Source organism: Camellia sinensis, chromosome 11 (assembly GCF_055761805.1).
Source record: "Camellia sinensis isolate YWXY chromosome 11, ASM5576180v1, whole genome shotgun sequence".
Lineage (NCBI taxonomy): Eukaryota > Viridiplantae > Streptophyta > Magnoliopsida > Ericales > Theaceae > Camellia > Camellia sinensis.
Window position 1 is genome coordinate 170526690 of NC_138971.1, and position 60948 is coordinate 170587637.

Sequence of the window (60948 nt, forward strand, 5' to 3'; positions counted from 1 at the left end):
TGAAGAACAACCAGTACAGATTCTCGATCATCGTGACCAAATTCTCCGAAACAAGACCATACCGTTGGTAAAGGTCTTATGGCAAAATCATCGTATCGAATAAGCTACGTGAGAAACGGGGAATCAAATGCGAACCAAATACCCACACCTCTTCGAAAATTAAGGTACGTCAAGTTTGGGGACAAACTTTTATTTAGAATGGGAGAAATGTGACACTCTGAACGTTTAATTAAGTACCATATAAATATTTATAGTTATATATAATTATGGCTGCATGTGATGATAGATTATTAAATAAATAAATATATAAATTCTAATTTGGCATTGGGTTATCAAATATGGGATTAATTAGGAATTATTATTTGGGTCCAAATAAACACCTTTATGGAATTATAATACTAGGTGGGTCAAATTAAAGTTAAAAATAGTAAATAAATAATAATAATAATCTGTAAAGTAAAATAAAATAATTAATTTTATGATGATAAATGATAAGATGTCATTTAATTTACATTAGGAACACTGAAAAATTTAGCACCAAAACAAATAAATAAATAAAAAGAAAAGAAAAGAAAATTTGTAATTGTTAGCCCAGCAAATGTTTTGTAAATATCGGCCCAAGCATAAAGGCCCAAGTAAATATTGAGAGGATCTATACTTATCCTATAAAGATTCAAATCTATGATTTGAATCTATAATTAAGACGCAATCTGTCACGACCCGAACCCGCCCCTATGGGTTAATGCCATAACCGGCCAGTAATTACGAGATTACCTACGGCCTCAAACCAAATAAGACAAGACTTATCAGAGTAAAAGGGACCAAATGGAAGCAAATTTAATACTTTGTCTATAGAGCCGTGCTTATATACACACCATAACATTCCATATGTACATATGTTAATAACTCACAACAGAAAGTGTAATGACATAAGATTCTATACAGACAGGATCATCCAAACTAAGTCAACCCATGAAAACTATATACAGACGTATTCAAAACTTCGCCAACCTGACAAAATGTAAATACATAACAAAAGGGCGAAGACGGGTCTCGTGCGTGAGACACAAGGGCTGACTCTCTCAAAACCTTAGTTGTTCCATACAGACTTCACTAAGGCTGGGTCTGGACTTCTCTTGGCTCACCTACAAACACATAAATGAGCGTGAGCGAAAGCCCAGTGAATAATATCAAATCAAATACAGAAGTTACATAACAATGTAGAACAACATGTTCCAAACAGCCTTGGGCCCAATTCATATTTCTATTTAACAGATATATAACTATACGAAATTCAAATCAAGTGACTGTAGTTTCAAACATTCTAGCCTTTGGCCCATTCAGATTTCTATTCATGTCAAAATGGCCTTCGGCCCATTCATTTATGTCAAAACGGCCTTCGGCCCATTCATTTATGTCAAAATGGCCTTCGGCCCATTCGTTTGCGTGAAAACGGCCTTCGGCCCACTCATTCATGTCAAAACGACCTTAGGTCCATTCATACATGTCCAAACGACCTTCGGTCCACTCATTTCTATCAAAATGACCTTCGGTCCATTCATTTCTGTCAAAACGACCTTCGGTCCATTCGTTTACGTCAAAACGGCCTTCGGCCCATACATTCGTGTCAAAACGGCCTTCAGCCCACTCATTTATGTCAAAACGACCTTAGGTCCATTTATTTTTATCAAAACGACCTTAGGTCCATTTATTCATATCGAAACGACTTTCGGTCCATTCATTCGTTCATGTCAGACTTTTGTCCACAATCCCAATTAGCAACTCATAAAGCTTATAAGAGAATAAACAGTTGGGCATTGCTAAGCTTTCAAATATTGATATTACTCACAGTGATCGGCTTGTAGATTTGCCCTGGAGCTTGACTCTACACATTTCATGAACACAAAAAGGTCACTAACAGTGCAATCCGTTCTTTAATTCACATATTCCTCTTTAGGCTTTATTCTTATCTCGTTAACTCATTTACAATGCTCAATGCATGCCTAAGAGTGCTTACAAGTGAAAGAGAACGGAAAACAGAACACAGAATGCAATTTCAGAATTTCAGAAAATAAGGTCCCCGCTCGAGCGGACACTTAAGGCCTGCAAAAATACTGGTTACATCAAAATCACGCTCGGGCGTTAACTTTGCCGCTCGAGCGGATGGCCTGTCTACATAGCTCCCCGCTCGAGCGTCAACTTCCCCGCTCGAGCGGGAACCATGTCTGCAAAAAGTGCTGGGAGCACGATTTTCCCGCTCGAGCGGCACTTAACCCACTTGAGTGGACATAAAAAACCTGGGTTTTCCAGATTGAGTTTTTGAGCTCCAATTTGATTTTCAACCAACAAATCATGCATGTTATGGCTCAATTCTCAAATATAAGTATACTAATATGATGTAAACCCCAAATCTCAACCCAATGGAGCTCAATTCACAATTAATTCACATGCATGCCCCAATCTCCCATCAAACTCATTCTAACATAACAAATTCATACATTCAAGCTCATATCTTCATAAATTGTACATGCATGTGATGAATTAGCCACATTCTCAACTAAGACAACACAAATGGTGATCAAAACATGAGTTTCAACCAAAACTCTACTTGAATCATGTATTTCAAGCTTATATATGCTATTTCAACACAATTTCTTACATGCATGCATATATCAAGCTTTAATTCAACAAAACCAACCCAATTTCATTTCAATCTTACTCTTGATCACCCAATTAGCTTGAACACACAAAATTACAAACTATAATCCGAGAATTACTCACCTAGAAGCTTTGATTCTCGCAATCTATAACAATTCTTGGATTATCTTCAAGGTTCCCAAGCTTTAAGCTACAATTTGCACAATTCTCTCCTCTCTCCGTCTCTATAGCCGACTCTCCTCTAATTTGAGTCCCAAATCAGTCAAATGAAGCAAGAAGGGAGAATAGAGGGTGTAGTGCCCTTACCCAACAAAACCCACTATTGGCATTATAATAATAATAAGGTAATGGGGCACTGATTAATCGTTTTGAATCTAATTATTTTTATCCGAATCAATTTCCAATTAAATTTCATCGTAGGTTCTAAAAATTATGCCAATCACAATGGCGTAATCGATTTCGAGTTTTGTGGCCGATAAGGCCTCCAATTTAATTTCCAAAGCAGATTATTCAAACAGATATTCCAACGGTGAACAAATAGAACTTCGAAATCACATATATTCACAAAATGGCACATAAAATCATATTAAACACATCATCATACTCGTATTAAGGACCAATTAGCATACTACAGAATAGGGGTATTACACAATCTATTAGCATAATAATGGCCCTCCATAGAGAGAGGCTACGTTTCACTCAAATCAAGGCTCAACTAGCAGTATATAAGGAGCAAGAGTGTGGTGAATGAAGGAAAGAAAAACGAAAGAAAAAAAGAAAGAAAGAAAGAAAAAGAGAGAAAGGTACGTGAATAATGAAAGTAAGGAGCTTATAAGGTTGTGATAGTGGAGTAAGGTTAAGGGTTAATAGTAAAGTGAATTATATTATACCTTGATTTACCATTATATGTTTTATGAATATTTGGAGTTACCATAGCTTATTTTATATAAGTTATATTTTATTAAGTTATATTAATGAAAGTTATTGTCACGCCCCCAAACCGCCCCTAGTAGTTTGGTGCCGTGATGGCCAGTAATCCGTGATTACCGAAGGCCAACATACAAAATTCACACACAATCAGAGTACAATATACGGGGCTCACAAGTGCGGAAGCAATAATCTAAATACAAGTGGTCCATAAGAGCAGTGCATAGTCATATGGAATGGCATACATCTTTACATAACTTATAACTTGATTACAAAAGTACATGTTACATCTTGGCAAAGGGCTTCTCAAGCCGACGTAAATATAACACATGAAATACAAAACATGGAACATGATCTTCAGGGTTGCCGACATCCTTACAGCCGACCAAACAAGCATGCAAACACACATCTCGGCGTAGCCGACCTCTTGCTTATTACCTACATATATACATAGGGAGGGTGAGCTTGGATACTCAGTGAATGGTACAAGTAATAAAGGGGTTACATGAATGATTCCCGAGGTCTTTCAAAACAATACATAATATATCTTTGCCAAAACCAAACCTATCGTAGCTTGTACAAAACATGGGATAAATCTTGTTCATCAAACTTAATCTTGCAAAACTTACATACTTAACATGCGTCAAATCTTAAAACATGGGGTGCTACTTAGGCTTATCGTCCCCTAGCACGAAAGGACGGTGCTACATAAGCTTAACGTCCCCTAACACGAAAGGACGGTGCTACATAAGCTTAACGTCCCCTAACACGAAAGGACGGTGCTACATAAGCTTAACGTCCCCTAACACGAAAGGACGGTGCTACATAAGCTTAACGTCCCCTAACACGAAAGGACGGTGCTACATAAGCTTAACGTCCCCTAACACGAAAGGACGGTGCTACATAAGCTTAACGTCCCCTAACACGAAAGGACGGTGCTACATAAGCTTAACGTCCCCTAACACGAAAGGACGGTGCTACATAAGCTTAACGTCCCCTAACACGAAAGGACGGTGCTACATAAGCTTAACGTCCCCTAACACGAAAGGACGGTGCTACATAAGCTTAACGTCCCCTAACACGAAAGGACGGTTCCAAGAATGTCATTCAAAACAGAGCTTATACTTGATACTTAAAATAGGGATATCATTCATGCTTAACAAACACTTTTATCGAGACAAGGCAAAGCTTTATCAAAACTTTAAGAACATATCTTTATTAGAAATACCACTCACATAGTTCTTGGGACGTCGGGATCAAGGCAAAGGTCCAAGTCCTACAAACACATGGCAAAGCATACTGAACATACTTCTCAAACAAGTCCAACATGCACGCAAATGATCTCGGAAGAACATACTAGAAGCCAAAACACTGTTTTACATGTCAGGAAGACATGCTGGGTACTAACCAGGTCTTTGCCGAGGTCCCACACTTCCTGGCCGAGGTGTGGCTACCTAGGCTTCGGCATGCGACTGCACGCCGAGGTGCGCACAATACAAACTAGAGGTGTAAGTGATCATGCAAGGTAGGCCAAGGTGAGATACGATGCTTGGCCTAAGTGTGAGGTCTAGGTGAGAGTGATCTCGGGATCTACACTTCGAGAAGTGAGGTCTAGAGACCTGGGCTTCCACCCGTGAAGAACAGGAAGAACATGAACATGAAGATCATGAAGAACATGGATGCTAAAATCATAACTTCTTGATTTACAAAATCTGGGATTTCATGCTATGAGTTCGAAAACATGGACCTGGGTACCCATGCTTGAGAATCATGTGAAAACAAACACAAAACCATGGATCTAGGCATAAGCCTTCGGATCAAAACATGACTTTTCTTGAAGAACACATGAAAACCATTTTCTCTTTCTAAAACCGAACTTCAAAGCAATGCATGGCTTACAAATCATATTCAATCATGCAATGCAATATCATAAACATAAAGAACATCATGAGCAGATCGAGAATCTAACCTTAGAACGCGGATCTAACGGTTCGATCTCTAGGTCAAGCTTGGAAATCTACTCTCTCTCAAGAACTCTTCTCCCTCTTCTAGAGCTTCTCTCTCTACTCTTCAAAACAATATACAACAAATGAGGGGTTTCTCTCTCTCTGCCGGCTGACTTAACTCTCAGCTCGGCCACGTGGCGTTGCCGGGTTGGTCCAGCTCAAAAGGTGATTGATTGACAAGACAAGGCTCTGACAAGGCGTATCTAACAAGCTACTCGGGATGGTACTCCGGCAAGTGGTGACATCGGCTAACAACAAGACTTCGGCAACTAAGGTGACAATGACCTCGGCTAGGAAGGACAACACTTGACTAAGCTGTGCCACACCTTGGCCTAGATGTGCCACACCTCGGTCTAGGTCATACCACTCCAGGACAAGATCACTCAAAGGTAACATCTCGGCCAATATGTCAAAGCAAGGGTGGAGGTCAAGCGAAGGGGTTCCAAGATACTTCTAGGCTGGAGATGACCTCGGCTTGGAATGATCTAGGCATAACATCGGCTAATATAACTTAGGCTTGGGAGACCAAGGGAAGTACAAAGCAAGCACACAACACTTAGACAAATCACTTAGGCATCAAAACAAGGCATGGATCTTACTTACTTGAGCAAAACGAGTTACCATCATACAAATGCAAATCTTAACAAGTCATAATTATACAGATGCTCATGTACATGGCTAAGACATAAATGTGGGTCCTCACAGTTATGTTTTATAAATATTTCAGTTACGTGGGTTATTTTTTAAACTCTATTTATTTAAAAGAAAACTCATGGATATGTTTGTTTAAATTTTAGTATATATTTGACTATAACCTTATAAACAATTATGTTTTGTAAGTACCACCACGGGAGTTCCACGCCTTGGGAGACTTAAATAACCCTGGGCTTCTGTTTGGCCACTTTGTGGTCCTCTTTTGTCATGGATCCATTGACCTCTATTCTGTCTGTCACTTCTGTGACCTCTGTTCTGTTCTGTTTTATACCGTGGTTATGATTAATTATTTACATGATTTCTGTATTCTGCCACTTTAAATAAATTGTTATTTCAAATTAAATTATGTAAATATTTTAGTCTGTTCTGTTCTGTTTTATACCGTGGTTATGATTAATTATTTACATGATTTCTGTATTCTGCCACTTTAAATAAATTGTTATTTCAAATTAAATTATGTAAATATTTTAGTCTAACTAATTATCCATGGTCATTTTGTATTCCCTACACTCATGGCATAATATTTCTCACTCTGCTGTGTGCTTATAGCTGTTACCCTTTCAGGTGGTGAGATGTAGGGGAAACCCATAATCCCACAAAATGGAACCCGCACATGGATTGATGTTGAACCACTATTTTATCTTCTTTCTTTTTTTTTATATTTTTGCTCCCTTTTATTTCTATTCGAGGCTGGTCACTGAATAATAAAATAATGAAAGCCCTAGAAATGTATTTCCTTTTTCTTAAATAGTAAAATGAAGTAAAATTTCTGTTTAATTATTTTTATTCCCGCATGCGCAACTTAATTTGCCATGAATAACATAAGTTAGTAAGTCGCGATTCCAACCCTAGACCCTGGGGTTGGGTCATGACAATAATAAAATGAATAAGTTATATGTGCTATGTAAATTAATTTGTCATTATGGTTATCAAATATATGACGAGGAAATTTATTAAGGTAAATTAAGTACCAGTTTTATTTGAGGTATATTAGTTGCTTAGATTTATCAAATAAAAACAAATCAAGGACCATCAATTACCTAGATTACAAATCTTGCCCAGATTTATCAAATAAAAACAAATCAAGGATCATTAATTATTTAGATTACAAATTTGCCGAAATGAGAAATGGAGGGGCTATCTAGACACCTAGGCTTGGGTAGAGGGAGTGAGTCATCACCTTAGGGCCTTAGGATAAAGTTGAGTCATCACTTGAAGCGTGCATAAATATGGGGGGAAGTGCTGTAAGTGAAGGGAGAAATAAAGAAAGAAAAAACCGAGAGAGAGGTACGTAAGTTGAGGGTAAGGAACTTATAGTAGGAAAATTGTGATAGTAAAGTAAGACTAAGGGTTACAATTAAGGCGCGTTATATTATACCTTGATTTACCATTATATGTTTTACGAATGTTTGGAGTTACTATAGCTTGTTTTATACAAGTTATATTTTATTAAGTTATATAAATAAAAGTTATGTTTTATAAATATTTCAGTAACGTGGGTTACTTTCTAAACTCTATTTACTTAAAAGGAAACCCATGAATATGTTGTTTGAATTTTAGTATATATTTGACTATAACCTTATAAACAATTATGCTTTGTAAGTACCACCACGGGAGTCCCACGCCTTGGGGGATTTAAATAACCACTGGCCTCTGTTTGACCACTTTGTGGTCCTCTGTTTGTCATGAATCCATTGACCTCTGTTCTGACTGTCACTTCTGTGACCTATGTTCTGTTCTGTTTTGTACCGTGGTTATGATTATTCATTTACATGATTTCTGTATCTCAGTATGCTGCCATTTTAAATAAATTGTTATTTCAAATTAAATTATGTAAATACTTTAGTCTAACTATCCATGGTTATTTTGTATTCCCTATACTCTTGGCATAATATTTCTCACTATATTGTGTGCTTATAGCTGTTACCCTTTCAGGTGGCGAGATGTAGGGGGAAACCCATAACCTCACAAAATGGAACCCGCTCACGGACTGCTATTAGCCCACTTGTGTTTTTTTTTAATCTTTTTGTATCACTCTCTTTTGTTCTACTCGGGGCCGGCCACTGAATAATAAAATAACTAGAGCCCTGTAAATGTATTTTCTTTTTCTTAAATAGTAAAATTAGTAAGATGAAGTAAAATTTCGGTTTACTTATTTTTATTCCGCCTGCGCAATTTAATTTGCTACAAATAAAATAAGTTAGTAGGTTGCGAGTCCAACCCTAAGCCCCTGGGGTCGGGTCATGACAGAAACCCTCGGCTAGTCTTTGTTTGAATCTAACTTCGACGAAAGGCCATAAACGCATAATGTGAACTTAAGTGGAACTTAGGTTTACATTAGGGGGGCAGGGAGCAGGAATGATAAATAAACTTGAGAGCTTGGCACTTGTTGAAATTTTTAGAAAATTTTACAAGTTAGAATGGACTTGACACTTGTTGAAATTTCAGAACAATTTACAAGTTGAAGTTAGCCGAGGTAATGAGGAAAGATGTATCCGAGGTACATATTACCCAAGATAACCAACCAGGTTGCCAAACTTGGAAAGGTTTGAATGGTTCTTGATAGAAGACAACAAGTGGAAGTAAATAAACAATACTTGACTGAATAAGTTATAAGAAATAGCACTTGTAAAAATATTTCAAAATAGTTTTAAGTGTTAGTTGAGGTATTCTAACCTGAAGTGATTACACAGTAAAGGTGTACTTTGAATAAATGCAAAAATATTCTAAGAATGGAAGCATGAAAGGCATGAAAGAAAACAGTAAGCATATATGAAGAGAAACATCCAAACACTTAGAAAGAAAGGAAGACATGCATTCAAAGAAAACTTGTTCATTTACAAAGACAAAAAGGGCACGTCGGCCAAAGAAAAACTTAAAAACTGCTCAAACAGTTACAAGTGAAAGGAAAAAATACAAAAGAAAAATCCCAAGTGTCGGGGACATCGGCATGGGTCTCTAACTGCTCAACCTCAGCTGTCGGCGGTGTGTCGGCCTCGATTGGCAGTGTTGCTTCTTTTTTCACCACGATCTCGGTGTCTATCTCAAGCAAGGTCTAATCTAAGCTCTTCTCGGCCGCCTGGACCTCGGCCTCAGAGGATGTCTTTTTTGGAGAAGAGCTCTTGAGAACCTTATTCTCCTCCTCATCTTGAGTCAAGTCCAAGACTTGATCATTCAAAGCTGGGGATTTGGCCCCAATAGCAGCCTCTTGTCCATCATCAACGTCACCAGCATCGGCATCATCTTCGTCGACTTCATCATCAGATTCCTTGGGAGGCTGAAGGAAAGGAACTTGGAGTTGGCTGATATTTCGGAGAGGTGAGTCCATTGGGACAGATAGTTGATTAAGTGCCACCGTCCAGCCGAGGTAATAACCTCAGTTACAAGCCTAATTAACTTGTTCTTTGTATTGATCTCGGACGACGGCCTAGCCTTCTTCGAAAGTCTTCTCGTCAGCTGTTTTTGCCTTAGCATCTTTGGATTCAACGACCTCCTTGAGCTTGGCCTCCAACTCAACTGCCTTAACCTTGGCAGCCTCAACGTCGGCCTTGGCGGCTTCGGTAGTGGCCTTAGCAACTTTGGCTTTGGCCTCGGCTTGGTTTTGCACAGCCCTAGCAACCTTGGCTTGATCTAGCAGACTTCTGCTGTTGGCCTCGTCGTGGTTCAGCAAGGACAAGAGCTTGGCAACCTCTTAGGTTTTCTTAATGAACTTCTTCCTTATCATCTCAGTCTTAACCGCGTATAAATGCGCAAGCTGGATGGCCTGCAAGAAGAGAAATAGATTAGTGAAATTTGACCAAGTATTGAAAAACCTTAAAAAGGTAAAGGAAGAGACTTACCAATATAGAGTGTTACATCATCAGGCCGAAGTTTTCATACTTGTGGAGGTTGGCCATGTGATTCATGTCTTCGGGTAGGAGCACGGTCATTGACAGGGCGACATTGACCTCAACGTCTTGGATTGCGCTGTCGCCGACTGTCAAAGGTCAGTCTCCTACCATGACTTCGGGCACCCAGATCATGTTACAAGGAAAGCTGCTACTACCTTCCAATGTAGTCTGACCTCAGATTTTTTGTTGAGGGGCCATCGGGTGTTACGGCCTCGGTTGGCCTCTTCTCAGCAACGGATGTATTCTTTTCGATCTCGGCTAGCTTTGAGATTGGCACAGTGTCCTCAGAATCAACCTGAGTCACTGTAGTCTTGGCCTTAGCCTTTTTCACTCTCTTAGGCTTTGGTTTGGACTGGGATGAAGAAGAGGAAGACTGGATAGTCACAACCCTAGGAAGGTTGGCAAGAAGATCTTCAACGACGGTTGATTTGCGTCCCATCTCGTCGGTTATTGCTGTGATAGTAACCTTTGTGCCAAAGCGAATTGCTGGAAGAGCAATTGGCAGATTTGAGGGGTCGGACTTCGAAAACTCAGGACCTCGGCGTCTTCTACTTCGAGTCCTGCTAGCAAGAGCGTTTGCAAGAGCTTGGCGACGGCGCTGGCATTGGGCTGGAGGAATTAGCTGGGGGACAGAAGTGGATGGCTGGTCTGTAAGATCGGATGTGGAAGCCTGATCTGGCCTAGGTGATGAAGTCGCTGGGGGAGTTATGGCAGAAGGGGGAGTTATGGCAGAAGAGGGAGATATGCTTTTTCGAGGAACGTCGGGCAAAGGGCTTCGATATGTTGGTATGTAATTGAGAAGGAGTGGGGCCTTGCAGTCGTCGATAGGAAAGCGGAAAAGTTGAATCAGGTTTTTGCTTGGCACGTAGGATTGGTGAAAGTTCTTCTCTGGCTGAGGGATAGCTGCAAGGATAAAGAAAGAATGTTAAAATATACAAAGCAGAAAGATGGCTAAGTAAAGTAATAGAAAAATAGGGACCTTGGGGTGGGGGGAACTAAGTCCTTACCCTTGTCATCCCTAAAAACTTCTCGGACCAGTCGGTAAAAATGAAGCTCATCATCAGGCGTGAACTCCCAATTGCCCGAGACAATCAAGTAGTCGTCGGTCACGCCCTTATTGGAATCTGGAATGTTAGCTATCAACTTGTACTATGTCGATCTCGGCTTGAGGTAGTACGTATAGCCAGAGTTAGTTTTTAGGCCACACATAGTGTAGCAGTATTGGATGTCGGATAGTGTAATTCTAGTATTCTGTTGGCGTGCCAACTCGGCAATGCCATTGATGATTCTAAAGGAGTTTACAACCAATTGTATGGGGTTAAGCTTGTAGTAATGGAGGACTTTCCTAAAAAAAATGTCTAAAGGAAACCTGACTCTGCCCTCAACTATGGAGACTATGGGAAAGGGCATGTAGTCTGTCCCAGGCATGATAGAGTTATCCTTTCCAGCCAGCTGGAGTTGAACGTCAACTGGAATGGAAAACTCTTGCCTAAAGTACTCAAGTTTGGAAGGGGTCTTTACTCTTCACCTAAACATGCCCATTATCTTGGCTAGAGTAGGTTCGGTAAACAGAATTTTGATAAAACAACTTGACAAGGGGTTAAAGACCTCGACTAAATCCTAAATAAGCACTAGGGCATGGATTTCGAAGACCTAAAGGGAAATTGTTTCAGTTTTTCCTAAGTATGAGTGTTCTAAAGCAAATCCCAAACCTAGGTCTACAGAAAAAAGAGTCAAGGGCAAGAATCTAGAAACCAAGCAAGAAGACCAGAAAAAAAATGTGATTTAGAATAAAAAGGCATCAAAGGTAAACAAAATTAAAGAATCAAAACGAAGCAGAAATGTAGAGATAAGCGCAAACATGGAAAGAACAGTACCAGACATTCAAGGACACAAATATGAGCAATACAATGAAGTACAGTGTTGAAATTCAAAGCACAGTGAAGATTCAAGAAACTAGAAATGACTCATGATGACCAGAACATGAGAATAAACGAAAAACAGAAAATGGATTCAGTGGCAACATGTGAGGCATTTAAACAGATATACAAGTAGTTGCATAACAATATCATATTCAAGAACAGTGAGAGACTGAAATTGAAGAGAAGAAATCAGAGACTTACCAAGTAAAACCAAGAAAATAATGACGGAGAGATACTCGTCGGAGTCAAACGATGACAATCGTGAAGGCAGAGTAATGAATACTTCACCGAAAGCGGTGGATAGAGTGATTGCAGAGCTTGAGAACTTGAAAATGGAGGTTTGGAAGAGGAACGTTAGAGAGAGAGAGAGAGAGAGAGAGAGAGAGTCTGAGAGACGAGGGAAATTGTGAATTGCAAAAGTGAAAAGACGGAGAGAGAAGGAAAAGTTTTGTCAAATATACGAAAAGGCAACAAAACATAATGAAGTAGCCTTGGACGATGTGCTTGTCAAGTACGATCCAATGAAGAAGTGACGCGTGGAGGAAACGGTTGGGAAGATTGTGCGTGACAACTCATGTGAAGTCAAAACTCTTGGAATTCTTGATTAATGAAGCAAAAATCTCGGTTAGAGGAACGATCTCGGTTAAGATACTCAAAGAACTTGGTTTTTAGTTCTTGATCCCTAATAAAAGCGGACAGTTGAGTGCTGGGTACTTGAAGCCGACGAGTAATGATCTCAGTCATGAAGAAGGAATGAATTTTAGCTGACATAGTATATGAACAAGTGATGTAGGTTCCATCACCTCAGGTTGCTGAGGTAATAAAACCTAGGGGCCAGTTGTGGAGACATATTTTGTGAATGACTACACGTGGCCAAGGTGACTTCAAAGTGTCAGCCGATGTGCCATGTGGCCTGGTCCTGATGCTGAGGTGATCTCAGCTAGGCCGAGATTATCTGCGAAGATACCAGAATCTGAGGTAAGCGGATAAGGGACAAGAATCCTACAATAGGGGAGAATCTCAGTCTGAATAAATATAAAGCTCTTAGGGAATTTATCGCTATCTAGCTGAGAATCTAGGATGAGTATTGAGCCTGAGTCCATAGAAGTGAGGCTTCTATAGGAATCAGGTAAGTGCTGGCTATAAAAGCTGGGCATCCCCGTAGGTCTCAGGTATGTGTGATATACTGTGAGCAGTAAGTTCTTTTTTGTGAGTTAAGCACAATTTGTTATCTTTGAGAGATATTTGATTACTGAATTGAGCGTCAAAGTACCCCCGGGTGGACGAACCACCGCCAAATTCTTATCTTTCTTTGACAGGTTATTCGAGCTTAATCTATTTTGCCGGTGCTCTCCATCTGAGCTCCTCGTTTGATTGTGTGGTCAAAAATCAACACCTACAATTACCTATTATCTATTAATTATAACTAACAAGTATAAGTGAATTGTTAAAATTGATAAAGTTTTAAAAGTTTAAAATTTAAATTGAAATATTTAAAAATTATAATTTGATTTGTTAATGAGACAAATTTTTAATTTTGTAAATTTAACTAAATTTTAGTTTGATTTCTCAATGCTGCACATGATAATTTCAAAACCTCAAATTACACGCAGAAGGTTACACTCGTGATTGACCTGACCCATCGAGACAAAATAGTGTAATTTACCAAAAAATAACGAAGAATTATAAACATTAATACATCAAATTCATAATTTTTTTCATTAATCTGTAAAATCTTTTATAAAAATCTCGATAAGAAATTTTATAAATTTTATATAATAAGAAATTTTATATAAATTTTTTCATTAATCTGTTCGGTATTGGGCCGACACTATATAATAAGAAATTTTATATTTGTTCAAGTTCTACCCAATATTAGTATTAGATTTTTATATCTGTCCAAGCTCGATAAAAAAAATAGTTATAAATCTAAAACTCACTAATCAGGCTATATATTAAAAAAAATTAAAACATTTCATAATTAAAATTCAATCATGCATTATATTTTTAAAATAAATATATGGACATTATTATAAATGGAAAGATTTATTAAATAAATTAAATCACATATTACCACACATATAAATTTTAATAAAATCAACAAAGATAAAATTTAGATTCTAATTTTTTTTTAATGTATCATAAATAAATACTCAGCTAATTAATTTAACAACGAGCCGACGAGCCGAGTCGAGACTAGATTAAAAATATAGAGAAAATTAGTCTAAGGTCCCTCTCCCAATTTTAGTAATGGAAGAGATCCACAATATTATTTTATGATGTCTAAGGTCTCTCAACCCCACACCCTATGTATTACAGAGAAATTTTGTCACGCCCTCAAATCCACCCCTAAAAGTTTGGGCATGACCCGTTCAGAAACGGACATGTAACCTGATGTACATAACATACGGGGCCTTATCAGAAGCACGTAATATGAAAATAATGGAACATATTGTAACAAGTCCGCGAGGGACCGCTACAGTTCGGACTCGATTTGTGTCACGGTTCTTAATCTGAACCAAAGAGTCCAAATCTGGCAAATCATTTTGAGAAACAGATTTTTGAAAAAGTAGTGCCAAACATGGACTGCTTTGCCAGATACAGAGTCGCCACCTAAATATTTTTAAAATGGGGAAATTTAGGAAACCCTAACTCGGTGCCGAAGGCCACATGTCCGTCATCACCGGAGTTGTCTCGGCTCGGGAGCTTGGGTACGATCGGGGAAGGTCAGCTATGAGCACCCCCTTTCGCCCGGTCCGAAGACCGGCCTCTACTAACCATGATATCTGATTTTGAAAACTTTATGTGTTCTTATTCCGGTTATTAGCCTAGAATTACTATGTTATGCGCACAGCAAACAAGTATAGACCAAATCGCCCAAATTGGAACAAAACATTTCATGTTTATTTTGAAAATGGTTTGCTACTCGCAAGTAGGCTAAAATACAGATTTTGCCACCCTCAAGTGGGCTTTTGGAAAAGATGATTTTGCCACTATCTAGTGGGCTTAAAAAATCGCAGTTTTAACGCATTATCCCAATTTAGGCATTTTGACCTCCATCCACAGGCATTCAAGCAGTTTATCTCATATAAGCACTTAGCCACATGGTAAGCATGCTATCATGGCAACACTCACACGCATGCTGGATGCTAAAGCATAACTACTTACATTGTACTCCGTGCCAAAACAATAAACTAGTTAGCAAATATGCATGTCCTAGTTTATGTTATTTTGCCTAATGCAACACATACAAGGTGCAATTCTAGTTAGGCTCGGTTAACCTAGATATGGCATACGATATGCAACCAACTAATTCATGTATTCAATTTTGGAATTTGAAAATAAAAATGCGGTTAGCATGATGTACCGAGCCCGGTGCATGTTAACAGATGCATGAATGCACGCATGCATATCATAAGGTATGCTAATTTCAAAAATGCCCTAATCTACCATCATAAGCTGGTAAATAAAAGGGAAGAAAGAAATGGGGATTGGAAGACATACACACACTCACCCACACTTATTACATGTTTACCCTCACTCAGAGGGTTCGAATTAATATTACAGTCCCAAAATAATGAACAAATAAAATTATTACAAAATTTCCTAATTAATTGAAAAAAGGAAGCAAAAGAATGAAGAGGGTGGCCACAGCCTCTGCCTCGGGGCGCGCAGATGATGCATGCTCGAATCCGTCCTGCCCGAAAAACCCGTACTATACTCTTGTCGCCTCTGTTTGTACTGCCTTGTCTTTCTGAAAATTTCCAAAGTGCTGGAACAAGCTCTCTGCATCCTGCAGAGCACCACCGGCCAGACAGAATTGCCACCGGCACTCCAAAATTCCCGTCGGCACTTTATCAGATTCATCGGCACTCCAGATAGTGCCGGTCGGCACTAAATTCTGCCGGTCGGCAGAAACTTCCTGCAATAGACAATTTGACAGCAAACAGAGGACAGGCAGTGCATAGTATGGAGTTTTTGGACACATGTAAGCATGGTCCTACTTCTTATCATATTTTGGACTCAAAGAAGCATGACTTTCGATCCTTGAATCATCAATGGTACATGGTGAGTCAAAGGATCGAATTTGCCATTTGATATGAAAATGCATGCAACAAACAACATGAAAACCGAGGCCTTATCAAGTTAGAGTCAAAGGTCCCGATGACCGGGGATCAAGGCACATTACATCACTTGAAGTACGAATGGTCCTTGACTCCCACACTTGGTTTGACACCCCAAACCAAGTAAATGCAATGCATGTAATGCTCACAAGCCTCAAATGTGTCATGCCACCAAGATATAAAACACAACAAGCAATATGCAATTATCATGACAAAATGTATGATACCAAGCGCACAAGATACAAACATGATGCAAACATGGAGCAAATTGACCATGGAATTGATGTGCTACAAAGCTTAATGGAACAAATATGTGGCAAACATGGAGCAAGCATGCAAGAGGGCTTGAAGTGGCAAAGGGGCAGGCCCTTACCCTTCTCAAAACAGTGGCCAAAAGTGCTTAAAATGATAGACAATCAACTCATGTTAACAAGCAAGCTTATGGTCCCAAAGCTAAGGCATTAAAGGAGACAACTTACCCCCACCAACATGGCCATTCATGGCATGATTAAAACAAGTAAAAACAAAATTTATGCATGCAAGATATGACTCCAAAAACTCCTAATATGGCAACTAAAATAAGCCCCATGAAACAAATACACCAAGGCTCATTCTTAGGCATAGGAAGACACAACCTCAAGATATGGAAAAGACCATGCATGCACACATGTAGGCATGCTTTTTGGACTAAAATGGCATGGCAAACAACCTCCACTCATCAAAGTAGACCAACCAAAGCACTTATGACTCATATACTTGAGGGCTCACAAGCCAAAATACATAGCAACCATAACAAATATGCCAAACATGGCCAAGTCGATAACCAACAGATTTTTAAGCATGGAAAAACAATGCTAAATGCTTCATGGAACCAAGCCAACACACACAAAAATCATGGCCTAATCATGGGGTGTATTTCTAAGCAAGATGGAGCAATACAAAGCAAGTATCACAAGCATACAAGAGGGCCCAAATCCGACCAAAAACAGAGGTTATGTAAGACCTAAGATACCTAAAAAAGTACCGAAATGAAGCCAAGAAACAACAAGCACACATGCTATCCTTTTGAGCCCAAAAAGCAAGGAAACAAAACCATAAAGGGAGAGGGGTGTCCCTCCCCTATGCAAGACTTCAAACCAACTTTTTTGACACTAAAATACACTGATTTTTGGTGATCAAAAGATTAAGAGGCTGAAGTGCACAAAACCTTATCAAAATGGCACCAAAATAGGCTAAACAAGGCCTAAGAGGGTGAGTTTGCAATCTAACCACAAAGTGACCTTAATGAAAGTGTTAGAGCAGGAAAATATGAGCCTTTTTTATGTTATACACAAGAGCCAAAACAATAAACAAAATAGGTAGAAAACCAATGCAAGTTTGGGGAATAAAAGGGAAGATGCTCACCCTTGAAGAACCCTTGAAGAACAAATGGCCTAACCTCCTTCTTTGGATCAAAACCAGTCCAAAACTCAAGAAACAACTCCCCCAAGTCCCTCAATCTCGGACTAAGGTGTAATAGTGTGTGTAATGGTGCAAAAGTAAGGTAAAACACACCTTTTGGGCCAAGAAACACACACAAGAAGGGAGAGGGAGAGAGGTATAGAGACAATATGTATCTATATCTCTAAAGGCTGATTTTGCTTCTATTTTTCTAACCTAGAACCAAGAGGAAAGCCTCTCTCTTATAAGGATCCCTCTTGCAAAGCTTATTCAACAAGCTTGGCTAGAGGGAAATCCCTCCATACACGTGTATGGAGGGGAAAGGAGTTGGTGCCAGCTATCACAGCTGGCACAAAATATCTCCATAAAGTGGAGGAACAGTGGTCGGCTGCCCAAAAAAGCTATTCCGGCAAAAAACAGTGCCGACCGGCAACATATTATGCCGACCGGCAAACAAAATTGCCGATGGAAGAAAAAGACCAGCCGGTGGCCTCCAGCCACTGCCGGTGGTGTATGGGGATGTCTCACAAGGCATTCCCTGCCCCTCTAAGGCAAAACAAAAGTGTTTGGTGCAAAACCAGACACTAAACAATCGAGTTCGGGGATCCTGAGGCAAGGCGCGCGAGCCGAGACCTCCGGGAATTCCAAACGAACACAAATCATGGATGATCACCGAATGTTCAAACGGTGACGTCCAAGTCTTGAGGACGGTCAAAAATGGGGTGTCTACACATATAAACTCCATTGAGCTACTTCTACATGCCAGGATCCCATACATCACATGTACCATAGTAGATAGATAAAGTCCCAAACTATATCACAGAGCATCGGGTATATACATACACATATACAGTCCCAGCCCTAAAATCGGGCGTATACAAAACCATGGAAGTTATATACATTCAACCTTAGATGGGTAACCAAGAAGTAGGCCAACCATCTTAACAAATTTCACAAAATAGGCGGCCTCGTAAAGTGCCTGGATACACGAAGGTTGACAAAAGGAAACAGGTGTCATGGCTAGGGCTAACCACCTGTTTGGTTACCTACAGAAACAGACATAACATAGAGTAAGCCAGGCTCAGTGAATAGTAATACTTAAGTAAAACAGTGCTTAGCGTGAAACATAATAGATCAATGCGTATGAAAGTGCACACATAGTTAGTCTGATTCTGTACATATTTCATAACAGCCTTAGGCCCATTCTTGAAACGTAATGACTTGAAACATGATGGCTATAAGCCCTTAAACGTAGTGGCACAAAGCCCTTAAACATGGTGGCGCTAAGCCTTTGAACATGGTGGCACGAGACCCTTGGATAAGTTAGCATTAAGCCCTTGAATCATTTGGCATTAAGCCCTTGAATCATGCTTGTATGAACTCAAGAGGTGTCTCACACGGACTCTAGAGGTGACTCACATCGTAGCACTTAGTTCCGTGTAGCACTTTGTTTCATATCATAATAACAGAACAACTTGATTTCAGAGTCTTACAGAACGAACGTATTTCGTCTTTCCCATTTCTTTCTTTACATACTTTGAAACATTAACATTAGCATAGTTGCATATCGTGCGTGAATACCATACTCGTGACAATCATTAGCTACATGTGAAGCATATAATGGTACTACTACTCACAGTGTGGTAATGACGTGCCTGTTCCTCCCGGAGTGTGTCCTACATACATTCACAACTTGCAAATTAGCTCACTTTTCTTGGTTAAATCATTTCGCTGGTCATTACACTTCAATTGGATTTAACATACATTTATATGCATAAAATACAATTTTTAACAATATCCAAGAGTCCAGCACGCGAAACGGAGCAGACAGCATTTTTCAGCATGAGCCGCACGTGCGGGCTCACAGCCGCACGTGTGGCAGTTGGCCCCGCACGTGCGTCCTTGAGGTCCCACATGTGCCTTTTAGGCAGAACCAAAACCCAAAAATTCAACATTTGCCGCACATGCGGCAGTGACTCCCGCACGTGCGGCGATTCCCCTGTTTGGTCCGAAATTTGCAACAAAATCTTGTTCTTTTGGGGGTATTTGAAAGGCTCTAAGTTGAAACTTTTAAGTGCTAGCTCATGGTTTAAAAACATGTAATTAAAGGTACAACATAACATAATCTAACTTGAATTAAACTTATGAACACAACTCAATTGGTTTGAATAAAAGTTGAAGCTCATTAACACAATTTCATTCTTGAAGCTCTCAGCTTTACACACACATAGCATAGATATACAAAAGCATGGCATAAGCATGAATCCCAATTGAAAAGTAAAGAGACAAGATGATGCTCCCACTAAATAACTTGAGTTGGATCCAAAATGCACAAATAGGATTATCATACTAAGTCTTCAACAGACACACATCCAAGACTTTCATTCCACTCTAGATCATACAACATCAAGAACTTCCTATTTCAAATTGAGGAAGAGGATTGGACTAGGGGAATTAAACTTACCTTAGCTTCAATCTCTCTCAATTCTTCCTTGTTCTTAGCCTCTCTTCACTTTTCTCCCAGGGAATATGTTATAAGGAAGTTCCTAAGTCTTGAGTTTAAAGGGGCTTCTATAGACATACATATATATATATTGAATAAGGACAAAAATCAATCGTTTAAACATCCGAAATTGAAATTTCCCAAACATGCTTAATATTACCTAAAAATTATGCTGATCATATATATAAAATCAATTTCAGATAATTAAGCCTCTAAAGCTTCCAATTTCTGTTTCAAACATTCTAATATAACAGATACTTTTCTTGTTTAAACAGATAGACACCCTTAACATGGAGTTCCCTTACTTAACCTTAATTTCTCATAGGCTTTCATAATAAGCACTCAAAACACAAAATAGGGTTTGAAAGTCTATTAGAAAACATGCACGAGGGTCGGGTTATTACACTGTCCCCCCCTTAAAAAGTTTGGTCCCTCAAACTTGGTGTACCTTAGGGTAGAAACAAATGCGGATACTGGTGTTGCATTTCTTCTTCCTTTTCCCAAGTTGTGTCGGTTCCGTAATGTTCTTGCCATTCAACCTTTACCATAGGAATTTCGTGATTTCGCAACTGTTTCACTTGCCGGTCTAGAATTCAGGTTGGTTTCTCTTCATAAGTTAGCTTGTCATCCAACTTAAATTGGTGGTAATCAATAACATGAGACGGATCTGGAAGATACCCTCGAAGCATAGAGACATGAAACACATTATGTACTTGACTCAGATGTGGCGGGAGGGTAACCCAGTAAGCTATCGGACCCACTCTTTCCAGAATTTGGAAGGGACCAACATACCGGGGTGTTAATTTCCTTTTTTTCCCGAATCTGGGATGTCCTTTCATCGGAGTGACCTTCACAAAAACATATCTGTTCACTTCAAATTCCAAATCTCTCTGTCGGTTATCTGTATAACTCTTCTGTCTACTTTGTGCAGTTTTCAATCTTTCCGAATAAGTTTAACTTTTTTAGTGGTCAACTGAACAATTTCAGGTCCGAGTAAGGATTTCTCCCCAACTTCAGCCCAACACACGGAAGAACGACACGGTCTTCCATGCAGAGCTTCATAGGGTGCCATTTTAATACTTGAGTGATAACTATTGTTGTATGCGAACTCTACCAATGGTAGATGGGTTTCCCAACTTTCGTGAAAATCCAAAATACACATTCGAAGCATATCTTCTAACGTTTGTATCGTTCTCTCGGATTGACCATCAGTCTGAGGGCGGAAAGCTGTGCTGAACTTTAGTTCTATACCCATTGCTTCCTGCAGACTTTGCCAGAATCTGGAAACAAACTTGGGATCTCTATCTGACACAATTGAGATCGGAATACCATGAAGCCTTACAATTTCATTCACATAAAGTACCGCCAATTTATCTGCATTATATTGAGTCTTCACGGGTAAAAAGTGAGCGGACTTAGTTAATCGGTCTACAATGACCCATATTGAATTCATACCTCGAGGAGTCCGTGGTAACCCCACAACGAAATCCATGGTCAAATGTTCCCACTTCCATTCTGGAATTGGAAGGGGCTGTAATAACCCTGCTGGTCTCTGATGCTCCGCTTTTACTTGCTGGCATTGCAAACATTTAGAGACGAACTCCGCGATCTCCTTTTTCATTGGCCACCAAAAATTTTGTTTTAAATCTTGATACATTTTAGTACTCCCTGGATGCATTGAAAATCTTGAGGTATGTGCTTCTTCCATCAATTTTTGTTTAAGGTTCAACACATTGGGGACACATATTCGGTTTTGAAATTTGAGCACTGTATCTACCAAACTGAATCCCGGCTTCGACTTGGTTCCTAACTCATCACGTATCTTCCTTAAAGTGTCGTCTTCCATTTGGTACAATTTAATTTCCTCAATTAAGGTTGGTTGGGCCATTACTGCTGCCATTAAAGCTTTCTGTCCGTGTAATACAAGGTCCAATTCCATTTTAACCAATTCATTTGCTAATTCCTTTTGCCCTGTAACCAAATTTGCTAAAGTCCCCATACTTTTCCGACTAAGCGCATCCGCAACTGTGTTGGCTTTGCCAGGATGGTAATGGATCTGCAAATCATAATATTTAATAAGTTCCAACCACCGTCGCCGTCGCATATTTAGCTCTTTCTGAGTAAAAAGGTATTTGAGAATTTTATGGTTAGTGTATACTTCACAAGTAGTGCCATACAGATAGTGTCTCCATATCTTCAAAGCAAAGATTACTGCTGCTAACTCAAGAACATGTGTGGGATAATTTTTCTCGTGGGGTTTCAACTGTCGAGAAGCATAAGCGATAACTCTTCCATTTTGCATAAGTACACAACCAAGCCCTTTGTGCGAAGCATCACTGTAGATTACAAATCCTTCAGTACCACATGGTAAGGCCAAAACTGGTGCTGTTGTCAACTTTGTCTTCAATTCCTGGAAAGCAGATTCCCGCTCTTCTGACCATTCAAATGCAACTCCCTTTCGAGTCAGTTGTATAAGCGGCATAGCAATTTTGGAAAAATCTTGAACAAACCGTCTATAATATCCAGCTAACCCCATAAAACTACGTACTTCAGTCACATTAGTGGGAGTTGGCCAATTTACAATCACCTCAATCTTGTGTGGATCAACAAAAACTCCATCCTTTGTGATAACATGCCCCAGAAATGCCACCTCTAGTAGCTAGAATTCACATTTCTTTAACTTTGCATACAGTTTCTTTTCCCGGAGGGTTTGAAGGATCAAGCGAAGATGATTCTCGTGAGCTTCTGCATTCTTTGAATAAATGAGAATATCATCGATAAAGACCACCACAAATTCATCCAAATAGGGCTTAAAGACGCGGTTCATTAAATCCATAAAAGCTGCTGGGGCGTTCGTAACTCCAAAGGGCATAACCAGAAACTCATAATGACCGTACCGGGTTCGAAAAGCTATTTTCTCAACATCATCAGCCTTGACCTTTAATTGATGGTATCCAGACCGTAGATCAATTTTTGAAAAGACTTGTGCCCCTTAAAGCTGATCAAATAAGTCATCGATTCTTGGCAACAGGTATTTATTCTTGATTGTTACTTTATTCAGTTCCATGTAATCGATACAAAGCCGGAGTGTTCCATCCTTCTTTTTCACAAATAGAACTGGTGCGCCCCACAAAGACACACTTGGACAGATGAATCCTTTGTCTAGTAAATCTTACAACTGAATTTTTAATTCATTCATCTCAACTGGTGACATTCTATAGGGAGTCTTAGAAATGGGTTGAGTTCCCGGTGCTACGTCAATTGTAAACTCAATTTCACGGTCTATTAACTGCCCTGGTAACTCCTCCGGAAAAACATCCGGAAATTCACAAACAACTGGAATCATGTTAACGTCCCCATTCATCACTTGCCCCTCCAAAACACTGCATTAATACCCCTGACACTGTTTTTGAATTAATTTACAGGCCCTTGTTGCCGAAATCAAATAAGGTGGAGAAGTCACTTCCTGTTCGTGGAAAACAAACTCTGACGGTCTTGAAGGGTGGAAATTAATTTGCTTAGTTAAACAATCTATAGTCGCCCCGTATTCACTCAACCAATCCATTTCCAGAATAACATCAAAATAGGTCATGTCGAGAGGTAACAGATTAGCATACACCCGACTATCCCCAAGTTGGAGGTCACAAGCTAAATATACAGAAGTGCAGATCATAGAGTCTCCCAAAGGTGAAGACACACATAACACATAAGACAAGTTTTCTTCAGTTTTATCTAAATTAGAAGCAAATAGTTTCGACACAAAAGAGTGGGTGGAACCAGAATCAAACAATACATGGGCGGAATGACCGTGAACAATAAATGTACCTGACACCACTATTGCCGCACTTTGCACATCTCCTGGAACCAATACAAACACCCTGCCTTGTCTCACGGTATCTTTATTGTTAGTCGGTTTGGCCAGTGCCTTGGTATTGGTAATTGGTGCAAACCTTACTGAACTGGTAGTAGTCCTGTTGCCATTTTGTTGTTGCTTCCTCTGAGGACAATTCCTTATCACATGACCCGTTTTCCCACACTGAAAGCAGGCTCCAGGCTTCCGGTAACATGTTCCACGATGCTTCTTTCCACACTCTACACATACGGGAATTGGATCCTAACTAGGGGTAGAAGCATTTGAAGTCCTTGAATTTTGCTTCTTGTTTGGTGGAGTAATTAACCCCTTCGACCATTGGCTGTTTTGTCTTTTCCCCTTCTATTCAGAAATTCGATTTCGTGCAGCAATATTTCCTTCCGCTATAACGGCCCTCTCCAACACATCTACATAGGTAGGCAACTTCAACATGTTGACTCGGTCCAGAATAGCACCCCGTAATCCCCCTTCAAATTTTCGCGCCTTCTTATAGTCCGTGTCTACCATATGAGGTGCAAACCGGGCTAACTCTGCAAATTGAACTTCATATTCAGCAACAGTGTTGTTCCCTTGTCTAAGAGTTTCAAATTCAGTAACCTTCTTATCTCGCATACTTTGAGGGAAATACTTATCATAAAACAATTCCAAGAACCTGTCTCATGTCAATCCTTGATGTATAGTCCTCGTAAGCATCCACCATCTCCGTGTCTCATCTTCAAGAGTGAAGGCAGCCAGTTGCACTTTTTGAGCCTCGGTGCAAGGGAAGACTTCAAATAATTTCTCTATCCCTAACACCCACACCTCAGCTTTCATTGGTTCTATTCCTCCCTTGAAGGATGGCGGTTTCATCTTTTTAAACTCCTTAGTAAGGGTAATGGTCCGGTCTTCAGCATGGAAATCTTGTACTGCTGGTGGAGGTACCGGTGGTGGTGGCGGTTGTTGTTGAGGCTGTTGCTGTTGTTGCCGTAGGGTTTCTGCCATTTCCATAATCATTCTTTCCATCCTATCAAACCGTGCAGAAGTAGCATCTTCTGCATCTTCTGTCCTTGTCCTCACTATCGCCTACACAATAATTAATTATATACAATAGACATAATTTCAAATTGTTAGCATTATCAGAGTTCATATAACGTTGCCATCGATCTCTTCTATACTTTCAGGGCGTCATGCATGATGCCTAAATCATTTCTAGACACCTTAAAGTTCAATGGATCCGTGTGTGAGATAGCAACTCGTGCTCTGATACCACTTGTCACGCCCTCAAACCCGCCTCTAAAAGTTTGGGCATGACTCGTTCAGAAATGGACATGTAACCTGATATACATAACATACGGGGCCTTATCGGAAGCACGTAACATGAAAATAATAGAACATATAAACTCCATTGAGCTACTTCTACATGCCAGGATCCCATACATCACATGTACCATAGTAGATAGATAAAGTCCCAAACTATATCACAGAGCATCGGGTATATACATACACATATACAGTCTCAGCCCTAAAATCGGGCGTATACAAAACCATGGAAGTTATATACATTCAACCTTAGATGGGTAACCAAGAAGTAGGCCAACCATCTTAACAAATTTCACAAAATAGGCGGCCTCGTAAAGTGCCTGGATACACGAAGGTTGACAAAAGGAAACGGGTGTTATGGCTAGGGCTGACCACCTGTTTGGTTACCTACAGAAACAGACATAACATAGAGTAAGCCAGGCTCAGTGAATAGTAATACTTAAGTAAAAAAGTGCTTAATGTGAAACATAATAGATCAATGCGTATGAAAGTGCACACATAGTTAGTCTGATTCTGTACATATTTCATAACGGCTTTAGGCCCATTCTTGAAACGTAATGACTTGAAACATAATTTCTTGAAACATGATAGCTATAAGCCCTTAAACGTAGTGGTACAAAGCCCTTAAACATGGTGGCGCTAAGCCTTTGAACATGGTGGCACGAGGCCCTTGGATAAGTTGGCATTAAGCCCTTGAATCATTTGGCATTAAGCCCTTGAATCATGCTTGTATGAACTCAAGAGGTGTCTCACACGGACTCTAGAGGTGACTCACATCGTAGCACTTAGTTCCGTGTAGCACTTTGTTTCATATCATAATAACAAAACAACTTGATTTCAGAGTCTTACAAAACGAACATATTTCGTCTTTCCCATTTCTTTCTTTACATACTTTGAAACATGAGCATTAGCATAGTTGCATATCGTGCGTGAATACCATACTCATGACAATCATTAGCTACGTGTGAAGCATGTAATGGTACTACTACTCACAGTGTGGTAATGATGTGCTTGTTCCTCCCGGAGTGTGTCCTGCATACATTTACAACTTGCAAATAAGCTCACTTTTCTTTGTTAAATCATTTCCAGGGTCATTACACTTCAATTGGATTTAACACACATTTATACGTATAAAATATAGATTTTAACAATATCCGAGAGTCCAGCACGCGAAACGGAGCAGACAGTATTTTTTAGCATGAGCCGCACGTGCGGCTATGAGCCCCGCACGTGCGGCAGTTGGCCCCGCACGTGCGTCCTTGAGGTCCCACACGTGCCTTTTAGGCAGAACCAAAACCCAAAAATTCAACATTTGCCGCACGTGCGGCAATGACTCCCGCACGTGCGGCGATTCCCCTGTTTGGTCCGAAATTTGCAACAAAATCTTGTTCTTTTGGGGGTATTTGAAAGGCTCTAAGTTGAAACTTTTAAGTGCTAGCTCATGGTTTAAAAACATGTAATTAAAGGTACAACATAGCATAATCTAACTTGAATTAAACTTATGAACACAACTCAATTGGTTTGAATAAAAGTTGAAGCTCATTAACACAATTTCATTCCTGAAGCTCTCAGCTTTATACACACATAGCATAGATATACAAAAGCATGGCATAAGCATGAATCCCAATTGAGAAGTAAAGAGACAAAATGATGCTCCTACTAAATAACTTGAGTTGGATCCAAAATGCACAAATAGGATTATCATACTAAGTCTTCAACAGACACACATCCAAGACTTTCATTCCACTCTAGATCATACAACATCAAGAACTTCCCATTTCAAATTGAGGAAGAGGATTGGACTAGGGAAATTAAACTTACCTTAGCTTCAATCTCTCTTAATTCTTCCTTGTTCTTAGCCTCTTTTCACTTTTCTCCCAGGGAATATGTTATAAGGAAGTTCCTAAGTCTTGAGTTTAAAGGGGCTTCTATAGACATACATATATATAGATTGAATAAGGACAAAAATCAATCGTTTAAACATCCAAAATTGAAATTTCCCAAACATGCTTAATATTACCTAAAAATTATGATGATCACATATATAAAATCAATTTCAGATAATTAAGCCTCTAAAGCTTCCAATTTCTGATTCAAACATTCTAATATAATAGATACTTTTCTTGTTTAAACAGATAGACACCCTTAACATGGAGTTCCCTTACTTAACCTTAATTTCTCATAGGCTTTCACAATAAGCACTCAAAACACAAAATAGGGTCTGAAAGCATATCAGAAAACATACACGAGGGTTGGGTTATTATAAATTTGGTATAACCTTGAAACCTTCATCTCTCTCTCTCTTCTCTCTCTCAGACTTACGCCTCACCTCTTCTCTCGCCTCGCTGCTCTGCTCTCTCTTTCGTCGATCTAGCTCGATCAATCCAAGAAGCCCTATATCAAGAACTCCTCGGCTCCGGCGAGCTATTATCCCGAATTGCAACCTCAATTGTTGACTTTTGACTTCACGAAACCTAATCTGCTCAACTTGAACCCCAAAAGCAGCGAGATCACGAAGGAGACCTTCAGTATATCGCAATCTTTGTCATCGGCAAACTAGTCATTCATGTCATCATTGATCAAATTGTTGCCTAAATCGATGTCGGATATAGACGAGCTGTAGCCGATCTTCAACGGCCTGAACTTAATATGCAATTTGTTCCAATTGCACCCTACGAACGGACATGAAAACAACGTCTTCCTTCGATTACAATAGCTTGTCTTCTTCGTCTCCTTCCAGTTTGGCTACAGCCTCAGGCGTCTTGACTGTGGGTTAGGTTTTGGGTTGGATTTGAAGAAGAGAGAAAGAAGAGAATAGGGATAGAAAGAGAGAGAAAGATAGTCTACGTGGATTGAGCCAAACTGGAGTGTTCCAGAGTCCAACAGAAGGGGGTTGTAGAGAGAAAAGGTGGAGAGTCTAGAGAAATTTCCTTTATCCCATGTAAGCTCAATCTTATTGTTTATGATTTCTATGAGCATTTGAGAATCCAATAAGATTTGAGCTTTAACAGCTTTTTTATTTTTGAATCAAAGAAAATTTTTCTCTGGTTTGGTATAGAGAAAATTCAGTCCAAACTAGAGATGGACCAACCCAATTTTCTCTAAAGTAGAGCACTAGAAACCAGAGAATTTCTTTGGACCAACCCAATTTTCTCTGCAGAACACTAGTTCAACCCAGAGAATTTCTCTAAACCAACCTAATAGGGGTGGGCAACGGTTTACCCGAATTGCTCAAACCGCCCAAACCCGCATATAAATAGGTAGTTTCGCAAACATAATGCGGGCGGATGCGATTTGAAATATGACAAATTTGTGGGTTGCGGGCGGGTCACGATTTAAACCTGCAACCCGCAACTCGCAAAAATCGCACGCACTTTAATTATTATTATTATTTTTTATATACCAACTTTGTAACTTTTACAGGAGTACCATTATGTTCTCTATGATATTAGGATTCTTATTTTTAAGTATTTCTCAACTTTCTTAATGCCGTAGAATTATCAAGTCCTAAACTTGGTTTCTTATATGATTTTCATTGGTGATTCATCCACTTTTTCCTAATAAAATTTTCCTTCTAGTGGCCGATAGAACTTCTAGTTTGATTATTGATTATTGAACTGACAATTCTAATTGAGTACAACCTTTAATGCATTGATATACATTTTTTTCATGGCAAAAATGCTAGTGTAGGGTCTCTTTGTTTTGGATATTTTCATTTAATGCATTGATATTCAATTTTTATTTGTAAACTCATCAGAAAATTATTATCACAAATATATAAAACGAATCTGATGCCTAAATTCGATGAAAAAAAAAACTCAAAAATTAATTTTTAAAGAAAAAAATATAAACCGCAAACTGCCCGCAACCGCCTGCACATTTGCAAATCCTATCTGCACAAACCGCAAACCGCACTGCGGGCAGTTGCAGGTTGACTTTTTTCCAAACCGCATAGATGCGGGCAGATCAAAACCGAACCGCAAACCGCACAAAACCAATCTGCGAACACCCTTACAACCCAATTTTCTCTAAAGTAGAGTACTAGTTCAATCTAGAGAAAATTTAGTCCAAATCAGAGAATTTCTCTGGACCAACCCAATTTTCTCTGAAACAGAGCATTAGTCTTTATTGTTGTCCAAAGAAATTTAGAATTTTCTCTGTGATGTGTCCAGAGACATTTGAAATTTTCTCTGTAATTTGTCTAGAGAAATTTTCTGGATCGAATTTTCTCTAGATTGATGTTGAGGGACCTTAGACATCATGAAAATATTGAGTATACTTTATGTTATAAAATTTTAGGGCTGGTTTGGGGTAACCTGAATCAGCCAAAAAGTCAAAAAGTTACTCCAAAATCCAAAAAGATATCACTATTCATCCAAAAAAAAATTAAAAAATTAATTTCTTTCAAAACAGGTACACACGGAATTGACAAATAGTCAGCGGCTGTGTGCAGCAGTGCAGAGCAAAAGAAATGATTGGGTGTGATTTTTATACACACCGTTGTTCGTCCCATGGGGCCATCACGGGTCCCGTTTTGATAATCTGAACCGTTCAATATGTAGAAATCGTTGAGTAATATATGTCTACCAAAAATCACATTAATCGGATATCGATAACTATATGATCAAATCAGTTATGTACAACAAATGGATTGTGTTATAATTAATGATTGAAAAATAAATAAATCTAATCTGATAGCTATCGATATCCGATTAACATGATTTTTTGTAGGTACCTAGTGTTCGACGAGTTACACACATTGAACGGTTCAGATTATTAAAATGGGACCCGTGATGACCCCCACGGGCCAAACAAAATCGTCCAATGCTTTGTACAAAAATTAGCCAATAATTTCCAACCCCAATACACGGCTGCATTGTGTACGGCTGGGGCCCACCACTCTCTAATCATCTCTTACACATTTTTTTTATACAATTTTTTAATACACATTTTTTCATAAAAATCCAAAAAGTTAACCAAAATCTCCATATTTTTTTCTCAACTTTTTTAGTCCAAAAAGACAAAAAGTGCACTTTTTTAAGACACCCCAAACCAGCCCTTAATACCAGTGACCTTAAAAAAAATTCCCCAAAAATATATACCTGAAATCAACTTTACTAATATTTTTGAAACAATATTTTCGACCCCAAAAAAATAGAATTCGATATCGACCCGACCCGTCCCGACCCATTAACGAACTTGCTTCCTCAACATGTAACAGTAGTATCATCCAATCACACAGATAGCTCTAAAACTTGAAATCACACAAAGAGAAACGATTTTAGCAGTAGATTCAGTTGTTTCTGACTGGAAATCCGCGGAAAAATGGAGGCTGAGGAAGCAAACAAAGCGGACTCATCACCATCAACAACAACAACAGCAACAACCGACTCAGAAACCCTAGTTTCAGCAACCGAACCCAATCAGCAGCCGACACGTCACCAGAATCCTCTGCTAGCTGTAGAAGCAGGAGGAGAGAATCGAATCGGTGAATCGAAATCGATTTCTTCGTTAGACCAGAAGGAGATCGTGAGAGCTCTGGAAATCTTGGAGAGGGACTCGGTGGCCATCGCCGAGAGCTTCACTTCTCTCTTCGCTTCTCTCCGTTTGGCTCTCTCCGAGGTCAGTCAGCTTCATACGTAGCTTCTTCAGTTTCATGTGTTTCACTCACAGCAAATTTTGTATGATTTTTTTATTCATATTGTTGTGTTGATCAGAAGAGGGGACAAGAATGAAAATTGTGCATTGTTTTTGGTAGACAATGTGTCTTTTCTCTTCAAACGGTGCTGTTTGTTTAGATAGAAAATAATTACCGGAAGGTTTGATTTCACTTCACCATTTTTCTTCATTTCATGCTCAACTATTAATTTCATCTATTAAACATCTAACTGGACAGCTTAAATCATACAAAAAAAAATAAGTCTATTAAATTGGCTGTGAGGTGTATTTTATTCAAAATAGTAAGGAAAACAGGTGTTTTGTTGTACGATTAAACTTGAAACAGTTTTTTTTTTTAAAAATCAAATTAGGCTTCAACGGTTATTGATTTGTATAATTGTCTCTAATTCGACCACATAAACTAAAATTGTAAAATTTAGGGATTAGATAAATCACATTGATAATTTGGGGATGAAGTGGAAAAAATTGGTGATGGGTGTCTTTATTGATTTTTTTTCTTTTTTTTGGGGGGATAAATAAGCAAAACTTTATTAGGACAGCATCAAGACGATGTAAAGAATACAAAAAGAGTCAACGCAAAAAAACCTAACTAATCAAAAAAATGTTAATCTTGAACAAAAACCTAGTTTAGGGAGTATTTGAAGTATGCAGGTGGTTGGAGACTTGGACCATATGTTTGTCATTATTGAAGTATTAGATGGTTGTGTAATTGGATTTTAGACTTGAAGGTGAGCCGTGTATTATATTGGTGATTCTTTTGCCTCTGGAACACAAATTTGCTGGCAGTTTACCCATTTTATCAAACATCCATACGAGCCATAGGTTGATCAAATTCAAGATCTATATTGAGTTTGAAAAACTATGTGTCATATACATAATCAAAATATGTGGGAGGTTGTGTGTGTGTGTGTTTTAGAATTGGGTTTTTTATTGCAGTGTGCCTATATGACAGGACAATGTAATTTTTGCAGGCAACAAGCACTTCAGTTGATCACATGCATTGCTTCAGTGATGCTGCGGGCCGACTTCAAGAATGTGGTAAATAATGGATTGTTCTAAATGATATGGTGGTTAATTTATTTATCTGTTTGATAAATTCAAATGTTTTGGCAGAATTTAGATTATGAAAATGTTGGATAGCCATCCATGCGTTAGTTCCATCCATATGACCCGTCAGCAATCCAGTATGATTATGACTTCAATGATATCGTGGCTTGTTCACACTTCTTTCTCAAAAAGTGAAAAATGCTTTATTACTACTTTGATATAATAAAAATAAATATATTTGTAAATTAAAAACATGGGATTTGTAGTTACTTTCATGTATGTAAGAATGTGTATATGTTAGTTTTTCGTGCCCTAGCCTTGTCATTTCTTGATTTTAAAAAATTGTCATGTCAACCTAGCCCTGTTGCATCGTTTATATTGTATCCATATTCTGCGTCCGTGTTTGTGTTTCTTTGGTCAGTTTGCAAGTTGCTTGTGGTGAGGTAACATAAAAATGCTTACTAGTATTTTGTTGTTATTTCCCTCTGCGCCACCAAAATTCATCTTAAAGGAGGTGCTATTTGAAGAGAAATTTTCTTTAGAACTATAAATTTTATTTCGTAGCATGTTCAATGTATTGAAAACTTCTCAATATTGAATTATATTAATTTTCATTTTAGTTTAGTTTAGTTTAGTGCCTGGCTACATACTATCTCCTTCTGGCCTCCACGTCATGTCCAGGGAGATCCTGCTACCTGGCTGCATTTTTTCCAGTTGTAGCTACTTGCTCTTAAAGAAGAGCAGGATGATTGTTGCAACGCTGCGGGGATAGTTTGGTCGAGTTTTTTTATTATTTATAAATAGAGCAGTTTCTTCTCGTGACTCCTGTATTTTTCCCCCCTAAAAAAGGGAGACGTTTCTTTCTTATATTTTGTTCTTAACTAAACTCAATAGTTTGCCAACTTAAATCACGGATCCTCTGATTTGAACTGTTTCCTTCTGCTTGTCTTACTTTGCAGCACTTGATGCAGCGACAAAAGGGAATCGGTATATAAATTCCTGTCTGAGGTACAGAATTTGATTTCACCTTGCCATTATGATAAATGCTGATGCAGGGACTTTTTGGCTTATTTTGATCAATTTTCCACAACTGTTCCAACAAGGATGTTTTTCTTAATTCTGCTGATTTATACTCTGTCATATGCATTTCTTAACAATTTTTGGGCACTCATTATGCAAACTATTTTGTTGGTAGTAATTTAAATTCAAATTAGATACCAAAATGAAACAAGCGAAGATATGAGAGTTTAAGTCTCATATGCACTCATCAGCCAACATAGGCACAGCCAAGGACTGATAGAGAAAATAAACCAAACCAAACTAAGCCTTCTGTCGCAATCAAATGGGGGTTGGCTACATTTTCTCCATGATGTTCTTTTAATAAAAACCCTGCAGGGCCATAGGGGCCTATCTTGTTGCTGCCAGTTGGTGACTCATATCAGGAGTCTTAAATCAGTTTAGAAAATGGGAGTACCTCACTGATGGAATGTCTATGACTTCTAAAATATTTTTTGAGTGTCTTCATTATATCATCAAATATTACAAATTTCCCATCTTTAGCAAGTTCCATTTGTTCTGACTATTTCTTATTTGGAACTTATTGTGCAGATTGAACGAGGAAATGAAAGGCGTGGACAGTCTAGGCACACAACTGTATCCTTGGTTTTGCATGTGTTCAGTCACACACATCTTATCTTCTTTTTACCTTTGTCAATGTGTATTTTTTTGTCGTTGCCAAACTTACCCTTACACAAGGATCCCACTCCAATCTTGTATGGTATTTTTTAAGGCTCAAGGTTGGAGTGGTTGAAATCCGTTTTGTTTCTTGTATCATATATAAATAACATGCACACATTCACACGAAAGGGCCATAGAACTCGAAACCTATGCTCAACACACTCAAGGAAAATTGATGGTGGTTCATTAATTTTTTTTATAGCATTTACTCAAATCTTTTCATTTGTACGATGATTTTTCCACGTTGAAATTCAATTGCTTCCTTAATATCCCTGTGAAGAAAAATCTTGCGGAGGAATGTTGATACTTTGGACTTGGCTGTGAATAGGCTACTCCGGCTTCCATGATGGTATTGTGCTTGACACTCAATTCTCTCAATTAGAAAGGCTACTTCAAATTTCATTTTAATGTGTAAATTAATATGCTAGTTTTACTTGGGGTATTATTTTTACTGATATTATTGTTTTGGGAATTCAGGTGGTTGATATTACAGATGTTTTTGAAAATGCTAGGAAGAAAAACAAACTGATGCATTGTTTGAACCACTGCAGCGTGTGATTCTGTTTTTGTTTTTGTATTTTGTTTTATGAATATTATTTTGTTATTATTATTTTTATTTGGGGTCAGGGATACAAAACATGATAAAAGATGAAGAAACAAAACAATAGGGTAATTAGAAGTGGATGGAAAAAAGGCAGCCTTTGAGCTTTAGCCCAATTATGTGAAGCCCATATTCAAGCAAATTTAGCCCAATTATTTTCGTTTCATAAATAAACATCTCTAAGATTGTAATGTGTCATCAAAACTTGGAATATATGGTTTATAATTATCATGTCATTATTAATTTTATGACTTATATTGATTTATTTTTAATTTAAAATTAAAATATTGGTAATAAAATGGAAATATCTCCATTTTATCTTTGAAGTGGAGATGATGTGTTGTTCTCAATCAGATTGTGTGAGGAATTGGCGTATATCTCCAAAAAAAGGCAACCCATTTGTCAAGAGTCAGAAAATTTAATTTCATTCAACATTAAAGATTGTTGGCTTTATTGACACACTTGTATCTGTATATTTTTGGCAGTTTGTTATTATGTATATACTAGCGGATGACGCAAACGTGATGGATTTATATGTTTGTAATAAAATATAGGATTGTTTTGGGTATGATTTGTAAGTTGATTTTTTTGTTTATTATGAAAAGACGTGTAAAAAAATAAAGAAGTGATGATGTGATAAAAATAATTCAATAAGCAACCTATTTCTTGTGTCTCATATTAGTAATTTTCACCATTTAGCATAAATTAAATAAGTGCAATTATTTAGGTAAGTACACTTATTTAGGTCATATTATTTTTTTATTTTTTTACACATCTTTTTATAAAAATAAAAAAATATATTTATTTAAATCATTTTAAACACTTCCGAATGCATGCCATTCTTTCACAAAGTGACTTTAATTCGACTACAAGTACATGAACTCTTAATCTGTAATCAAAGTGGGTTTTGGGAAAATAAAAAGTACTTTTTGAACTAAACCACAATGAGACGAAAAGGAATAAAACTAAAAAAAGAGGGAAAACAGTGACATGAGTGGGGTTTGATACTAATAAGTTAGGCCTTTTTTGGGACCAATCCAGTTATTAATGGTTTTTGTTTTTCCAAGTCAAGATAATATATATTATTGCAAATAAAGAGAATAATATAACAAGGACAGTCATTAACTAAATTTACAAATACAAACAAAGAAAACCATATAGGATGAGTAGTCTCCAATCTCCTCACATCTCAATACTTGAAAGAGAGAGATGGCATTACAATGCTACCATGTTGCAGATCTATCTGAACCACAACCCTAATCATTAGTATTTCATTTGGCTAAAACTAAAAGGTCAGCTTATTTATTTGATTTGTTCTTGTCGTTATTTAATTTTAAAAATTTTGAGTTATTATTATTATTATTCTTTTACTTTTTAAGCCTATATTGACTTGATGATCTTCTAATTTTGAGTTTCTTATGAAAAAAGCTAGTGTAATTTATGTTAAAATTATGAGGTTTACGCTTTCTTATTTGCTTTGAGTTGGACCATTGAAAATGACCTGGTATAAGTTTCAACGTGTTTAGTATATATCTTAAGAAGCTTAAGAAAAAAAGAAAAAAAAAAACCCAAGCAAAAAATAAATAAATAAATAAAAAAACATAAAACAAATAATGCACAATTTTGGCAAGTTAGTTAAAAGTCAGTTTTCTTATTTTTTTATTTTTAGGTCATTTACTTCTCTATTTTTTTGCACGTTTTTTTTTAAAAAAAATTTAAAAATGAACTTTTAACCTACTTCCAAAAGAAATATGTTTGAGGCTCCGAAATTGTTTGGCTCGAAACTCAAAATGACGTCGTTTTGGATTCTCTTACCGTAACATGTAATAAAATTCTCTTACCGGTAAGATATATTACAATTCTCTTATCGATAAGATAATCCAAAACAACGTCGTTTTGGATTCGGGGCAAATTCAAGCTTAAAATGTTCAGACCCTGTAGCAGCGTTGCTTCCAAAAATAGGCCATAGTATGCAAACATGTAATCAAAACCTTTAAATTTAAGGTAAACAGTCTTATTTAAGAGATAATCAGAGGGTGTCCATGTAATTTACTCATAATAAGGGATTACTACATGTTAGTGAAGTCAGAAGAAGTATACATTTATGGAAAAGTTTACAAATTTAATTAATAAAATGTATAAAATTTTTCATTGATTTGATTTTTTTTTTTTTTCTGGAAAGTTACACTGGGAAAATTATTCATTGCTTTTAGGACATGTTGATGTGGTATTCTAACTTAGTTTTTATTGATTGAAATAGCAAGATCCATCATCTTTGGACAGTTCTTTAATAAATGGTGTGAAGCAATACTCTAAGACTAACTAATAACTTTTCCTATTATTGTGTTATTTTTCTTAAATGTAATGGCCTTATTTGATTTGTCTCTTGAAAGACAATTTAAAAAAAAAAAAAACTTCAAAATTTATTTAATTAAAAATTTTTGAAAAAAATAATTTAAAATTACTTTTATCTTTACGGGATATCAATCAATAACTTTTACACACGTTCACCTATTTAACTAAAAAAATAAATAAAATCCCAAACTTCAAACATGGCAATATCTCACTGTCAAAGTTCAGAAACATTGAGGGGCCATGGTACGACCCATTAAATAGTAATATTTATTTGGTATTAGTGAGGCGAAGGTTGAACATTCCAACCTAAATTAGTAAGAAAAAACTTCCACAATTGCATGATTGGGACAAGAAGTCTTTATTCGTGTCAATTTAACAAAAAAGTCTGATAATCTTAGGGATGGCAAGGGCCGGGTGGAGTTAGGGATCACAATTCCTGTTTCCGATCCTTGATGATGAAAATTCTCTCATCCTCGGCCTCGATCCTTGACGTGGAGCCTATTACCATCGCTGCTTCCACCCCTAACAGGATCAGGTTTCTCCTAAAAAAAAAATAAAAATAAATAAAACACAACAAAACAACAGCCACAGATCTACCATACCCTGGATATTCGCGGGCTTGCTTCTCCGATCTCTATTTCTTTTACCTGGACAAGGAGAAACAATAATGAAACAGTGCATTGGGTTGCAAAGGCTTTTCTAAGAGCATCTCCAATGCACTAGGCATATAATACTTGTTAGTTAAAATGCCTAGTGTGATTCACTTTTTTCAATTCCAATGCACTAGGCATATGATTAGGCATTTTGACTCAATTCATATTCACTAGCTACATGTAGCTAGCCTTCAACACTAGGCAAAATGTATTCAATCATTATGATCATTTCCCTCCATCTTTGTTGTTGACGTGTTATTCTATAAAATTAATAGTATTTGAATAAATAGCTAAAATAAAGAGCATGGTTGGAGTAAAAACATAAAATAATTGATAGGCAAAATAAAATATATACTTTATAGAAATATTTAGATAGGTAAAATACCTACTACCGTTGGAGATGCTCTAAGTCCTTGTAAATTGGGTTGTATGCCCACCTGCTACTCTTGTCTCCATACTCATTTATGATACTCTTGTCTCCATACTTATTTATGATATATCCCATTTTCCTCTTTAATTGAAAGTTTGGAAGTTCAAAAAAAACAAAAAACCTACCGTACCCTCTGCATTTGATGCTTCTCTTTAAACCAGAGAACAAACCCACCCAAGAACCCTTTAACCCTGGGTTTACAATTACTCTCTCTCTATTAAACCATCTATATACATTCTTTGTGCATATATATATATGTAATAATTGTGTTGATGGCTCAATTGTTTGAGTGCTTGCTTTACTATCAATATATATATATATATAACACTCAGATCTGGGACTTCCATGGCCAATTAACAAGCAATCATGAAGCATTTTTTCAAATCCATCTCTTTTTCTCTCTCCTCTCCATTTTTCAGGGTTTCAAATTTTTGGCATCGATTACTCGAATCATCTTCCGAAACAGAGACTAAGATTAAAACCCTAGAGGAGAAAATGAAGCCCAGATTTGCAACCAAGGCCCATCTACTGTGCTTTGTGGATCTGCGATTTGTGTGGATCGCTCACGGATCTGTGATGATCAACTCAGATCTCGGCTTACAACATTAATATCTACGCCGGCGGAAGAAGATGCGGCGGTAGGGAAATGGGAAGGGCTGTCGATGGTGGTGGATCGAAGAGGACGGTGGCGATAGAGTCGAGTCCGGATCCTCTCCTTGAGGAGGGTCCTTCATTTCCTGCTGGCAACGGCCACGATCTGTGGAAACAGATCCAACGGCTTTAATAAAAAATAAAAAAAAATTGAAAATGTAATTTTCAATTTCCCGCCCAAACGATATATGCACACAGCTCTGTTCCCACCATTCCATTCCAGCACAGACCTTCTCCATTTCCACGCAGCCCCTTCTCCTCACTCACCGGCAACCCACCCTCACCGGCGAACCCACGGCCAACGGCGACCCCCGACAGAGTAAGTTCTTCTTCTTATGCTCTCTCTCTCTGTCTGTGTTTGCTGTCCCTTTCCCAATATTTATATATTTATTAACTCAAGATAATAAATAAATGTGAAACAGTAAAGAGGAATAGCTGATATTTGTGCTGAATCAGATTTTTCAATTTCATATTTGTGTTTGCTCTAAAATTAAAATTAAAACCAAAGCAAATAACAAAGCACACTACTTAATATTCCAACTGCAATACACCCCAGACAGTACTTTTTCATCCATTCAAATGCAAAATATAATGAATCACTGCAACCAATATATGTTCAATCGCTTGAGAAATTAAAAGGTCCAAAAGGCGGACGCAAAAGATTCCATTAGGCAACACCATCTGTAACAAATGAAGTGTGTTCTCTACACACTCAGATTTTTCAATTTCATATTTGTGTTTGCTCTCCAGGGCGAACTATTTATTTCAATTTCATATTTGTGCTTCCTCAGATTTTTAATTTCCCAATAATACTCCCTTTCAATTGTTCATTTTTTTGTTTTATGTTTTTTGATGGTTTTTTAGTTAGTTTGTTGAAATTTATGCGACCCTTTTCTTGGATTATAATAAGTTTGATATACTATCATGCATCATTGGGTGCATAATAATGAAAAGATTGTCATGGTTTGCTTGTTCTTTGCCTTGCCTTTTGACCTTGCTCTGCAGTATTAAGAATGAGTTGGGCCTTGGATGAAATTGGTGTCCATTGTGTTGAAATTTGGCTATCAGTTGATGAATTTTATTGTTATCCATTTGTATTTATAGTTTTGTATTGTAATGGATTGTTGTCCATTTGATTATAATTTAATTTAGCTAATATATGATTTATAATTCTTGATTCGTGGCAGCTGAGAAACTGTGTCGAATTGTGCTGATTTTGGGCTGAATTCAGTTGCTGTTTGTTGCTGTTCCAAGGTGGTTGAAATTTGGCTGTTATAGTTGCTGATATTGGGCTCAAACTGTGCTGAAAGTGGGCCGAAACTGTGTGGAATTATGCTGTTTTTGGCTTGAAACTGTAGCTTTCATTATTTTCTTTTCATGGTTGTGTTTGTTTTTTTTATGCAAAAATTGTTGTAAAAGAAGATAGCTTTATATTGGATGCATGTTCGTAGTTAATATGATTTTCGAAATATATGGTATTTCAACTTCAGAAGTTTTGGACTTCATGGGTGCTGTCTTAAATTTTCTATTTATTTATAATTCGGTTTCAATATGGCATATTCATTGCCACACTTTTCGTTTACGACTCTAGATACCAACACAGGTTAGTGTGTTTCCCCAAGGACTATGATCAATTTTTTTTCCTGCATAAGAACCAACAAATAACCCAAATAGTTTGGGAATGAGTTTGGCATTATAATTGGTTTTTGGCATGGGGATGAGTTTGGGAATGAGTTTTTTTCCAGTAGCCAACTTTACACAAAAGTTTGGCATTATGATTGGTTTTTGGCATGGTTTTGGTTCTCAAGTCCTGTAAAGTGGCCCAAAATCAATATAGACAAGGCATAATAACATTCGTTAAGAGATTCAAAATCAAGATCAACAAACCATTTGCATAACTAAACATCCTTCTATAAACGCCAAAATACATCCGTTAACTTTGATCAAATACATAATAACATTCGTCAAATTACAACGAAGCCAAGCAGTCAATAAGTTATATCATAAGTATAAAATCATACAAATTACAATGACATACACCATCGCCTTGAAATAATTTTCAATCCTTTCAACCCTTCGAGCGTAGTCATCATTTTCATTTTTCATCCTTTCAAGTCTTCGACGATATATATAGCAGCTGTTCTTCCACAATGGCACAGTCTCGGTCTTAATCTTAGGTTGCTATTGTTAGTTGAAGTGGAATCCATTTTGTTAATCTGCATACACAAACCAATTCAAAAGTCATATATTCCATTATTTATGAGATAATGAAATCAAAAATCACCAACAATCTCATCAAATATATAATCATTTGTACTTTGTATAAAGAACATAACAAACTAATGCATTTACAGTTCTCTTTCCTTGGATGTCATAGTCTTATCTTCAACACTTTCTTCTTAAAAATGTGAGAAGATTATGCACAATTCAGAGCAGAAAAGGCAGATATTGCAAAGAAATATTGAAAACCTAATAAACATTCCAACATTAATTATAAAAACTTAAGCTTGAACATTATCAAGATCAAAATAGACAGCCAGAACAAAACCCTGGTGCCATTTACAATTCCAAACACTACATATATATATACCTATAAAAGAACTACCAATTTTTGGCAAAGAGAGAAAAAAAACACACATACATTGGCAGTGCCCTTTGTGAATCCCTTCAAACCCCTTTCTAATTTTCAAATATAATAAAAATATACACACATACAAATATATATACACACAATTGGAGCTAACAGGGGTAAAGAAAATTAATTGGAAAAAAAAAAAGGTCAATCAAAGACTTTCTTTTTTTTTCAACACTCAGTTTTTCAAAGAAGAACCAACTTGGGATTGAAAAAAAGAGTTGAAGAAGTTGCGAAAAAAATTAACAAGGAATGGCGTATTTGTAGGGCAAAGGAAGAGAGAGAGAGAGAGAGAGAGAGAGCTTGCCGGTGAGGGTGCGTCGCCGGTTGATTCGTCGGTGAGTGAGAGTCAAAGGCGTCGGAATGTCGCTGTGGGTTCGCCGGTGAGGGTGGACCGCCGGTATGGGTCGCCGGTGAGTGAGGAGAAGAGGCTGAGCGGAAATGGGGCAAAGGGCTGCTGGAATGGGAATGAGTGTATGAGTGTTTGTATATGAGTTATATTCGCCGTCGGGAGTCGCCGTTGGCCGTGGGTTCGCCGGTGAGGGTGGGTCACCGGTAAGTGAGGAGAAGGGGGCTGAGTAGAAATGGAGAAGGTCTGTGCTGGAATGGAATGGTGGGAACAGAGCTGTGTGCATATATCGTTTGGGCGGGAAATTGGAAATTACATTTTCAATTTTTTTTTTTATTAGAGCCGTTGGATCTGTTTCCACAGATCGTGGCTGTTGCCAGTAGGAAATGAAGGACCCTCCTCAAGGAGAGGATCCGGACTCGATAGAGTCCGCCAACAGAGAGAGAGAGAGAGAGAACAAAGCACAGAGAATAGAGTTTGGTTTGATTCAGTGCTGTTTGGTTTAGGGAAATGTTGTCGTGCTCATCTCTAAACATATATATATATATATACACACACACGAGGGACCTATCACTGTCCCGGCCAGAAAACCATAGGTGATCTAATTTTTAATACTAGCCTTGGCCTTGTAAGGGTAATTTCGAGAAAAACCTGGCTGTCGGGGAGGGGCGATTCGGGTTCCCGTTGGGCTGGGTTGAAATTGTCATTCCTAGGTAATCTAGGCTTATCAACTCAGATTTTTGAGGGTTGATATTTGTTTGGCGGAAATTAAGATTGTGTAGTTTGGGATTTACATATAGAAAATTTGAATTACAAGATGATAATTCTAAGGGTAAATTACACTTATCTTCGTTGACGTGTTTGACAAAAATAAGAATCTCTCTTGTGATTTTAATAATTACAATAATTTCTCCTACTTTACCTGACAATGCCAAGATTTCCCAATGTCGTCTATTTTGCACGAACGACATTAGTAGCCTATGCAAAATGACCATATTATCTTTGTTTTCGCCTGGGAAAAGATGAAAATAACGGAGAAAGAGAAGTCAATCCAATAAGAGCTTTCACTTCTAGTCCTATTGGCTGACCGCCTTATCAAATCTACCAAAGAAACTGAATCCTCCAAGTCTGACTGCATCGATATTGTCAAGCAAACCGACTTTCTCTCCTTCAAGCTCCGATTTACCGTCTGCCACCACCACCACCACCACCACCACTACCACCACGGCCAAGTCGTCTCTTTATGAGCACCTCGTCTACCGCAGTGCCATTGACGTCTCCAAAACCTTGGAACAAGCCCTCACCTTAGTCCGCAAGTGCAAGCGGAGTGGCGTTCTTCGGCAGGTGTTCACCATCACCACCAGCGCCGACTTTTGCAAGGTCCCCAGCCTCTTGGAATTGTCCATCACTGACGTCAGTTGGCTCCTCTTCATCGCTAGCAACGACCCCATCCTGGCCATACTTTGGTTCTCCATCGCCTCCATCCAAATGGGGCGTATCCTCCGTAACGGCATTGACGCCGCCAACAACTTGGCCTTCCTCGGCCGCGACAACGATTACAACAAGAAAATGATAGTTAAAGAAGGTGGAGTTGTACCCTTGCTCAAGTTGTTAAAAGAAAGGGTTTCCCCTAATGTTTAATGGGCCTCCATTACTATTTTCTACTTGGTTAATGATCAGGACACGGTCCGATCCATCACTTGTGAGCTGGCTGTACCTTTAATTGTTAAGGTTCTGGCTGATTCCCCCATCAAAGTTAAGGTTTTGGCCACAAAAATGCCCTTTGTTCACAAAAGACGAAATTCCCTTTGGTGAGCCTCGTTGAGTCAACGACTATGACAACAACGCAAAAACGGCAAGAAATTCGACGATTTGACACATTTTTGCAATGTTTCGGAGCCTACAGTACTTGATCATCGCCTTGGCTTTCTCCGCTTGAATATTGCGATTATCCATTGTTTATCGAGAAAGTGACGGGAAAATGTCGGAAAATAGAGGGGTAAAAAAACAGTGAAGAGAAACTGAAATCAGGTTCTCGGTTCTACATTCAAAATGTTTGTAAGAATTTTGTGATTCCAATAAGAATAGAGATATATATAATTACAATATACAAGGGTATTATGTAAGGTTTTTTGGGGATGGTGGGTTCTGAAATTGAAAATATAGTAGTGTGAAGATTAGGGAAAATTGCAGATTTTCTAGGAAAATTTAGGAAATGAAAGATTAAAAAGGAAATGAAAAAGAAAATCTACATAGAAATGGAAGAAGAAGATTGTGTATACATTGACATACAGAGAGACAGTGAAAACAACCCTTTGTCTCTTTGCCTTTCTCTCTTTCTAGCTTCTTCATTTTCTTCACGGAGATCAACCTTCTTCACGTTGATTACTGTCGTCTTTCTCTCTCTGTCTCTCTCTCAAGAATTCAATGTGTATTGTGAAAACAGCTGATTAGGGATTTTGTGAACAAATGGCATTTTCGTCTTTTCGCAGGCAAAAACAAGGGTAATATGGTCAATTTGTATAGGCTACTAACGTCGTTTGTGCAAAATAGACGTAATAGGGGAATCTTGACATTGTCAGGTGAAGTATAGGAAGTTACTGTAATTATTAAAATCACAGAAGAGATTCTTGTATTTGTTAGAAACCTCAAGAGAGGTAAGTGTAATTTACCCTAATTCTAAATAATTTATGTGTAGTTAAGTTTGAATTCGTAATATTGTTGCAATTTAACAGTCAATTTTTTACTTTCTTAGACACTCGAGCCATTAAATTATTCTCTATCTAAACTTATAGTATCTCTCTCTAAGCCTTCTATTGGGTGTGCCGTTGGGGGTAGGGAGAGGTTCTGGCTGCGGGCCTCTTCTTTCCTCATTTTACCCCATTTTTCTCCTGTTCTTTATTTTTTTACTTACTAATATTGGAAGTTTTTCCTTCTAACCTTTTTCAGTGTCGCCACCACTACACTGCTATCTTTTCACCTTCACAGATCCACCCTCACTAGATCTGCCTCTAGACATCAGTATTAGTGTCGCATCTCCCTTTTTCCGACTTTCAAGTCTGATGTTTGGCTTGCGCCCAAACTTTCACTCTTGCGCTCAAAACTTTAAGATCTAGTTTTAGATCTTCTCACAATCTAATTACCAACGCTGTTTAATGCATTCGTTTCACGCTAGGCGACCACCTCAACTTCAATGTTTCATCTTGATGAGCGGATGTGGGGTTTTCAAATTTCAAATTGAAGATTATGGTATAATGAAGCTTTAGTTGCGTTTGGCAACTTGGATATTGTTTTCGGTTTGCTTTTTTATTTTTTTATTATTTGTTGTAATAATCCTTCATGTGTGGAGGTTATGTCCCTCCATTGTGATGATTTTTTCTTCTTTTCTATGGAGGTTAGGATTCTTCCTCCTATGAAAGTTTGTTATCTCTTTATGAGATCTTTTACTACTGCGTACGAGATTGATCCTTTTTTATTGATTTTGTAATGAAAAATTTCTTTCCGACCTAAAAAACACACTCGAGCCATTGTGTCCCAATCCAACTCCATTTCTAATGTTATTGTTATTATTAATATAAAGAAAAAAAGGTAAATTATAAATACGCCACTAAGTTTTGTTTCAAATACAATTGCTCCTTGTGATTTTAAAAATTATATTACATTCCTTAAAGTTTCAAATTTTAACAAATAGCCTTTTTATTAATAAATCATCAAGTCCATAACACATTTTAATAATGTCATAAATTTATTTTAATTAATAATTTAAGTAATTTTATTATTGTATAGGAGAATCATTAAAATTTTTATTTTTTCAATTAATTATGTTAAATAAAAAAGAGTAAATTACAAACACATCCCCTGAGGTGTACTTAAATTACAAATTACTCTATGTGATTTTAGAAATTACATTATGCCCCATAAGGTTTCTAATTTCATAACAAATAGGTCTTTTCATTAATAAATCATCAAGTTAATTAACAGTTTTTAATAATGTTAAAACTTTATTTCAATTAATAATTCAGATAATTTTATTATTGTATAGATGAACAATTAGAAATTTTACTTTTTTAATTAATTCTGTTAAATAAAAAATTTTGACATGGAGGTATTTGTAATTTTTCAAACTACAGGGACAATTCATAATTGAAACAAATCTCAGGAAGTGTATTTGTAATTTACCCAATAAAAAATATAACAATGGGATATTTATAATTTTTTCAAATTATATGGGACATTCCGTATTTTAATCAAAATTAAGGAGATGTATTTATAATTTATTCAAATAAAAATAAAATATATGTTTGATGTTTAAATTTTTGATTTAAAAATAATTGAGGGAGTGACTGAAGGTGGTTTTAACTGAAAGTGATGACTAGAGGTGATTGTTGATCATAAGGTGGTGTGGCTGAAGGGGAGGAGGCTGTTGTTTTGTTGTGCCTCAATTTAAGCCGTATTATGGATTTATTTTTATGATCTAAACCATTTATTTTGTAGGGTTCATCGAGTGTTTTATACATATCAAAAATTATATTGATCGGATATCGATTTGTATATTTTTTATACTATTTTAAAAGAAAAAAGATTGTTTATTTTATTTTTAATATAATAAATGTAATCCAATCAAATGATTGTCGATATTTAATTAATATAATTCTTAACACGCTTGAAGTACTCAACAAATTTTATAAAATAAATAATTTAAATTATAAAAATAAACTCATAATAAACTCCAATTAAAACACAACAATTACTACTGTATCTTTTGCGCAACAACCACGCATTATTCCAGTTGAAGGAAGTCTTTGGCGACAATGGCAAGAGGTGAGGGGTGATTGAATGTGGTGGTCAATGATCGTGATGACAGGTGGGTAGCGACCAAAAAAATGTAAGACAAGAAGGAGACAATGAAAATTATTATTTTTAAATGAGTGTAACAAACTTTTTTTTAGTTACAATAATTTAATAATTTTTTTATAATTTGTAAAAATAAAATAACAGCGTGCTCATTTTTTCTTCTTGTTTTATATACATAAACATAAGTATAAATATGTAAAAGGCAAATTACTTTAGTGGTCTTTATATTTTATTTTTTTGTTATTTTGATTCTTATAATTTTAAGTGACTCAATTTTGATCTTTAATTTTAGATTTAATTTAAATTTGATTTAATTAATAATATCGTTAGTATTTTTTAAGAAAAATTATCACTAAATTTGTTGAGGTTAACTAACCGAGTTGAATAAGTTTAAATTTTATCCTAAAAAATATAGCACGTGACACTTATGTGCGTATTTTTCATAAAAAATATTAAGAGTTATAGCGATTCCGGTTTTTCCCTTGGTTGTTTAACTGTAATCCGGACTCGGTTCTATGGTTGTGTTGTCGTTTTATTCTCGTTTCTATCCTTTACTCTTAGTGTTTGCGTTTTAGGATGTATTGAGCATGTTCCGAACAGGTAGATTGAGTTTTGGCCTCTAATGTTGTTGCCCAGATTTTTGGTGTTACGCTCGAGCGAGTCATTCTGCGCTCGAGCGGAGTTTGGTTTTTAGTTGTCTGCTCGAGCGGGGTTTACACACTTCTAGTATTTCGTGGCCCTGCAAAACTTCTGCAGGTATGTTTTCTACGCTCGAGCGGGTTTGTTGGCGTTCGAGCGGGTAGTTCTTTTTCTGAAAAGTTCTGGGAGATGAAAATCTGCGCTCGAGCGGACTGGTTCTTCACGCTCGAGCGGATGTGTTTTGCTTTTGTTTCTTGGCGCTCAAGCGGTCATCCTTACGCTCGAGCGGTGCCAGATATTTGTGCTTGACGCTCGAGCGTTCTATTCTCAACTCGAGCGGGTCGTGCGTACATGAGTTATCCGTTGGGTGATTTTAAATCATTTTTCACTTTTTTTTCTCTCTCCTATGTTTTTAAAAACCCATTTTTGAGAGCTCCTCTCTCTAGAATCTCCCTTCTCTCTAGGGTTTGATCTAGCTAGGGTGTTCTCCTTACCTTTGGTCTTTGTAAAAGTTGGGTTGATCGTCACGAGCTATCTTTTGATATGAAAATATTGAGTTTTGGAGCACGTTGAGTTTCTTCGTCTTCTCCGTTGAGTGTCATCTTTTGAGGTAGGGATATCCTACTCTTCCTTATGGATTTTGTCTTTAAATTTTAGCATTTTGATATGTTGGGTGTTGTTGGGTAGATTTGAGAAAGTTTGGATCTTTTGTGTAATTTTACAAAAGTTGGAGTTTTGTTTGAAATAGACCTATATGCAAGTTTGGTATGAAAGAAAATGAGTTGGATGATGGATCGTGGATGAAAATGAAACCTTAGAGTTGTTTTGTTAATTAAGGTAATTTGCTCTAATTGTTTTAATTAATTAATGTATATAATTGATTAAAGGGAATGAGGAATCGAATTGGAAATGTTGAAATTGGGAATGTATGGGACTAAAGGGTGTAGTTAAATCATTTATTGCTCACCTAATTGAAATGTTGATATATTATCCATTTGTGCATTTATTTCTTGTTTAGAAATAATTGCTTTGGGCTACCGGTGGAGGGTAGTATTGATTGTTGTAGACAATGCATGATGATTAGGCAAACTAAAACTAATCAATCGGATGTGTCATAGAGTGTGACGGTTGATAGAATACATTAACTTTATGTATTGATTGATTGTGTATATGACCAATGTGTTTATATGCATTATGTGTAGACGGTTGATAGAATACATTAATTTTATGTATTGATCGATTATGTATATGATTCTGTATTTATATGCATTGTTTGTGTATGGGAGGAGATGGGGGATGTACTCCACGATTTAGGGGAAGATGGGGGATGTACCTCTAAACCAGTTAATGGTTAAGGGAAGATGGGGGATGGACTCGGGGATGCAGCTCATATGCTTTCCCATTGAAGTGTTGATACAGCTCATATGCTTATCTAGTTGAAGTGTTGATACAGCTCATATGCTTATCTATTGGAATGTTGATACTGCTCATATGCTTATCTGTTGTAGTCTTGATATAGCTCATATGCTTATCTGTTGAAGTATTGATATAGCTCATATGCTTATCTGTTGTAGTAGTGATATAGCTCATATGCTTATCTATTGAAAAGTTGTTTAATTTGATATAGCATTAAAATGTATATCATCATCGTTTGCGAAGTATGGAAGTAAGTTATGTGTTTTTGGTACAACACCAAAATGTGTATCCACCTTGAATTTCGAAAGTGTTCTAGTGATGAACTATAATCTCATCAAATGTTTTGGCCAGAGTACTGAGCCTTGTTTTCAAACTCAAAGTTGAATAAGAAATGGAAAGTGAATTGTAACATAAACTTGGCTGTCATGGAATTGTAATAAGATGTAAATGGAAGTGTAAGTATTGACCATCTATCAGTTGCTAATCTTTTAGGCATTGTTCATAGTCGGTTTAGTATGTTTCTACTGGGCTGTGGCTCACCCTATATGGGAACATCATTTTCAGGTACAGGTAGCATGCCACCTCCAAGGACATAGCTTGGGAGGCTAGAGACGGATAGACTTTTGTTGTCTTATTTCCTTTTGATGTATTACATGTAAATTCAAGCCAAGGGCTTAATGTGTAATTGAGTTAGTACTCTCTTTTGTAACCAAGTGTTAACTTGGAAAGCTGTAAGCCCGTAGGGCATTTGCTTTTGTTGTTAACATGTAATACTTTTGTAATGAAATACTCTGATGAGTTGAAGAATGTAGATCTTTTATATATAAATGCATGTTTATATTGTTGGGTTTAATGTTATTATTTTGAGGGCGTGACAACTTGGTATCAGAGCTTACCGGGTTCGAATACTTTGGGTACGTGGGAAGTGATTAGTATCACAATGGGTTTGTCTCGCTTGTTAGAGACTTAGATGTAATGTTATGTACTTATGTGATTATTCGGGTATGGAATGTAGTTTCTTGGATGTTGATTGGATCCTTGGGTTTCTGGGAGTCCTGTTGGAAAGGCACTTGATCAATGCTGTTTCTGACCGGAACTCTGGTAATGCCTCGGGACTATCATTATCCGAAAATAAAATTCGTAAGTGCTTATGTGTTTATGTGCTTACGTGGAGTGAATTACAGTTGTCCATGTATTAGGACGTGAGTGTTTAGCTTCGGCACATGTATGAGTGTGCTAACGTGTCTCTGTTACATTTACTAGGATGCCTAGGCGAGGAAGTTGCGATTTCCCTCCTTCCGCTCGGCAAGAGTTGCGGAAACAGTTTGTGGAGTTACGCCAAGGTACTACACCTTTGGTGCGGTTCGAAAGATGGTTTGTTAACTTGTCGAGGTTTGCTCCAGAATTGGTGGAGACGGAGGACTTGCGTTGTTTCGAGTTTGAGAGTAAGTTGCGTGACGACATCCGTGTAAGGATAGCGGAGTCTTGGCATAAAAGGTATAGTGTGCTTGTTGAGGCAGCTGCCCATGTAGAGGTTGCGGTGCTAGCAATGGGGCAAAGTGGGGAGGGAGCCATCTCAGCAACTCCCGTGACTCAGGGTGTTGGTAGGCCTTTTATGAGGCAGAGGGGTTTAAACCCGCAACAGGGAGGTCGGGCTAGAACTACCCTTCCAGTGTCGGATTTGGGTTCGGGAGAACGTAAACAGAGGGGTGTCATTTGTTTCAAATGTGGTTTACTGGGCCACAAGGTTTCGGGTTGCCGACAGAAGAAGGGGGCAGGGTTAGCAGTTCAACCAGCAGTTGTACCACCAGGATCATCTAACCAGCCGGGTTTTGGACCGATCAAATGCTCAGTGCGGAGGCAGTTGTTGGGGTCTTCATCAGCCCAGATTCTGAACCAGTCTCGTGCTCAGGCACCGCCTACTTGTTGGATGTGTAATCAGCCGGGTCATATTCGACGTTTCTGTACTCAGCTGGGAGCTTCTTTAGGGGTTTTACAACCTAGCCAGGCTCAGTTTCATTCGACTGGGCAGGAACAGTATCGTTCTGGGGGACTAGCAGGCCAGATTGCGAGGGCCTCAGTAGAGTCGAGTTCCCAAGCCCCAGTTGGGGAAGTTTGTAGTTGTTCCAGGTGTAGACAGAGGGGACACGTCAGTAGTTCTTGTCCGTGGCTTGTAAGCTCGTAGGTTATCTTATGTTCGGGGATGACTAACTTCGGCGGTCCAGCAAGGGACGGTAGTGGTGGTAGTACCGATGGGATGGTTTTGTTTTGACTAATCCGTTTTCCAATCAGTGGATTATTGTTTTGTGATCATTGGGTTCTGTTGTGTAACCAATGTGTTTTGGGGGCTGTTGAAACATCTAAACTGTTTGTTTATCTATATATATATATACATATATGCTTTGTTTGTTAATTTTCCTGGATTGGGTGAATTGGAGCATGTTGTAGCTCTAAAGTTTTATTAATGTAATAAGTTGATGTAAAATCATAAAAATTTTTTTGGTATCAATGCCCTTTTTATGCGTGCGTTTTGGTTTGGGAGGAATGAGGGCTGATGAGCCATGCTTTCAAATTTGAAAGGATTACTGAGAGATGTTTATCTTAATCAGGATTACAAGGAGGCAAGAACAGTTATACTTACCGGGTGTTCGAAATTTCATTAGTGTTATCTATTTGACCTTATGTGCGTGAAAGTGATGTTGATCTACTGTCGTGAGGACTCCTCGAGGGGATGTGAAGTGTGCGAGTAATACTAGGTGTAGTATGTATTTAATATGGTGCTTTACAAGGGCATAGTGCATAACCTTATTAGGAATAGACTTGTACCTTCGTGGTAGGTAACGCTGCCGAATTGGCATATGTACTGGTTGGTTGTTTCGATTGAGGGAGTGTTAGCCCCTACATGAGGGTATGGTTGTTGGCATCGGGGAGTGATGTATTGTATGCAGTTGGTGCTATATCTCGGGTAGTAGTATATAGGTATTTCTTAAGTTTTTGGGCTTCTTTATTATGATCGAATGTGATAGGTTTGTACCTTAACACTGGTTAGGTCGGGAGATGCTATCGTAAGGGTTGATTGGGTGTACAGCCCGTAGTTAGGGTGTGATCCGTGGATGGAGTCACAGTGGTATGGTGTTTGCGGATAGAGATGTGGGTTAATAGTGAGGAGGGTGAGGACCTTTACTCTGTTGGATAGTTAGAAGAGTGAATCTTTGAAAGCCTTGTCGGCGACCTGTAATGGTGTCGGGGTTTGGTTCTTGATGGTTGCCTAGCGGTAGTTTTGACTAGTGGTTCCGCACGGAGGCTGGACCTCTTGATGGTACTCTCGAGATGAGTGACACGTAAGATGTAGAGTAACGAGTGGACCTTATGAGTTATTGTGGGATTCAGTGTGGGAGTAAGAGGACTTGCAAAATAAGGAGGTTTTGCCTAGTACGGTTGATTGTGTTAGATGTGATGGTTTCGAGAGTTGTGTGGTGTTGGCAAGACTATGTGAGAATGTTCGTGGGAATGTGAGATTTGTATCTCGAGTTAGTGGGAATGGTACCTGTATGTTGGTTCGTGTTTTGGATCTTGCTAGTTAGTGAGTCCGTGGTGACCCCATTGGTTGTATAGGGGTAGTATTCGTATTCTGATTGGTTATCAATCGTTGGGTTTGGGTTGTGAGTGGATGCCGGTAGCATTCTTGGAAGAAAGAATAGTTCGTGTTCTAGAGTAATGAGTATAGCGTTGATCAAAGTGATCCTTCGTGTTTGGGTTGTTGTGATTGAGGTTGACCATGTCGGTCTTCAGTCAAGGAAGTAAGCAGGCTTACTAGATAGTCATGGTGGGGGACGGTGATTTCCTTAGACGCAGTGTTGATATGGTTTAATTTTAGGAGATCCGGTGAGATTCCAAAATTTGTGGTTTGTGTAGAGAACTCCATGGTTAGGGTTAGTGGTTTAAGTGGCACATCAGTGTGTGGATTGCTGAGTGTAGAGTTTATTGAGTTGACTAGTCAGCTTGTCAGTATTGGGTTTTGGGTTGGCATTGGTCACCTTGAGTTTAGTCTCGTTTGTTGTAGACTTTGTATGTTGATTAGGGAAAACTGAAACTAATCGAACATGTTTTGTCATTGAATCTGACAGTTGGAATAATACATCTTATATGTGTATTGATTGATCATTGTGAAGGATTGGCTTTTTATACATTATGTATGTATGATGTTTGGTTTGATATAGATACAGCACTAAAATGTGTATCATTTGTGTATTAAACGGGGGTATTGTTGGGATGAGATATGCTCTCGTTTGGTTGTTGGCCAGGTCTTGAGCCGTATTTATGATATTTTTTTTTGTAAAGGGAGGCGGGATGAAATTGCAAAACTATGAATTTCTTATGACTTATGTGCCATTAGTACTGCTGTTATTTCTATTAACTATCATTATAGAAATGTTATATTCTATGTCGGTTGTGGCATCACGGTGTGAGAGATGGTTGTGGATAGTGCTGTTTTGGAAAGAAATGGAAAACAAAATTTTCTCAGTGTTTGGGCCATCTAAGGGCGTTGTTGAAAAGTTGATTTAATTCAAGGATTTTAAAGAATTCCAGATTAATCTTTTGGGCAAATAAACTGTGGATGACTCTGCGTTTTGGGTAACACCGTGTTTGTGAAAAATGTTTGCAAAACTTTTGGGTTTTCGCATGGAGGGTGCAAGATTTATTCCGGAACGTTAACATTGAAAATTTAAGCATCTTTGAGAAATGCCTCTTCAACAAGAAAATGTTTTCTTATTATCTACTCTAAAGATTTGCTTTGGTCGTGTTGTTGAGTAGTGACTTAGCTTGAAGCACTAGTCAGTTATTGGTGAATTGTTTCGGGGGAGGTTTGGTTTGTTGAGGCTTTCGTACCTATAGTGTTATCATTTAGGACGTGTTCCCTTGGTTAGCCTCTTTCTTGGTAAGAATGAATCGAAGGTTTGTTATGAGAGTAATTTCTTTCCTTGGGGCTCGGGTGTTGAGTGCTCTGTGATCTGTTGGCCTTGTGTTTAGGTGTCTCCTTAATTTCGGGGACGAAATTCTTTAAGGGGGGGAGGTTATAGCGATCCTGGTTTTCCCTTGGTTGTTTAACTGTAATCCGGACTCGGTTCTGTGGTTGTGTTGTCGTTTTATTCTCGTTTCTATCCTTTACTCTTAGTGTTTGTGTTTTAGGATGTGTTGAGCATGTTCCGAACAGGTAGATTGAGTTTTGGCCTCTAGTGTTGTTGCACAGATTTTTGGTGTTACGCTCGAGCGGGTCATTCTGCGCTCGAGCGGAGTTTGGTTTTTGGTTGTCCGCTCGAGCGGGTCTTCTTGAGCTCAAGCGGGGTTTACACACTTCCAGTATTTCGTGGCCCTGTAAAACTTCTGCAGGTGTGTTTTCTATGCTCGAGCGGGTTTGTTGGCGCTCGAGCGGGTAGTTCTTTTTCTGAAAAGTTTTGGGAGATGAAAATCTGTGCTCGAGCGGACTGATTCTTCACGCTCGAGCGGATGTGTTTTGCTTTTGTTTCTTGGCGCTCGAGCGGTCATCCTTACGCTCGAGCGGTGCCAGATATTTGTGCTTGACGCTCGAGCGTTCTATTCTCAGCTCGAGCGGGTCGTGCGTACATGAGTTATCCGCTGGGTGATTTTAAATCACTTTTCACTTTTCTTTCTCTCTCCTACTTTTTCAAAAACCCATTTTTGAGAGCTCCTCTCTCTAGAATCTCCCTTCTCTCTAGGGTTTGATCTAGCTAGGGTGTTCTCTTTACCTTTGGTCTTTGTAAAAGTTAGGTTGATCGTCACGAGCTATCTTTTGATCCGAAAATATTGAGTTTTGGAGCACGTTGAGTTTCTTCGTCTTCTCCGTTGAGTGTCATCTTTTGAGGTAGGGATATCCTACTCTTCCTTATGGATTTTGTCTTTAAATTTTAGCATTTTGATATGTTGGGTGTTGTTGGGTAGATTTGAGAAAGTTTGGATCTTTTGTGTAATTTTACAAAAGTTGGAGTTTTGTTTGAAATAGACCTATATGCAAGTTTGGTATGGAAGAAAATGAGTTGGATGATGGATCGTGGATGAAAATGAAACCTTAGAGTTGTTTTGTTAATTAAGGTAATTTGCTCTAATTGTTTTAATTAATTAATGTATATAATTGATTAAAGGGAATGAGGAATCGAATTGGAAATGTTGAAATTGGGAATGTATGGGACTAAAGGGTGTAGTTAAATCATTTATTGCTCACCTAATTGAAATGTTGATATATTATCCATTTGTGCATTTATTTCCTGTTTAGAAATAATTGCTTTGGGCTACCGGTGGAGGGTAGTATTGATTGTTGTAGACAATGCATGATGATTAGGCAAACTAAAACTAATCAATCGGATGTGTCATAGAGTGTGACGGTTGATAGAATACATTAACTTTATGTATTGATTGATTGTGTATATGACCAATGTGTTTATATGCATTATGTGTAGACGGTTGATAGAATACATTAATTTTATGTATTGATCGATTATGTATATGATTCTGTATTTATATGCATTGTTTGTGTATGGGAGGAGATGTGGGATGTACCTCTAAACCGGTTAATGGTTAAGGGAAGATGGGGGATGGACCCGGGGATGCAGCTCATATGCTTTCCCATTGAAGTGTTGATACAGCTCATATGCTTATCTAGTTGAAGTGTTGATACAGCTCATATGCTTATCTATTGGAATGTTGATACTGCTCATATGCTTATCTGTTGTAGTCTTGATATAGCTCATATGCTTATCTGTTGAAGTATTGATATAGCTCATATGCTTATCTGTTGTAGTAGTGATATAGCTCATATGCTTATCTATTGAAAAGTTGTTTAATTTGATATAGCATTAAAATGTATATCATCATCGTTTGCGAAGTATGGAAGTAAGTTATGTGTTTTTGGTACAACACCAAAATGTGTATCCACCTTGAATTTCGAAAGTGTTCTAGTGATGAACTATAATCTCATCAAATGTTTTGGCCAGAGTACTGAGCCTTGTTTTCAAACTCAAAGTTGAATAAGAAATGGAAAGTGAATTGTAATATAGACTTGGCTGTCATTGAATTGTAATAAGATGTAAATGGAAGTGTAAGTATTGACCATCTATCAGTTGCTAATCTTTTAGGCATTGTTCATAGTCGATTTAGTATGTTTCTACTGGGCTGTGGCTCACCCTATATGGGAACATCATTTTCAGGTACAGGTAGCATGTCACCTCCAAGGATATAGCTTGGGAGGCTAGAGACGGATAGATTTTTGTTGTCTTATTTCCTTTTGATGTATTACATGTAAATTCAAGCCAAGGGTTTAATGTGTAATTGAGTTAGTACTCTCTTTTGTAACCAAGTGTTAACTTGAAAAGCTGTAAGTCCGTAGGGCATTTGCTTTTGTTGTTAACATGTAATACTTTTGTAATGAAATACTCTGATGAGTTGAAGAATGTGGATCTTTTATATATAAATGCATGTTTATATTGTTAGGTTTAATGTTATTATTTTGAGGGCGTTACAAGAGTTGTAATCAATTAGATTAAATTGAGACAAAATCATAAATTCAGAATAAAAATTAAGCCAATTAAAAATAAAATGACTAAAGTTATATAAAAAATAAAATATAGAAACTACCGTAGTAATTTATCCACATGTAAGGCCTTGTTTGGCAATTATATGTTTTAACAAAAAAGTTAAAAAGTTACTATAAATTGTCACATTACTCTTTACTTTTCTGCATATCTTTTCATAAAAAATTAAAAAATTATTAAAATAACTTGTTCTTAAACGATATCTAAATACAAAAGTTACTATATTGACAATCAACTTTTAATATGCAATAAATAATGAAAACTACAATAAATAGTGATAATATAGTGATACAAAGCTCTAAATAGAGAGCTCTAGTAGAGCTAGCAATGAAAAAAAAAAAAAAAAGAAAGACAAAACATCACATCAATGAGTGGAGCACACCTATTAGAGCTATTGATTTAGAGTTCTCAAACATTTTTAAAATAAAGAAAACAAATTTATATCCAGCTTTATTTACAATTTAAAATCTAATTCCACTGTTGGAAATCATATGCTAGAAATCATGTAGTATACATGGTGTTGCTTATCCTTAAAGGTCACATGGTTTATATGATCCATCCATACATGGCCTAACTAAGGACTCATGCTGAACATTGTGTAGACATACCAAAAATAATAAGTTCTCTCTATTTATATATCTTGAGACTATTATTTTAAAAGTTTAAAAATTTGAAATGTGAATAAATATTGAAAAACTTTAGTAACTTTTCAATTGATGAAATTTTTTCAAATGAGACTCATAATTTAAACATCTGGCCTGAACTATTTTTGTATCAAGTAATATACACTTTGTATGGATTGAGTTTTCCAAAAACACTTTTAAAAAAATTCTACTTTTTTATCTTCGTTTTTTTTTTACTAATTTTTTTAATATTTTAAGTAATTTTTTTAATTTTTAGACAAACTTAATATAAATATATCTAAAAAGTAAAAAATTTGTAAAAAAAACTTTTTAAAAATTCACTAAATACCAAAAATATAAAAAAAATACGAGAATTTAATATATTTTTTGCATTTTTTTGTATTTATTAATTTTTTAAAAATATTTTTTCACAATTTTTTATTTTTTAGATATATCTAAGTAAGATATATATATTTAAAAAAATAAAAAATATTTACTAAAAATAAAAAAATATAAAAACTAAAAAATTTAATCAAAAAAATTCAAATCAAACAGACGGATGGTTATCCGTATATTTTTTTCCTTCCCCACAAATTTATGGAAGTGGATATGAGTGCGCAGCCGTCTCTCCGATGTACCTAAAAATAAATGAGAAAAATAAGTCGGCATCCATGTACGTTGGACACGCAGAAAGAGCTGGGTTTGACTGGAAAGTAGGACAATAAATCCTATGCCAGATTGCCAGTGTATTCTAAAATGAAAACAATTGTACATCATTGTGGACCCACTGATTTTTTTAGAAAACATTTAACATTGAAATCTACTCGAGTATCCCCATTTTACATTCAAGTTTAAGTTGTTGCTGGAGTTTGAGGTCATTACAAAGTGCAAGACCTTCAGAAGTGACCAAACTGATGAGTTGGCCATAAGTATATTGGTAATAGGGGATATCGATAGAGCGATGATGATCTCGTAATTTCTTACGGACTCGTTCAGCAAAGAGGGTTGGAAGTCCATCGAGGAATTTAGCTTTCCAATGGTCAGCACTACCATCAGCTCTTTGCATAACTTTCATCAGGAAAACATCTTTATACCATCGAAAATGGGATAAAGATGGGCATCTGAGTTTCATTAATAGTTCCCTATTACGATCAGATATACTGGAAGCTTGGCCAATAAAATGGGTGATAATTGTATTGATAAGAGTATAAATAGCATCTTGTTCTTCTCTTTCAATTCGTGCAGTGGCAAGATCAGTACTGGAACTAGTAGGGTCAATTTCAATGACAGTACTTGTGGATGAAAGGATTTCATTGCATTGATTAGTAGTGAGAATATTATCCCACCATCTTTTCAGAACACCGGTAAAACCACTAACAATGTAGCGGGCAACTTGATGATCAGTATTGTTATTTTGTTTGCAAACAGTAGCAAACATAAGCATCTGGTGGAGAAGTTCATATATCTGGTACTCAGAAAGACCATTAATATTCCATTCATAAATGGTATTACTATGGTAAGAGTGTTGGGTCTGAAAAAAGTCTTCTTCATAAAGAAGATCCATAGGACTAGGCCAAGGATAATAATATCGGTGAGGAGCAGATAAGGATAATTTGGCGGTACTGGGTCCATAAGTAACCCGGTTGACGGAAGAGGGTTGCTCTGGGGGTTGGAAGTTTTGCTGGATCTCAAGAATTTCTTGAGGAGATAATGTATCAAAAGATTCGAACGTAGGAGAGTCACTGGAAAGTACATTAACCTGAGACGTACTAGTCGAAGGTGGTTCACTTATATGTAAATTTTTAATTCGGGAAAGAAGAGTATCCATGAACTCAGTTTCTTCTTTAGATTTTAATTTAAAATCTTTAAGAACTGGAGTAGGTTTAATTAAAACTGGTTCAATTGTTGCAGGGGGTTTTGGTTCGAGTTTGCAGCTTTTCTTAACATGAGAGACCATCTCTTCAATTCGTGTAAACTGCTTGCCTGCTGTTTGACATAAAAGGTTAGTATAATTATTTTGTTTCAAAACAGGAATTATATCTTGAATATGAACTGGATCTTTGTATTGGCTCCTATGAGGCATGTCAGTATAAGCGACAATTGTCATGGATTTAGTGTTTGATCCTGTAGGTTGGAGTTCTAAAGTTTGGGTAGGAGGATGAATAGTATAAATTTCCCTTCCATCAGTAGTTACCCATTTTTGCTGGATCCCTTCTAATACATTAAGTTGAGAAGCTGGAGGGAAAGCATTCTGAACATACCATAGAGGGAAAGGAAATAAGACTTGAATTTCCTCAAGATAAGAATAATACTGAATTTTATATTCCTGTAATTGTTCTTTACTGTGAACAGCAAAATACCATTTTCTAAATTCTGTATACTTTTCCTGTAATAGATTCTGATTGAGAATCTTGCGGTTTTCACTTCCAGGTGTAAAATCCATCTAAAGTTTGAAATCCATATCACTAGCGGTAGGGCTATACTGACCTTTACTGGATGTTCTTGGATGAGGGTAAATATTTGGAGGTATGGGTGGATCATAGACTCCATGAGGGATCTGTTGATTAGAATACTGGACTCCATGAATTATAGGATCCTGATCAGATTCCTGAGGTTCATCTGAATTTGGTCGGGAGTAAGATCTGGAAGGTTGTCCTTGAAAGATGGCATCTGGAGGTTCAGAATAGGATTGTCTTGAGGATTCTGGATAATCAACCTTGTAAGATTGATGAGAATGAGCAGTTCTAAAACTGGCATTAGACATACTCCTGGTTAACTGGATTGGAGGTCTCTGGAATTGAAGATAAACATTACCCTGATGGGTCTGAATTATATCATCCAAATTGTGTCGAACAATTAGTCGAGTTGGAACAGCATTAGTAATCTTCCATCTTTCTGGAAAAGATATTTTTTCCCATTCAATGACTTTGGGTACTGCAACTTGGGTACTGTAAAGGTTAGTATCAATTAACACAGTTTGTCCATCAATATTTTTCTTCCTTACATAAGGATTCAAAGTAGACAACACCTTTAAATAGATTCTAGAAATTACCGAAAAAGGTGGAGATCCGGGAAGATACTCATAGCCATGAGTAAGGATTCTGAACTCTAAAACTTTTGATAGATTTTGGTCAGAAAGGGCAACGCTAAATTTAGGATATATATCAAAATAAACTAGACCATGGGCTAAGCTAGTTTCCATAGCACCCATGAGTGATGCTCGCCAATTAGTACATCTACCATCTCGGAGAGTACACTGCATGCTGGTATTTTGACCTAAAGGTGTTAAAGGCTTCAAGGCAATCTGGACAAGTCCTATATGAATATATTTATATTCTTTAAAGAACGGAATTAGATCCTGGACACTTAGTAAATACATTAAAGTATCATTATTATTTACTGGAGCTGCATGCTCAAAGGTTTTAATAATCTTTTTACTGAAAAAATTCAAAGTACCAATCTTGTAGATGGCCTTTGGATCTACCTTCGGGATTGTCCACTTATCTAAGGCTTCTTTAACTTCCTGGTAAGCAACAAGCTCTCTAGCTTCTGATGTAGAGGCTTCTGTTTCAGCTACTGTAGGGGCTACTGTATTTTCCTCTGTAGAAATAGTACTCATTATAGTGTATGTGACTATGTATGACTAATTAATAATGAATAAAACATACTATTCAAAATGTTAAACATGGCTCTGATACCAATAAGATGTGCTTACACAGGGGTAGACGGAGCACGTCTGTCAACGACTTACACTACCACAAGGTCCTTACTGCTAACCGCTTGTCGGACATTGGAGCTACGCGACTTGGGTAACGTCCCACTCAGCCTCACACTATGCTACCTCTCACTGGCACAAATCCAGGAATAACATAACAAATAGTTTTATACATAGTCCATAAATTAAGATGCTGGAGGAGGAAAAGGCCGATTGGCCCTTGCTAAGAAGCAAATTTGTTCGTTAATTAATGTCTGGACTTGATTAATTTTATTATTACACTCTTCCAATTGTGCTAAACACCAAGGATCATTACGGGAAATAGTAAGATAATATTCAATATTACGTTTTCGATTTTCCCAAATATTTAAAATATCATTATATATAACAAGTTGATATATGGACATTCATGAAAAGAGAATACATACGAAAGGAAATACTTACAACCAAAACAGCAAACTTTATTATAATACTTCAAGCTTTTACAAAAGAAAATATCCTGAAAATAGAAGGAGAGAAGGAGAGAATATCAAACTTGGAAAACTAAAATTTAGTGGTGCCCTCCACAGACCAGAGGCTACCAATTTATATTACAAATTAGAATGA

The 60948-nt window shown here is 37.4% G+C and overlaps 1 protein-coding gene across 7 annotated transcripts; it reads left to right on the plus strand.

Moving 5' to 3' along the window:
* Positions 1–30482: 30482 nt before the first annotated feature.
* Positions 30483–49205, plus strand: LOC114257366 (uncharacterized). 7 transcript variants are annotated; one of them, XM_082896122.1, is made up of 6 exons: positions 30483–30976; positions 32005–32071; positions 33040–33088; positions 33689–33733; positions 34098–34166; positions 48962–49205. In XM_082896122.1, exons 1-5 carry the CDS (start codon positions 30680–30682, stop codon positions 34162–34164), a joined length of 525 nt encoding a protein of 174 aa, XP_082752248.1. In that variant the 5' UTR covers positions 30483–30679; the 3' UTR covers positions 34165–34166; positions 48962–49205. The 7 variants fall into 7 exon arrangements, with proteins under 7 accessions (XP_082752248.1, XP_028052931.1, XP_028052929.1 ...); XM_028197130.2 differs by lacking the exon at positions 48962–49205 and adding an exon at positions 38276–38557; XM_028197128.2 differs by lacking the exon at positions 48962–49205 and adding an exon at positions 34746–34986.
* The last annotated feature ends 11743 nt before the right edge of the window (positions 49206–60948 follow it).

Coding starts and splice junctions, on each gene's coding strand:
- LOC114257366 (XM_082896122.1), top strand. CDS start 30,680: ATGGAGGCTGAGGAAGCAAACAAAGCGGACTCATCACCATCAACAACA. Junction 30,977..32,004: donor TCCGTTTGGCTCTCTCCGAG/GTCAGTCAGCTT, acceptor TAATTTTTGCAG/GCAACAAGCACTTCAGTTGA. Junction 33,089..33,688: donor TATATAAATTCCTGTCTGAG/GTACAGAATTTG, acceptor CTTATTGTGCAG/ATTGAACGAGGAAATGAAAG.